The sequence below is a fragment of the Thunnus albacares genome, chromosome 2 (assembly GCF_914725855.1).
Source record: "Thunnus albacares chromosome 2, fThuAlb1.1, whole genome shotgun sequence".
Classification (NCBI taxonomy): domain Eukaryota; kingdom Metazoa; phylum Chordata; class Actinopteri; order Scombriformes; family Scombridae; genus Thunnus; species Thunnus albacares.
This window is the reverse complement of record NC_058107.1, coordinates 14,596,704-14,652,309: the sequence shown is the minus strand read 5'-3', so window position 1 is coordinate 14,652,309 and position 55,606 is coordinate 14,596,704. Positions and strand designations below refer to the sequence as shown.

At 40.0% G+C, this 55,606-nt stretch overlaps 5 protein-coding genes across 6 annotated transcripts; 3 read left to right on the top strand and 2 right to left on the bottom strand.

Annotated features, from left to right (window-relative positions):
- The first annotated feature begins 321 nt into the window (after positions 1 to 321).
- tmc1 (transmembrane channel-like 1) lies at positions 322 to 9,642 on the top strand. Its single transcript, XM_044335762.1, has 19 exons — positions 322 to 364; positions 953 to 1,433; positions 1,555 to 1,746; positions 1,872 to 1,962; positions 2,058 to 2,139; positions 2,311 to 2,417; positions 2,558 to 2,656; positions 2,984 to 3,126; positions 3,211 to 3,355; positions 3,455 to 3,649; positions 5,931 to 6,110; positions 6,189 to 6,341; positions 7,090 to 7,218; positions 7,373 to 7,440; positions 7,599 to 7,838; positions 7,921 to 8,046; positions 8,158 to 8,236; positions 8,849 to 8,984; positions 9,183 to 9,642. The coding sequence occupies exons 1-19, from the start codon at positions 322 to 324 to the stop codon at positions 9,407 to 9,409; spliced, it is 2,916 nt and encodes a 971-aa protein (XP_044191697.1). The 3' UTR covers positions 9,410 to 9,642.
- A 2,822-nt stretch (positions 9,643 to 12,464) lies between these two features.
- Positions 12,465 to 25,068, top strand: tmc2b (transmembrane channel-like 2b). Its single transcript, XM_044367568.1, has 20 exons — positions 12,465 to 12,510; positions 12,684 to 12,725; positions 13,059 to 13,455; positions 14,740 to 14,886; positions 15,918 to 16,008; positions 16,099 to 16,180; positions 16,287 to 16,393; positions 16,487 to 16,585; positions 16,877 to 17,019; positions 17,129 to 17,276; positions 17,613 to 17,807; positions 17,948 to 18,127; positions 19,024 to 19,182; positions 19,367 to 19,495; positions 20,763 to 20,830; positions 21,156 to 21,395; positions 21,518 to 21,643; positions 22,348 to 22,426; positions 22,552 to 22,681; positions 22,783 to 25,068. Exons 1-20 carry the CDS (start codon positions 12,465 to 12,467, stop codon positions 23,004 to 23,006), a joined length of 2,832 nt encoding a protein of 943 aa, XP_044223503.1. The 3' UTR covers positions 23,007 to 25,068.
- Positions 25,069 to 25,137: 69 nt separating this feature from the next.
- On the bottom strand, positions 25,138 to 32,662 carry LOC122993424 (retinal dehydrogenase 1-like). Of its 2 annotated transcripts, XM_044367585.1 has the most exons (15): positions 32,237 to 32,662; positions 31,414 to 31,515; positions 31,010 to 31,182; positions 30,015 to 30,119; positions 29,695 to 29,835; positions 29,438 to 29,567; positions 29,237 to 29,298; positions 28,618 to 28,746; positions 28,314 to 28,427; positions 28,096 to 28,198; positions 27,186 to 27,370; positions 26,863 to 27,027; positions 26,558 to 26,715; positions 26,275 to 26,349; positions 25,138 to 26,089 (listed from the first exon to the last, which is right to left on the bottom strand). In XM_044367585.1, exons 3-15 carry the CDS (start codon positions 31,163 to 31,165, stop codon positions 26,017 to 26,019), a joined length of 1,596 nt encoding a protein of 531 aa, XP_044223520.1. In that variant the 5' UTR covers positions 31,166 to 31,182; positions 31,414 to 31,515; positions 32,237 to 32,662; the 3' UTR covers positions 25,138 to 26,016. The 2 variants fall into 2 exon arrangements, with proteins under 2 accessions (XP_044223520.1, XP_044223513.1); XM_044367578.1 differs by lacking the exon at positions 31,414 to 31,515 and having other exon boundaries at positions 32,237 to 32,661.
- A 2,929-nt stretch (positions 32,663 to 35,591) lies between these two features.
- Positions 35,592 to 43,087, top strand: LOC122993415 (cytochrome P450 1A1). Its single transcript, XM_044367567.1, has 8 exons — positions 35,592 to 35,805; positions 36,066 to 36,366; positions 36,461 to 37,078; positions 37,847 to 37,970; positions 38,091 to 38,180; positions 39,878 to 40,001; positions 40,353 to 40,439; positions 41,039 to 43,087. Exons 2-8 carry the CDS (start codon positions 36,076 to 36,078, stop codon positions 41,319 to 41,321), a joined length of 1,617 nt encoding a protein of 538 aa, XP_044223502.1. The 5' UTR covers positions 35,592 to 35,805; positions 36,066 to 36,075; the 3' UTR covers positions 41,322 to 43,087.
- On the bottom strand, positions 41,441 to 51,159 carry si:dkey-96l17.6 (kinesin-like protein KIN-14E). Its single transcript, XM_044367554.1, has 19 exons — positions 50,988 to 51,159; positions 50,627 to 50,748; positions 49,933 to 50,218; positions 49,595 to 49,675; positions 49,401 to 49,461; positions 49,172 to 49,317; positions 48,447 to 48,614; positions 48,095 to 48,258; positions 47,829 to 47,941; positions 47,521 to 47,627; positions 46,879 to 46,978; positions 46,583 to 46,775; positions 46,081 to 46,261; positions 45,720 to 45,957; positions 45,138 to 45,298; positions 44,932 to 45,036; positions 44,736 to 44,833; positions 44,570 to 44,648; positions 41,441 to 44,445 (listed from the first exon to the last, which is right to left on the bottom strand). The coding sequence occupies exons 3-19, from the start codon at positions 50,077 to 50,079 to the stop codon at positions 44,395 to 44,397; spliced, it is 2,193 nt and encodes a 730-aa protein (XP_044223489.1). The 5' UTR covers positions 50,080 to 50,218; positions 50,627 to 50,748; positions 50,988 to 51,159; the 3' UTR covers positions 41,441 to 44,394.
- Positions 51,160 to 55,606: the final 4,447 nt, after the last annotated feature.

Here is a 55,606-nt window from a genome sequence, read left to right as displayed (position 1 = left end):
GAGGTCAAAGGAGGCAAAGGTTGGTAATAACATCAAGATGAAGAAAGTGAAAGAAATAAAACCACAGAAAATGTTACAATATGTTATTTCTTTAACCTTTATTACCCACTGAGGTTGGAAACCTCTTTTCAAGGGAGACCCAGCATGAGAAGTTGCAGAAATAAACACTACAAAACCAGAAAGATAGATATAGATAGATAACAGAGGAGTAAATAAAATAGGAAATAGTAAAAGAAGATAAAAAAAAAGGATTATACAAATGTTTCATACAACAGCACATTTTCAGAAGAGATTTAAATGATGGTGCTTATTTAGCTAGAAATGATTTCTCTGTTCACAGTTGACATTGGACTGGACTTTGCAGGTGAGTGGGTTGTTATGTATAATCACCTATCACCTCCTATGATTCGGGTTACTAGGTGATTGTAAAACATTTTATGAACTGAAAAAATTATTGCAAAGGTAGCAGGTCTTTATTGTGTTTTGTAGACTTGTCATTGGTGTTTAGTGTGTATTTTCGGTCTTGTTTCTGGGTTTGGGATTTTGTGGTGGCTATTTGGTTGTGACTGGGTTGTTCTTTACTCTGAGCAGCCTCACAGTCTCAGCTGCCACCATCTATCCACCTGGTCTCGCTGCTCCATCAGTTTATCAACTACAGTCCTTTTTTTCACATATGTGGACTAAAATGTGCACCCCCATCTGTCCCTGTATCACGACCTGCATCTGCAATTACCCCCAGATTATCACACCTGGATAAAAATAAATCAATGAGATAGAAAAGGAAATAATTGGATTGAAAACATTAATCATGAGTTTATAGCATTACAGAAAGCAAGAGGGTGACACTATCACAGTGTCACCAACATGAGTGAGTGTAAATAATGAGCATGTCCAGCATTATCAATCCTTATTGCCATACTGAATAAACATATCATGTACATTTTTACTTCAGGTGACGAGGATGAAGTTTCCACATTTCAAGAAGAACATGAGCGGGAAAAAAGCAGACCAAAAAGAAGGAATAATGACAGAGAGAGAAAGAAGAAGGGAAATGGAAGGAGAAAAGGAGCTTCTAGATCAGGAGAAGGTGAAGAGGAATTACAGGACGTAGGTGAGAGAAAAGAAAGAGGCAGGAGAAGGAAGGCAAAGAATGATCTAGGTGAAAAGGGGAGAGAGAAGGATGAGGAGGAGCAGGCCAAAGTAAAGAGTGATAGGGCAGCAAAAAGTAAGAAAAATCTAAAAAATGAAAAAAGAAGAAAAGTGGAGGAAGAGGAGGAGGAGGAGGAGGAGGAGAAGACAGAAGTTGAAGATGGAAATGTAGAGGGAAAAAAGAAACATGCAAGTGCCAAAAAAGAAGAGAAAGAAGAGGATGGGGGTAAACGTGCAGTGAAAGAGAAAGCAAAGAAGAAGCACAAGAAAGTAGTTGAGACAAGGTAAATTATTATCCTGTCTGTATGTTCCCACTGAGGAAAACAGATAAGCAATATCAATATTCTGTGGTGCACACACAAAAGGTGCAAAGAAAATTAAAAACCACACTCTGTTACACCTCAGTTCAGAACAGGAGACAAGTGGTGAGGAAGTTGACAATGAAGAAGAGAAGCATGAGGAGGAAGTGGTGAAACTGGAGTCTCTGTCACCGGAGGAGCTGGAGAAGTTGAAGGAGGCAGTGGAGGAGAGGAAGAAACTGATCCAGAGTCTCAGAGGGAAACCCTGGCCCATGAAAAAGAAACTCACAACATTACGGTAAATTCACCTTAATTTGAATTAGGGTCCTGAAATGATCAGGATCCTCTGCACTCGTAGGATCAGCCATAACTCAAGGTGTGACCTTTGATTCACTTTAAATCAAATCATCTTCTTTCTTGTAGGGAGTCTCAGGAGTTTGTGGAGAAATATGAGGGAGCTTTGGGAAAAGGGAAAGGCAGGAAGCTCTATGCATACAAGGTCGTAATGATCAAGGCAAGGAAACGGTGACCGCTTTGATTGATTTATATAATTATTCAAATAATATTGTTAAATATATGAAGCATTTTGATTTCACTCCCCTTTTTTAGAAATTGATGAAATTTCAACGAGACTTAGATAACTTCAAAACTGCCTGCATTCCATGGGAGATGAAAATCAAGGAGATTGAAAGTAAGTTTGGTAGATTTTCCCTCACAGCCTCAAGAAACTTATCTACTCTTATACACTACAAAACGAGAGACTATGAGACTATGCAAGACTATGAAGAATCATCCACCTTCCCTTCTTTAAAGTCAGCATTTAAAGTCAATCATCCTCGTGTTTATCCTCTGTTCTTCTCAGGTCATTTTGGCTCCTCAGTTGCCTCTTACTTTATCTTCCTGAGGTGGATGTATGGCATCAACATGATCTTGTTCGGTCTGACCTTTGGCCTGGTTATGGTGCCAGAGGTGTGTGGCTTTAATTCAGCAGAAAAAAAGTTAGCATTTCCCTGCACTGCATCTGTGTATCTGTTCAGCCTGTGTTTTTGGATGCTTTGAGGTTTCTTTCTAATGACATCTTCTTGCTAACTTGTGTTTGTTATTAACAGGCATTAATGGGGCGACCCTATGGCAGCATCCCAAGGAAGACGGTCCCGAGGGCTGACGAGGGCAGTGCCATGGACTTTGCTGTCTTATGGGACTTTGGAGTCAGTTGGTTATCTACACTACTGGTCAAAAGTTTTAGAAAACCTCAATTTTTCCAGTTTTTATTAAAATGTACATAGCCTAATGTCTAAATTTACTGAATCTCTTTGTTCTCATTTAATCTAATCAATAAAAACTGGAAAAATGGGGTTGTTTTAAAACTTTTGACATACTCACACCCTCCTCATTAAATATCATTTTGTTATGTTTTGTCACTTTTACTCATATGTGTCAATTACTATTATGTAAAAATATTTACGTTGTGTCACGAAGTTCTTATAGAAAGTCACAGTAAGTGATAACAAAAGCGCTGTGACTTTGCTCCACAGGGTTACGCCCAGTATTCAGTCCTCTTCTATGGTTACTACAATAACCAGCGTGCCATTGGCTGGCTCAAGTTCCGTATGCCTCTGTCTTACTTCCTGGTTGGTGTCGGTACAGTGGCCTATAGCTATATGGTGGTCATCAGAACGTGAGTTTATTATGACTTCATACTACTTTTTAATGTCATTAAAGCACAACATTATACTGAATCTGTAATTATTTTTGATTGAAGGATGGCCCGTAATGCGAACGAGTCGGGGGTTGGAGATGATAACAGCTTTAACTTCAGCTGGAAGATGTTCACCAGCTGGGACTACCTGATAGGAAACCCTGAAACTGCAGACAATAAGTTTGCCTCCATCACCACCAGCTTCAAGGTCAATGCAGCTGACTATTAATGTTTCAGTACAGTTGTGGATGTCATATACATTACATATTTACCTACATCTTGTATACCCCTCCTGCTGCCTCGACAGGAGGCCATCTTAGAGGAGCAAGAGAGCCGAAAGGATGACAACATCCATCTGACTCGTTTCCTGCGGGTGCTGGCTAACTTCCTGGTCTTGTGCTGCTTAGCAGGAAGTGGATACCTCATCTATTTTGTAGTGCGTCGCTCTCAGAAGTTTGCCCTCGATGGGCTGGAGAATCACAGCTGGTGGGAAAGGAATGAGGTAGAAATAAGAAATGAGAGAAAGTGAGACAGAGGACCAATACCCATACCATAGCTAAACACCTGGTCCAAAGTATGCCTGCAGTTATGTGTAGGCCCAAAAACATGTTGCTGTAGACCCAATGAATTGACTATGTTAAGAAACTCTGTGACAAATGAATCAGAAGGTTTGTCAACATGGATATTAAAATCACCGGTTAAAATAATTCAATCACAAGTAAGAACAATGGATGATAAGAAAATCTGAGAATTCAGGTAAAAAAAATCTAATGTAGATCTAGGAGGACAATAAATAGTTGCACAGAGGGTGGGGGATGCACATTTAATTTTAAAAACAAGTACTTCGAAACTACAGACATTAGTCACCTTTATGGGGTAGCATTTGCAGTTGCAGCTCCACCACGCCCATTTAAAATGGTCATAGTTCACCTCTGTCAACCTGACAGTCATCCCCAGATTACAACCATGTCTCTGTTAAAAACATAAAATCAAACTGATTAGAAATAATAAAATCGTTTTATAAAAGTCTTGCTAGAGAGAGCTCTAACATTAAAAACATTAAAAAGACCAAGCTTAACTAGAGAGGTAGATGGAGGTAAAAAAGAAAGTAGTATTAGTATTAGTATTAAAGTAGTAAGTAGTAGTAGAAAGTAGTGTAGTGCAAATGAATGCTTATTAAATTAGATGACACAGCAGATCTTGAAGGCCTATCACAAAACTCCCTGATACTAATCTTGACCAGGATATTAAAAATGTCACCAGAGAGTCAGAGTCCACTAGAAAATGTACTACTGTTAAAATCGGAACTAAGACGACAGACTGGTCAGCAAACATGGACAAGTAGCTTGGATAGTTGCTAGATGTGGTAGCATGTTCATGGTGTCTGCCATATGTTAGGTTAGCAGAGAGCATCCGTGAGCCAGTTTTGTTTAAGTGGAGCCCATCTGCCCTGAATTAAGGCTGCATTCCACTTACAGCTGCAGGATGTCATGTTGCCTTACCGGTTTGACTTACTGGGATACTTAAATGGAACAAAGCCATTCTTTATGTTTTTAGTTACACCTTTGTTTTTCCTGCTAAAACAAGTCAAATATCTGTTGTGAAATAGCTCTGTTGGTCACCCTACAACATGAGAGGATTAGCTGCCAATTAGATCTGTGGCTCTGTCATGTGTGAATACTTAAACCGTACCATTCAGTAACTTTGTCCCACTTCCATACTTCATAGTAACAACATGCAGTTTCTGAAGTTACTGTAAGAGAAATTAACATATCTAAGCATTTTACACTAAGAGGAAATTATACATTACTTACTGCGCCATTGGATGTCAATTAAACTGTAACTTCAGAAAGCAACTACCAATTAAATGTTTTTCCAAAAATGTAATCGTATTTTTGTTTCTGGAGGCATTACTGGAACAGTCTCACCACCATCCACAACTACTTTAGCATTCATTTGCACATTGCATTGTCAGGAAATAGTGTCCATCCATGGCCCACTCAAAAATCAGTTTTCTGTGTGCCTACTGACTGTTTTGAGCGAACACACTGCATTCAAAACCTGCTTAGAATAAGTACGTAGTATGGACTTTTGACACAGCTAATGTGTTGAAGGTTGTGTAGCTGAACACTTGACCATGACCATGTATATCACTCAAATAATCATTTCACACAGGATAACACTCACCGAGGCAAGGGTTTTGCATTGCACTGTACAAATTTTCAAGACCCTTCAAAAACAGGAAGATGACTGAAGTGATTGATTTTGATCATAAAAGCGTGGTTACCTACATAATCTTTGTCATGTGGCCCAAACTTCACTCAGTCAATCAATCACTCAATAACTAATAACAATAATGATGCTTCAACCAGTATTTTGAGGTGAGGAAACAAACCCTAACAAAGTTGTAGGATGGGATGATCATAGCAGTAAAATAGTGAAATACATCACAATTCAACAACCTTAAAACCTTTAACTATGGTAATTTTGCCCACTTTAGTTATTCTTGAAGTTTGGTATTCTGGTAGATCTTTGGTTTATATATTATTATGTCCAAAAGTGTATGCCTAATTTCTAGCCACCTTTGGTTTACTGTTTGCTACAGTGTTAGCATGCACACTATACGTAACTACCTGGAAACAAAAAGATAATTTTGCTGCCAGTCCATCATCATGTACTGTTTAAGTTGACAAATTGGCTCATCTCTCAAAAACTCTGTATTCCATGATGCTTTACAAGTCACACAAGTTTCCTTGAGTCTAAAGCCCCTCTTTTTTTCCCAGGTGAACATGGTCATGTCATTACTGGGCATGTTCTGCCCCATGCTGTTTGATGTCATCAGTGCCCTGGAGAACTACCACCCTCGTGTCGCCCTGCAGTGGCAGCTGGGTCGCATCTTTGCCCTCTTCTTGGGAAATCTCTACACCTTCATTATTGCACTCATGGATGAGATCAACCTCAAAGTGAGAACTGGTGTGTGTGTGGTTGCGTTAGATGCTTTATAATTTTACATTTTGCTTAACCTGAGGTGTATGTTGCAGAGGGAAGAGGAAAAGGTCATAAAGTTTAATATAACCACATGGGAAGCCAGTCTTTACAATGGTACTGTATCAGAAAACAGCACTGCTCCACCCATCCCAGTCCACCCTGCTGATGTGCCTCGGGGGCCCTGCTGGGAGACCATGGTGGGGCAGGTCAGTGTATGTGTGTGTGTAGACTATCATGTAACTTTGTATGATATTATTACTTAAAGCAGAAAGTTATGGAGATGTGTTCAAAATCAAATTAATACATAATGAAATAATAATAACATGATAAATAGAGACAATGTTTATGATATAGCCTCACAGAGTTTATTGAACGTCATTTTTAATTCATTTTAGCAGTTTATATTTTCCCAAAGTCTGTTCATATTTCATTCATCACTCAGTCTGTGCCTGTCAAATCAAGACAGACTGGACAGAGACAGTAATGTGATTAGATATTGCTTTAGTATGAATGATTGATTTTAAAAGTTTTTAAAATGTATGAGACATGTCATAATTACATGGCTGCATTAGATATTTTATCAGAATTTATTCATGTAATTATTTACTTCATGATGTCTTATTCTGTTACTTTAAGAAATCTTTACCATATTTGAGGTGCAGATAAAAGGTGAAAAAAGTTCATGCTATTTAAGATTTGCATTAAAAATGAAATGCAGTGTATTTTTTTTTACACCTGTACACATAAATCACACATGTATGTAAAATTTTGAGACATATACTCAGTGATAAAGTAGCAAATAAAAAACTTTAACCTTCATAAAATGATCATCTTGAGGCAAACAACCACAGATTTCATCAACTTTCCTGAAAGTATCAATTCTGTCTTTTTAATTATAAATAGCCATTAAAATTCCACACTATACATTTTTCATGGTTGCTACGTCCTTTGCAGGAATTTGTTCGACTCATCATATCTGATACCATGACAACCTACATCACGCTGCTGATTGGGGATTTCCTGAGAGCCGTGCTTGTTCGTTTTCTCAACTACTGCTGGTGTTGGGACCTAGAGGCCGGATTTGTGAGTCATCTTTTTCTAACTGACCACTGCTTTTTTTTTTGTTGTTTTTTTAAAAAAAACACTGAGCACCACAATCTCTTTCTGGGCAGTGATGTGTGAGTGTGAGTCACAGCAGAGTTATTTTTATCCCTTTTTTTGTTTCTTCCTGTTAAAGCCGTCATACTCTGAGTTTGATGTCAGTGGGAACGTCCTGGGCCTGATCTTCAACCAAGGAATGATATGGTAGGTGAGAGACAGTGGTTTTATTTAAAAGACTTATTAAGCACATTGTCAATTTTCATGTTTTAAAACACATTCACAATCAGCAGCACAGGAATGCTACAATAGGAAACCACTTTTAGCCTGTCCTCCATGCAGTGTTGCCTGATCTTTTCCTTTAGGATGGGTGCTTTCTATGCTCCCTGCCTGCCTGCCCTGAATGTCCTCCGGCTCCATGTGTCCATGTACCTGCAGTGCTGGGCCGTGATGTGCTGTAATGTGCCGCAGGAAAGAGTCTTCAAAGCTTCTGGCTCCAATAACTTCTACATGGCAATGCTGTTGGTCATCCTCTTCCTGTCTACTCTGCCTGCCATCTACACCATCGTCACCATCCCCCCATCGTTTGACTGTGGACCCTTCAGGTAATGTAAAGTTTGTTCAAGGGATCTGGTATTTGCAATCTTATTACTTGGTTTTCTGTAACAGTCACTCTCTTCTCTTTAGTGGCAAGAATCGTATGTTTGACGTGATTCATGAGACGTTGGAGTCGGACTTCCCAGCCTGGTTTAGTAAAGTGTTCAGCTATGCCTCTAACCCTGGACTGGTGCTGCCCTTCATATTGCTTATGGTGTGAGTCAGCAGCAGACTATGTGAATTTGCATGACCGTGTTGTCATTACTTCCTTTTAGATGTAACACTTTTGGTTCTTTGATGCTAATAATATGCTATTTTATCTTTCAGGCTGGCCATTTATTACCTGCAATCCACATCCAAAAGCTACAAAGAAGCTAATGTGGAACTGAAGAAAAAACTACAAGCAGTAATCCCAGATTTGATTTTGTTTATCCTCTTATCGATCACTAGTTCTCTAGTTTCTACCATCACTGGAAAAAATAATGTCTCCACTTGAAAATTTAAGAGGAATGAAGATGGAAAATTTTGTCTACAGTATGTCACAATTTTCAGCTGTAACATACTCCACATGAAGAAGAAGAAATTGAGTTTCAAGCAAGAAAAAATAAGAAATTTATGTTTGTTAATTGTTGGTCATCCAGGCTTGTTTTACTGATGCATTTCAGCACCCTTGGTACTCAATGTATAGATGCACAAGTGGACCCTCTCTGTGCTACTGTGGTTGTATTTGTAGCATCACTCCAGCAGAGAGCAGCAGAGTAACAGCTCAAGTCTGGGTCCATGCCATCAAGCTGGATCCAAAACATTTGGTAGCATGCCTTAGCAACAAAAAAGGAAGAATTCAGCCCTCAGCACTGTGTTACTTGTGTAGAGCAGCATCAATCTGAGCACCTTTCCACGTGCCTTACTTTCCAAAGTTTTCTCAACTTTTGCAGTTACACAATGAGCTGTCGTCAATTTGTTGTTTTGTTATTTTTTCCTGTTGTCAATCTTATACTGTTTGTGTTTTTCATTCAAGCAAAATGAAGAGAACAAGAAGAAGAACAAGCGAGCAGCACTGAAAGCTGCAATGGATTTGGAGGAGGCCAGAAAAGCTGCATCAGAGGCTGCAGAGCAACAAAAGAACAATAATGCTTCACTACAAGACCATGAAGGTGAGATACAGGATAAAATGAAAGATCTAATGCAATAACAAAACAACTGTTAAACTGCTTTAACAGACTTTTTAATGAATTATTTAGATGAATTGTACATTAAATCAAGGTATTTAAAAGAGATTTTACTTCACACAAACAAATTAAACTACTCTGTTAAACTGATACATTTCTCTTGTGCTATATCTCACCATGCAGCAGATGGAGAAGAAAACCACGGCTGTAGTCAGAGGTTTTATCATGGTAAGAATGGACGCAACCCTCCTTCTTCTGTTAGATACCAAGAGCATCATCTTCCAGTCACCAGAGCCCCTGTCTCCAGGACCCATCACCATGGCAACCACGGGGCTTCTGGGTACCTGCCCGGTTTCCCTCGACAGAGTGAACCGAGGATGTACAGGGTGCCGAGCCTGCAGAGACACTGAGGGGCATATCAGCAAAGTGCCTCTCAAATCCAAGCACTTTACTGAGAAAGTAACACTCAGATATACGTGACAGTGACGAGGATGCTGACGTGATGGCAGTTAGTGTACGTTTTCCAATTTTGTTTTCATGACAAAAAGAAAATGTAATTAACATGTGTATTCATGCAGTAGTCCTTTTGTTTACATTTTCTCTTTAACGTCAAATTAAAGATTTTTTTTTAACTTTCTGATGATGCAACATACACATGATGATAAAAGCAACTGTAAGCATTTTAAATTGGAATGCAGTTGTTCCTTTGTTTATTCAATAAATAAGTAAATAATGAATATAATTTTCTTTCAGGCTTCAGTGCAAGCAGTTTTTTTATGTCAGGTTTTTTAAATGTGTGAACTAAACTCATGCGATTGTTCTTTACCTTAGCTGACCTTTCATTTTCCTAACAAATTAATTCAGCTCTCCTCAAAATTATAATCATTTTAAACCATCCTGACACATAATTCTTCTCTTGGCCTCTGAGACACTGAACACAGCTGTCCCCGGCCCTGTGACTGGGCCAAAGTATTAAACAATTCATTAGACATGGAGGCCATTTAACCTAGCTAGCTGGGCTTAAGTGGATCGCTCACTCAAATCTGGCTGCACTTACGCACTCAATGTAAATCTGTCCTTAGCTGCATAATACATATGTGATACACAGAATGAGCCCTGAACTTGGAAAACACACACCCACAGAGTCAGATTTACTCCTCCGAATCTGTGCCAAACACTCAGATTTGAGCTGTCAGTATAAATCCATTCATCGTGGTCTCCGGACCTTCATGGATGTCTGACTCGTATCATCTGATAACCCGACAGTCATATCCTGTGTCCCAGTAGCTGATTCTGCTCTGCTGTGCACCTGCTCGATAGTGAGCGATCTGTCAATCAACCGCTCATTCAGCAGACCTGTCAGTCAAATGTAAAAGTAACAGTGTTGTCTTGTTAGTTATTAACCTGACATTCAATACATTGAAAGTGATTCAGTGTTTTGTTCAGGGAAGATTCAATTGAAATTTAAGATGTTTGCCTGTGTGTAAGAGCTGTCATTTAGGAATAAGTGGGGGTTCTTATGCAAAAACAGATGTCTCTGTTTGTATTTATTATCCTAAATCATGTTTTTATGTGTGTGTGTGTGTGTGTGTGTGTGTGTGTGTGTGTGTGTGTGTGTGTGTGTGTGTGTGCACTCCAGGGAGAATCAATCAAACAGGTGTTTTTTAAATTCATTTTAAGAATTGTGTTTATCTGTTTTTGCAAATGAATTCTTCAAGTGTTGCGTCTAAATCATTTAAGACAACAAGTCAACAAGCTCATAATGCCACCGACATTGAATTACTGAGCCAATCAGATCCAGTTCCATTGATGCTCATGATCAATTAATGGTAAGTAAACATTAAGAAGGCCCATTCATTCTGCAGTTATTTGAGCCTCTATGTTTTATTCTTTCATCATGGGCCAAGGATTGTCAATCACATTATTTAATGAAGACTGAGGAGACTTTGATATGGAGACAAGTAAAGTCTCCATCTTCTCTGTTTACTTTAGCCTGTCGTAATCTGCCTAACTCTTTCTCATTCAGGTAATACCAACCCTCTGATGCCCGCTGATTCACCCTCTTACTGGAGTTGTGTTTTGGCTCCATTCCAGTTTCCCTCCATGCTTGTACAATGTGGCAGAAAACTGAGCCATGAAGCGTTTCACATCACCGGATATCTTAATATCCGCTGCACTGCGATGGCTATCTCTTATTCACCAACATTAATGAAGGGAAGAGTGAGACATTGTGGCGCTACAAGCACTGATTTGATGGTGTCCACTTTTGCTTCGGAGGCCAATGAGCCTCCGTGTGAATTGGTAGAAAGTTAGAACCTTTTTAGTTGATTGATCTTAGGAATAAATGCATTAAGGCCTCCTCTGAGGTTAAGTACAGTATACATGAGAAGGAAGGATGAAGAGGGGTGAAGAAGAGTATCGACTGGTTGCAGGAAGTGGAGGGGGCAATGAAGAGGTGGAGCAAGAGGAGGAGCAGGATGAGGAGGGCTAAGCCTGTCTTTTGGGTACAACCCATCAGGCCAGCATTCATATAATCCCCCGGAAGTGTGTTGCTCTCTGTGTTAGCTGCATAGCAGATCGACATCTCCTGTTTCACTACATTATTCAAGAGGTCAGATCTGACATTTGACCATAAGGTAGCAGCTGCATCTTGGTGTTTGCAACACATAATGTGATAACAACATGCCAGGATACATAGTCCTCACTTTCACCTCTTTCTCACCACTAAAGCTATTGCAAACTCTTAATGAAATCTTGTGATCTATCCCTTTAATGAGCACTATTATTTAAGTTATAGATGAACTATGTTAAGAACACTGTGTGCTGCGTTTAAATACAGGGGCTTGTTTCACTTTTCGCTCAGGATTACTTAAGCTTTCATTCAACTTTAATGGGACCTGACCTTTATGCTTACATTTACTCTGGTGTCTCCTTTCTGGGTCACAAGTAAATGATGGGAAATGTCAAACTATCAGTTTTTGAGGTCAATGCCATTTCTTTGTATAATCACATACAGATAATTATACAAGTTGTTATACATCATCCAGTTTGAATAAAGATGAAAGCACGTGGATCGTCTATGTGCTCTTGTTGCTCCAGTCAAATATCAATTAGCAGTTTGATTGACAAGTCCATTGTGTGATAGATTCTGTTTTCTTCCACTGTGCTCCTGATTGTCATCTAATGGGCTTTGTGTCTTTGGCGTCGTCAAGGAGCCCGGTCTTTAAACAGCCCAAACAGAGACACAGAGACCCAACTGTTCCTGTGTGTGTGTGTGTGTGTGTGTGTGTGTGTGTGTGTGTGTGTGTGTGTGTATGAGTGTGTGTATCCTGGCTCTTTGACACAATACCTTCACAGGTGTTGCAGCCGCTCCCACTGAGAGACTCATGGATGTAGAGGAGGCAGAGTCTGAAGTGAGCAGAGGAGGAGTAATCGGAGAATAAGAAGATAAAATTAACTAACAGAATGCCTCCTAAGAAGAGAAATGATGCAGCAATTAAAGTTGAAGATGGTGAGAAAGATTTTTTTTCTCTATATGCCACTTTATTTTTTTTCCTGCAATGAATTTATTTTCTACTTTAGATGTTCACCTTGTTTCATTATGACTGTCATTACAAGTAAGATATCTTTTTGAAATTTTTTATTTAAATTTGTGTCTGGCTGTTTTCTTACACACATTCACAGTTGGGATGGAGGTTGATGCTGAGTTGGACAGTGGAAGTGAAGGTGAGTAGACATTTTGTGTTTGCTTTTCAATTCAATTCAATTAAGCAGGCTATTGGCCTATTTCCTTTACATTTTTTAAATATGTGAAGGTGTGATGCACAGAAAATCTGCTTGTCCTTCTTCTGTCTCCTTTTTTTTAAAGCTGGTTTACATCTTTTCTCCAAATTTCCTCTCTCTTAGAGGTTCACTGGAATCATTTAAGATAATTCTTGTAAACTCTGTTATTGTTCTATGTAATTTTAATGAGCTGGAAAAATTATACTATAGTAATTTCACTGTTGCACTCACTTTACTTATTATTACTTATCGAAAATGTGTTAATGTGTGTCTTAGATGAGGCCAGGAAAAGAAGTAAAAACAGAAGAGTCAAACCACAACGTAAAACCAAACAGGTCAGTGATGATGAAGAAGATGAAGAGGATGAGGCACCGAGGAAGAGAGGGAGAAAGAAGAAGGCCAAGCTCCAGGAAAGTGATGAAGATGATGACGAGGACAACAGGAGTGTGAAAAGCAAAGGTTCAAAAGCCTCCAAAAGGAGGAAAGCCACTAAGGACGAAAGTGATGAAGAGAGCGAGGGGGACCGAGGGAAGAAGAAAAATGGAGGGAGAGCGGCGTCCAAGAAGGAGAAAGAGGAGCAGAATAAGGAGAAGGAGAGAAATGCTAAAGGGAAAGGAGATAAAGATAAAGGTGGTGAGAAGGACAAAAAGAAGAAGAATGGGAAGATGAGCAGGTGCAGTATTCTCTGAGAGCTGTCTCTCACCTACCTGCATTCTCCACACACCCGCACAGCGGCTTTCTCCATGCAGACTCCTGGCAGACTATGAAACTCTGTGGTATATATTCAGGAAACATTAACAGAGTGCAAATCACATCAATACTATCACAACAAATATGTTACAAGGCAAGGCAAGTTTATTTATATAGCACATTTCAACAGGAAGGCAGGTTAAAAGTGCTTTATATAAAACATAAAAGCCATTAAGAAAGAATGCAAATACAACATAAGGCAATATAAAAAGACATTTAAATACAATTAAAAAGAGTTAAAAGTAAAATAAAAATAATAGAATAAGACTGATAAAAGTAAGAGAGTAAAAGTTATAGTGCAGTGTAAGATATTAATCAAAATCCTGGAATTTGATTTAATAAAAGGCAGAGGCAAACAGAAAAGTCTTCAACTGTGATTTATAAGAACTGAGAGTTGCAGCAGACCTGCAGTTTTCTGGGGGTTTGTTCCATGTTTAGTTTTTTACTCTGGGGACAGAAAGCAGACCTGTCTCAGACGACCTGAGAGGTCTGAATAAATCTACATCAGAAATGTAATTTGGCCCTAAACCATTCAGTGCTTTACAAACCAAGAGCAGTATTTTGAAATAAATACTTTGACAGTCAGGAAGCCAGTGTAAAGATCTGAGAACTGGAGTGATGTGATCCACTTTCTTGGTTTTAGAAAGGACTCAAGCGGCAGCGTTCTGAATCAGCTGCAGCTGTCTGATCGTTTTTTTAGGGAGACCTGTAAAGACACTGTCACAGACCATACAGTATAAATGTGGCCTTGAACACTGGCATATTGTTTTTTCTTTATTGCATTTAACTTTTTTCATTAAATGTATTAAAACTACATGATCACATACTGTACATGACTAGCTCAGGCTCACTTAGGCTGTTAAGACATATACCATATCTTACTGTAACTCAACACATTCTTACAAACGTGATATCACAGATGCAAAAGATGTAAATGATGCAAGTGCTAAATTGAAGTTTTGATTTTAAACTATGATCAGAAATGATGGACATGCAAAACTGTTTTCAAACAGCAAGAAAGATAAGATCAAAACTGTCTCACAGTGACTGAATTGCTGCATTTCCTCTGCATTGTATGACATGACACATGTTCATTGCAGGCAGGTAAAAAAGAGTCGCCGTTGCTACCTGGTGTCTTAAGTTTAGATTTGGCTTGAGTAACATCTTGGCAAAGCCATAGCACATGACTGCTTTTTCCCTTTATCAGCTCTTCTTCCTCCTCTGAATCTGATGAAGAATCTATGTCGGAGGGAGAGGTGGCAGCCCTAATGGAACAAGTAGAGGAGAAGAAGAAACTGATCGCTACACTAAGGAATAAACCCTGGCGTATGAAGAGGAGACTCATACTGCTCAAGTAAAGACAAAAAACAAAAAACAGTAGCCAACCTTAACTCACATCCTCCCTCTGCCTGCTTGCTTTTAGTTCATCTCTAGCTGATTGAACTTGATTGTTGCTGCTGCATTTTGTCTGTTGCTCATTTGCTTTTTGTTCATTGCTTACAAAAAACTTTCCTTAATGCCTACCATCACTAATGTCCTGTACATGTGATGCTGATTATGCATTATTAAAGCTTGTTTGTCGCCGTTTTAGCTGTTTGATACTCCTCTTTATCAGTGCTGTGAACTATATCAGAAGAAAGCTACTTTGAGCAAACACAAAGTAGAATATTTTGAAACTGACACATTGCAAATCAAAGCCATTACACTTTCAGGACACAACAGAACTGACCTCTGATTGCCCACAAATAAGACTTCTTTTGGCAGATTTAACCTGACTAATCTCTTATAAAGAAAACATAAATGAATTCTGCACAGAGAAGAAGACAACAGAAAATAACATCATTCAGAAACTTCTGAAAATTGTTTTCAGTTATAGAAATGATACCTTTTGTGAGAAGCACAGTAGATACATGATGATCATAGTCTATAAATCTCAGGAGAACACACACAAAGCTGGCTGTAGTTCAGCCTGTTGGACATCTCCCTCTCAGCGTGACATAATTGTAAACAGTAGCCGCTGTTTCACCAGAGCCAAGCTAGGGGGTTGTGTAGGTCAGTGTGTTTATAGTCAGTGTGCATGTTTCTGTATGTACAGATCTGTGTAAGCAAGTTTCTGGGAAGGGAACTTGATAGGCGAGCTGCCTTAACTTTTTTATGAGCTTGACACTGTTTAATGCATGCTGTTGTGGTTGACTGACCTGCTGCTTGCCAAGTCTTCCTGCTCAATGCTCTCTCACCATATGCAGAGTATCATCAATCAGTAAATCATCCCAAACCTGTCGTTTTTATACATCCTGTTACCACTAACTAATTCATTCATTGTTTACTCTGTTCACACATTGTTTCCTTGGTTGATGTGTGTGTTTTCTCTGATTGGCCAAATAGGGAGGCCCAGGAGTTTGTTGAAAAGTTCGAAGGAGCTCTTGGGAAAGGAAGAGGCAGGAAGCTGTATGCATTCAAAGTCATGATGACCAAGGTAATCTGCTCATTTTTGGTGACACTTAAAGCTACGGCAACTCTGTTGGATTATCGCGTGGATGATATTGATATTGACTTTTTTCCCCAGAAATTTATCAAGTTTAAACGAGACTTTGAGAACTTCAAAACAGCCTGCATACCCTGGGAGAGAAAGATTAAAGAAGTAGAAAGTTGGTACCACCATGACATTATCTGAAAAATAATCACTGAGCAATACTGTTTCTAATAAGCTATCACCACATTTCTGAGTCAAGTTCTCTGTTGTCCTGCTCATAGGTCACTTTGGGTCATCTGTGGCATCCTACTTCATTTTTCTGAGGTGGATGTATGGTCTGAATCTGGTCCTGTTTGGGTTCATGTTTGGCCTAGTGGTACTGCCTGAGGTACAGTCCTAATTGATGTTGGAAGATTATATTTGATGAAGCAGATATTGCACATGCTATCAGCTCTCTCCTTTCCTTCTCTGCTGTGTTTAGATTCTCTTGGGTCTTCCCTTTGGCTCCATTCCCAGGAAAACTGTGCCGCGAGACGAGCAGAAAACGGCCATGGACTACTCTGTGCTTCTTGATTTTGGTGTGAGGATCTGAGCTTTATTTATCACTGTACTATAACTGATTTGCATCATGCAAATTGTTGTTTAACATTTACCACAATAAAGCCGCTGATCACTAAAGAAAACAGAAAATCATTACAGCTTTTTTAAGAAATCTACAATGCAGAAAAGACATTGTGCTTTGATTTGTGAAATATGACAAACAACTACACAAACAAATAACTTTTAGACCTTGAAGCTGGTGCTGCGGTTGGTACATGAGCATTAATTAATGTTACTGCAAGAGTCAATATTCCTTTCTATACACCAACAGGGATACTGCAAGTACTCTTTTTTGTTCTACGGCTACTACAACAACGCACCAACACTCGGGGTGCTGCACTACAGACTCCCTCTGGCATACCTGCTGGTGGGCGTCGGCATCTTTGGATACAGCCTGATGGTTGTCATTAGAACGTAGGCAAGACACACACACACACACACACACACACACACACAGGCAGTCATGCAGAGACATGCACATGGAGATATTTGGCTGTATTTATCTTTGTTTTATTTTTCTCAGGATGGCTCGTAACTCGAATGAAGGAGGAGACGGGGCAGAAGAGGGAGAGTTCACCTTCAGCTGGAAGATGTTCACCAGTTGGGACTACCTGATAGGAAACCCAGAGACTGCAGACAATAAGTACGCCTCCATCACCACCAGCTTCAAGGTTAGCAGGTGTGTGTGTGTGTATACAGAATATGTGTGTATACAGTATATGTGTTTGGAGGCTGAGCTTTGGAAAAGAGCAACAGTTTCCTTTTATAATCACCATTTTGTGCCAAAATTCAAAAGTCATGAAAGGAAATATCCTGAATGGATGGAGGTGGGATACCAGTTTTTTCGCCAACAGCCACAAGACATGTTCTGTTTTAAGTAAGCATGTGACTCTAACTTCTTCTCAACTGGAAACATCATCTGAGCTTGCAGTACCAGGGATTTAAATTTATAAATGTAAGAACTGAAACTTTGTTTCATTAATCTGATTCATTTTATCCTGCTGTAGGAATCCATTGTTGATGAACAGGAGAACCAGAAGGATGAGAACATCCACCTCCGTCGCTTCCTCAGGGTTCTTGCAAACTTTCTGATCCTTTGTTGCCTTGGAGGCAGTGGATACCTCATCTACTATGTGGTGAAACGCTCTCAGGAGTTTGCTAATATGAAGCAGGAAAATCTTACCTGGTTTGAAAAGAACGAGGCAGGTTGACATGAGACGTTTGGGATTTATTGAAATATTATCACCTTATAGAGAATACCAGGAAATTTGGGAGAGTTAAGGGGTGACAACAAAAATGAAAAATGAGATTAGTAACCCCCCTCTATCACCCAATGCACCAGGTGGAGTTTGTGATGTCTCTGCTGGGGTTGGTGTGTCCTCCTCTGTTTGAGACCATTGCTGAGCTGGAGGACTATCACCCCCGCGTTGCCCTCAAGTGGCAACTGGGACGCATCTTTGCCCTCTTCTTGGGAAACCTTTACACCTTCCTCTTTGCCTTGTTTGATGAGGTTACTGCCAAGGTATGACATTATGTGGCAGTGTGTGTGTTTCCTGTTTCTGAACTGGATACCGGACTCAATGATGGCGCCCTGTTCATTGTTGTGAAAGTTGCTTGATGGCACATGAAGCCAAAAAATTGTCTTCCCACTGTAAATAAATTACCCTGATGATGCTCAGGCTTAATTTGTGGTTGGAATGAGGAAAAAATAATTTAAGCATGTGGCTCCTCTAGACTTTCCAAATGTTATTGGACTGAATGGATCAAATTCTGATAGTAAACCGAATCATTTTGTTGTGACAAAATATATTCACCTTTTTATAGCTGCTCCTTTTCCAATGACGGTGTGCAGGAAAAATGCTCTTTGCGGCAGTCTGCATCATGTGACAGACCCGGAAGTTGTAATTACATGGTTTAGCAACTATGTCAAATTGGCTTCACAGCTTGGCGCTCTTCTTGGCAGCTTGGTTTACGTAGCCTCTGGAGCTTCCGGGAGCTAACCAATCAGAACAGAGTGGGCTCATCAGGAGGGGGGCCTTAAAGAGACAGGAGCTAAAATTACCTGTTTCAGACAGAGGCTGAACTGAGGGGCTGCATAAAGAGCCAGAATAAGATAAATAAGGAGTTATTTGAACTGTAAATCATGCAAAGATATTCCTGTAGAGCCCCAGAGTAAAAATATAGACTTGGAAATGTGCATGATACATCCCCTTTAAAATACTGCATGAACCTTCAAGTCAACTAAACATGTTAAAACATCAGTTACACTTAGTTAAAACAGCTTCCAGAGACATAGACTAAATATACATCTCATTAAAACCAGGCTACAAACTGTACATTTCCCTGTATGTGGAGTGTGCCACATAAAAAATGTTTGACTTGCCTTGAATATTCTTTTATGTATTCTCTATTCTGTAGTTGGAGAGCGAAAAAACTATCAAGAATGCCACTGAATGGGCTTTGAATCAGTACAATGCCAACTACACCTTGCACTTCAACACCACAGATGTGCCTCCTCCAAATGTCCACCCTGCCGACGTCATCAGGGGACCCTGCTGGGAAACTGCAGTGGGAATAGTGAGTAGTGGCATTATATACTGTTATCCAATTTAGCTTGGTTTGCAACATAATTTTTCTGGCATCCTTACTCAGTCAAGTCAGAAAGAACAAATATCTGATTTCATTGCTCAGTCTGTATTTGTTCTTATGTAGTTGTTCTTATTTCTTGTGCTTTTTATTGCTGGCTTCTTTTGCTGTGTAGGAATTTGTGAGGCTGATTGTGTCCGATGTTCAAGTGACCTATTTGACCATCCTGATTGGTGACTTTCTGCGAGCTCTCATTGTCCGCTTCCTCAACTACTGTTGGTGCTGGGACCTGGAGGCCGGATTTGTGAGTGCTTGCACTGTGTGTCAGTGGGCAGGGGTGGAAGAAGTATATAGATCCTTGCTTAAGTAAAAGTACATAAGGATTAGCAGCAGAATTAAAGCATTTCAGTAAAAGTAGTGGTTTGTACATCATTAGATTATTAATACTGAAGCATCAGTGTGTAAGCAGCATGTTACTGTTGTAGTTGCTGGAGTTGGAGCTAGTTTGAACTGCTTAATGTAGTTAGCTAGTTTAGTACAGTGGTTCCCAACCTAGAGTTTGGGCCCCTCAAAAGGGTCACCAGATAAATCTGAGGGTTCGTGAGATGATTAATGGGAGAGGAAAGAAGAAAAAAAATGTTCTGATATGTAAATCTGTTTTAAGTTTTTGGACTTTTTCTCTAATCTTTGATTTTTGGTGAAATTTGGGATCATTTGAACATTTATTGAAATTAAACCATGTGAGAAGTTTAGAGGGATAAATCGCTATTTGGTGGAGCTGTTAACAAGTCATAGACATCTGAAATGTTACCTTGACTACACACTGCTTTTTGTAAGACGTCAAAAGCCAAAAAATGTTGGAAATTGCTGATTTAATCTTTAACAATGTGTTGTATTTTAAAAGCTTGTTATATTATCAATTGTGTCAAATCTTCATCTGAAAAGTAACTAAAGCTGTCAAATAAATGTTGTAGAGTAGAAAGTACAATATTTCCCTCTGAAATGTAGTGGAGTGGAAGTATAAAGTAGCATTGAATGGAAATACTCAAGTAAAGTACAAGTGCCTCGCAATTGTACTTAAGTACAGTAAATGTACTTTCCACTACTGTGAGTGGATCACGGTGTGTGTTTGTGTTTATGTTTATCTAATAATTTCTCCCACCAAAATCACAAATCATTAAACAATTTATGTGGACTGTACTGTAGGCTACAGGTTACATCAAATAACTGAACATTTATCTGAACATTTATCATATCTGAATTTAATGCAGGTGTATCAGTTTAATGAGTGTGTTGGTATAATTATTGTATAGCTGCTATGTCATTAAGCTATTATTGAACACTGTGTGAGTACAGCACAGTCCATGTTGAATCTAATTCAACCTGATACCATACAATGACATCTGGCAAGACAGGTGACCTCCAACATTGAGTGAAACAGGAAACTGCAATGAGAACTTAATTACAGAGAGAGAGGGAGAGAGAGAGAGAGGAGCAAATGCAAAGTGGTATCGACTTGGTTTTTATTAATTCAGGTGAACTTGCTAATCATGTTGTTGTGTTTATTCCAGCCTTCATATGGAGAGTTTGACATTAGTGGAAATGTGCTTGGGCTTATCTTCAATCAAGGAATGATATGGTGAATTACTCCACATCTACATGGTTGATTTTATTTTCTGTCTCCTTCTATCTTACTGGTGATTCACTAATGGGACTAATGGTTGACTAATGAGGCCTCCTTCTGCTGCAAAAAACAGAGGGTGGATTGCTTCCACAAGCTGGGTTGTTATTTGTTTTACTATGGTGATTATGGAGGTAAAGTGTTACAAAAGTAACATGACCTATTTATATTAATTCACTAAATTTGAATGTTGAATAGATTATGTAGAATTTGAAGGAAGCTGATTATAGCAGAGTATGCAGTAATTTTTAAATAATGTTGCTAAACCTGCTGTTTTCCTCAGGATGGGAGCATTTTATGCTCCAGGTCTGGTGGGTCTGAACGTTTTGCGTCTCCTGACCTCAATGTACTTCCAGTGCTGGGCAGTTATGTCCTGTAATGTTCCTCATGAGCGAGTCTTCAAGGCCTCACGGTCCAACAACTTCTACATGGCCCTGCTGCTGCTTGTGCTTTTCCTCAGCTTGCTGCCTGTGGTCTACACTATCATGACCTTGTCTCCATCCTTCGACTGTGGGCCATTCAGGTCAGTTGGAGACAGTAGAGATGTTACATTATAATGAAATATGAATTATCCATATGATGGACACCTTTTATCCAAAGGCTGATACAGTGTATCAGTGATCATGTATCATGTTTTTCCCCCAGTGGCAAAGAAAAGATGTATGATGTGATCATGGATACTATAGAACAGGATCTACCTGCCTTCATAGGGAGCATTTTCACCTACGCCACTAACCCTGGACTCATCTTGCCTGCTGTTCTTCTCATGGTGTAAGTATCATTTAAATATCCATTCAAAATTGTCTTTTAAATACTGTGTTGAATCATCTAAAAAACACAGAAATGAAATGCCATTTACTCGAAAGAAGGGAAACTAAAATTGGCATTGAAATAACACATTACAATGTTCTGAATGGCAAACTGTCTCTACATGACTTCTTGTTGATGCACTTTCTACACTATGTATTGACTTTACACTCTCCAAATCAGCTTTTAACAACCAAACAGGGCTGTAGCCAGAATTTTAGAAATACTGAGGAATCAAAATCCTCCTAGTGCACTTCTACACCCCTAACAAAATATATAGTAATATATAAAAATATATTCAAATATAGTTTATTTCATTCCTTTCATATCTTCTGTACATTATTCTCATCTTTAACTGCACAGTTATATATCTGTAAATTGACTATAATCCTTCTCCACACTGCCAGGCATATATGGTAATTCTGGTGAGAAACACTGAATCCTTTTTTTAAAGTTGCTATGTGTGGGTTTAAAAAAAAAAGTGATTATATAATCTTTCAAATTATGCTGATGATAAGCACTTTTGAGCTTACACTATAGTGAAAATAATATCATTTAAAGGTGGCTACTCACAAATATAAGACAAATACAGAAGGCATGACTTCTGTGGTCCAGGCCTGGTATGTTGTAACTCTTCTTTTAAACAAATTGTTTATACTGTACAACAGGTTGGCTATATACTACCTGAATACAGTGTCAAAGGGATACCAACAAGCAAACATGGACCTTAAAAGAAAAATGCAAATGGTTAGTATCAGTATTCTCTTGTTACATTTCAGCTCTGTGTTCTTCCAATTTTGCTGTTTTTCTGATCTACTTTGCTTAGAATTAAACCAAATGAATGACTGTCTGTATGTTGGTGGACACTTTAGGCTCGAGACGAGGAGAAGAACCGCAGGAACAACAAGGACAGCACTAATCAAGTGATGAAAGACTTGGAGGATCTGCTGCCAGACAAGTCTCTAATCCCGCCTCCCACTGAGGAAGAGCCACCCCCACCTGGTACACGCACACACTCATGTATTCCTTTATTACACATACTGTCAGCCAATTTGCACCTGACTGTCCTCACCACTCTTTTTACTCTCCATCCGTCTTCTCAGATGTCGTAATTGAGAAGGGCAGCAAGTCTCCCAAAACGAAGCCAGGTGCAGCAACAAATGGGAAAGGGGTTAAATTGCAAAAAGAAGTGTCACTGGCTGCCCCCAACCCCAGAGGGCCAGTGACCCGTGCCCCAGGTCCGAGAAAAGGGCCTCCTGGAAATGCCAGGGGGCCTCAACCTGGGCCTGGGAGAGGAAGAGGTCGAGGTGGGCCACCAAAGAAGTAAGAGTCCAATTCTGGACGATAAAGAAGAACACAACTGCTGCAGTCAGAATCAGAAATGGAGGATGAAGGGGTCACTGGAATAATTATAGACTGGTTATTTAAATGAATTTACTCTTTAAATTTGGAAGACATGGATTAATTGGCACTAATAATGATAATGTTTATAGTTACTTTTGCATAAAGACCAATTTTAAAAGGCCAATCAATTAAATTTAATTGTGGAAGAAGTCTAATTTATTGCATTGGCACACTTCAGCCTCTACAGTCACATCCCATAATGTTCTCAGTCTCAAGGTGGAGCTATATTGGGACATTCCTGGAATACCAGACAGCACCATTCAACCAGGTGACTCTTTCTGTATACCAATCTGACAGAACAGAGGACCTTGGCAAGAAAAAAGGAGATGTGCTTTAGGGTGAATAAGGACTGGTGTGACAGTGGAAATATTAAAGTGCTATCCTGTTCCTGCTCACCTGACCTGAAGTTATTGTCAATCAAATGGACACTGCACTTTCTATCAAGGGAATTTTTTATCACAGTGGTCTATATCTCACCACAGGTGAGTACAGAGGCTGCCCTGTCTGATCTTTGCAAAGACTTGAACTGCTCACAGACCGGTAATCCTGATGCTGCGCTCAGTGTTGTTGGAGACTTCAAGCATCTAATTTTAAGAAGGTTATGCCTGACTTCAATCATACCTGACCTTGCTGAGGTCAAAGTAAACAAACTCATGATGCACGCCCCCAGTGACACGAGAGGTCAGGAAATGGTCAGGCCAATCAGAGGCCGTCCTACAGTCAGCACTACATGACGCAGTGGGAGCACATTCCAGGACACCACTGTCGACGTCACCAATGACATCAATGGATTCATTGAGTCTGTGGTGGATTTAATTTGTGAAACAATTGAAGCAATTGTACCCAAAACTACAATTAAATCATTCCACAACCAAAAACCACAGATTACCAGAACCATCTGGGATGCCATAAACACACACACTGCAACCTGCAACTTGGAGCTGCAGTCTGGAAACATGAACAATTATAAAGCAGCAGCCTACAATGTAAGAAGAGCAGTAAAGGAAGCAAAAAGGGACTATGGAAAGAAAGTGGAACTACAATTCTAGGAGGGCAATCCTAGAAGTGTGTGGCAAGGTCTAAGCATGATGTCAGGGGCGGCTTTCAAGTGTGTGAACATCAAGAAAACAGCAGGACCAGACGGTATCAGTGGGTGGGTCCTCAAACTATGTGCTGACCAACTAGTGCCGGTGTTCACAATGATATTCAACCTGTCCCCGGCTCAGTCTGTCACACTGAAGTGCCTCAAGAAGTCCACCATCATGCCTGTACCCATGAAAACAAGACCAGCTTGCCTGAATGGCTACCGCCCAGTGGCACTCACCTCTGTAGTGATGAAGTGCACACCTCTTCTACCCTCATCCTTAACACTGGAGAACCCCAGGGCTACGTTTTGAGCCCCCTGCTGTACTCCTTATACACACACAAATGTGTAGCCACTTTTGACTCCAATACCATCATCATGTTTGCTGACGACACAGCTGTGGTGGGCCTGATCACAGATAACAATGAAAAGGCCTTCCAGAAGGAAGTAGAGGAACTGACTGTCAGGATAACAACCTACTATGAATGTCAGCAAGACCAAAAAGCTGATAGTGGACTTTGGGAAGAAGCAGGGAAGGAACTATGCCCCATTTAATATCAACAGGTCCTCTGTGGAGAGGATGGACAGCTACATGTACCTTGTTGTCCAAATCACCAATAATCTCTATAATCAGATATCTGCATATGAATGCAGAATCTGTAGGCAACGGGACAAGATCTTGATACTGCAAGCCTTCTGGTTTCTGTTTGTAGTCTGAGTAGTATTAGTATTAGTAGTATTACTAGTATTGGTTGTACCAATCACGTTTGAGTGGGCTCTGGGTGCAGTCAGGTAAAAAGTACATGTGGAGAGCAAAAGAGGCAGGACACATTGGCTGAAATGCAGTCTCAGAACTCATTAGCCATTGCCTGATGACGATTTCGCTTTTTATTAGCCTTTTTAAAAAAAAAAAATATCTGCAGTTATATGCATTTCGGCTAATCTCTTTATAAAGATTAACTGAAAAATTGTCTGGCCCATCACAAGTTGCTAAGTGGACTGTAAATGACTGACGCATGGAAGAGGAAGTCTTGGCCCAGATGGTCCAGTTATCTGGATATCCGCTGGCTACACAGGAAGCCCCGAAATATTGGTCGGTGTCCCCAGAGGCTAAATTGTCATCAGACAGATAGCTGATGGGTTCTGAGATTGCATCACTGAGGGCCTGACTTGGGTGCTATTTAAACTTTTTTTAATGTACAAATTGAAGGAACTGGTGGGATTACATGTCACTTTGATTGTACCTTGTATGATTACATTGATTGATATATAGCAAGGAGTGGGCATCATCAAGTTTATGGCATTGAAATCAGTGTAAGGTTTACTGGTTATTGAGTATTGGGTCAATGGATTTATTGATTTCATTTGGAAATCTGTGTAAATACTTTGTAAAATGTTTTATCTGTTATCTGTTTTGTCTTTTTATTTTTTGTATGACACCTATTAAAATAATTCATTCTGGCATCAAATTGCTATTTAACTTGTTACTTGTGGAAAAAAAAACAGGTACATCTAAGCTAACAAACACATAACAGACATTCCTACAGAGAACACTAAACTTTTAAAGCAGTACATGTGAGACAGTACACTAGAAGAGTATAGATAAATGATTAATATCCACAAAAAGAGACATAACATTGATAAAAAAAACTGAAAAAATAAGAATATCTTCACAGAAATGAATGAATAATAAATGAATAATTGTTTATGAAGTGACCAAGAACTGGTGATGCCTTTGAAACCTCAAAGTGCCATATGGTTATTGCAAAATGTCTGTAGAGTATCTGAAGCCATGGGGTGGCAGAGAATTTTAAGGACAGGAAAAAGTCAGTCCTGTGATATGACGATGTTATGAATTCTTCTGTGAGATTTTGATGGTGACTGCCTTGACCTCAGTGTATTCCTGAAGAGCGTATTCCCCCCTGAAACAAAAAAAAAACCATCACTGATTTTAAGAAAAAACACTCAACACATCAATTTGTGATGATGTTTCTTCACCTTACATGAGCAACATTTTACCAATCATCTGAATGGCATGTATAAAAGGCTGCTGCTGTGCATGCAGTACAACACTAAACCTGAGAGAACATACAATCGTAAAACTCACAGTTCCCTCCCATTCCCAGACATCTTGAAGCCACCGAATGGACACTGAACACTCATGGCATTGTAGCAGTTCACCCTAGAAAAGAGCAACATTAGTTTCACCTAATTACAAAAAAATTAAGACTGTTCCCCAATCAATTCACAGAGGGCATTCATTACTATGCGTCAAAGTGGAAAAATGTAGTCTAATATCATTTTGAGGAAGGTTTCTGTGATGATCTGCAGTGGAGATACTCCTGCAGGATTAACTAAAACAGCTGAATTGTAGAGCATTTAATCCCTACCAGACCATGCCAGCCTGCAGAGCAGAAGAGACTGTGAGGGCTTTATCGATGTCGTTAGTGAAAATCCCTGCTGCAAGACCATAGTGTGTGGCGTTGGCTCTCTGGATGACTTCATGGATGCTACGGAAACACATAATCTGCTGCACTGGACCAAAAATCTGCGGGAGTGTGTGAGGATAAATAAAAGACTTTGAGGAGGTAGAAACTAGGAAAACAGAGGTAGACACAGTGGATCCATGTGTTTGTCAAGTGTACCATTTAAGTGTAGTAGCGTATGTGCAGGTGGGTGTTTAAGAACACAGTACCTCTTCTTTGGCGATGCGCATATCATCTGTGACATTCGAGAAGACTGTGGGTTGGATGAAAAGTCCCTGCTGACCCCATGTAGACCCTCCACACTCCAGCATGGCTCCCTCCCTCTTCCCGCTCTCTATCAGCTCCATTATCTTATCAAACTGCTTCTGGTCTATCTGCAAACAGCAGGTCAAATTGTTTTTTTTTTTCTTTGTGTGTGAGAACAGTTTGGGGTTAAGGAAATGTAGGCTTTGTCGTGTGCTACATAATTTTTTGTGCAGTTGACCAATCAGACAATACAACAGTTGTCAAATAAAGAAGGCAAGTGTTTTACCTGTGGTCCCTGGTCCACTCCTGGCAGCAGCGGGTTTCCCATAACTTTGGATTTAGCCCTTTCTACACTGCGGCGGACAAATTCCTCGTAGATTGGTTCCTCTACGAACACCCTGGATCCAGCCAGACAGCATTGACCCTGGTTGAAGAATAGACCACTGTGTGCCTGCTCCACCGCATACTCTACTGCAAGACACACATGTACAGATTCAAGTTTAAAGAAAAGTGCTACAGTCAGACTGTTGGAAGGAAGTAAAAACTTGAGCTTCATTTGCTGCCAGTGTGATACAAGACTGTTTATGGATTTTGACCAGAATTAGGGCATGATTTGGAGTTGCATCTAATGATGTGTTCAAGCTTCATCACCTGCTAGCACTGTGGGGGTTGCTCCACTTTCTGCACTGCAGATTAAAGATGTTTAAAGGAATAGTGCAACATTTTGGGAAATACACTTATTCACTTTCTTGCAAAGAGTTGGATGAGAGGATTGACACCACTGTCATGTCTATCTGCTAAATATGAAGATACAGCCGGCAGATGGTTAGCTTATCTTAGCATAAAGATTGGAAACCAGGGGAAACAGCTAACCTTGCTCTGTCCAAAGGCAACAAAATTCACCTACCAGCAAATCTAGTGTAAAATCGACACATTGAGGTCTTACTGCGGTTATGTGCCTAACTCTGGATATGCCAATTAGCCTCTTTAAACAATGGGTTGGATTGTTTTATGTAACTTCATTGATGATGTGCATGATTGATCTTCACATTTTTTACTTAACTTTTTAAAGCATCTTGCCATTATAAACAGTGACAGTGCATACAGTATAACTATGTAACATATGGTTAAAGTACAATAATAACACTATGTTTATGAAGCATATTGTAACAGTTGTAAAAAAAACAACAACTCACAGTCACAGTCAGCAAAGACGATATTTGGGTTTTTTCCACCGAGTTCTAGTGTAACTCGTTTCAGGTTGCTGTCACCTGCAGCCTTCTGGATAAGTTTCCCAACCTGACAACCAACGTGAGGTACATAATTACATTACAGTAAAAGAGCTACTACAAAAAAAAAAATGCAAAAAAAGAGAGGAGAAGAGAAAAGTCCCTTGTTTTCAAAAGATACTAACAGCTGTGGATCCAGTGAAGGCTACTTTGTCTATGTCCATGTGGTGGGCAATAGCACAGCCTGCTGTCTGACCATAACCTGGCACCACATTCACTACACCTGGAGGGAACCCAGCCTGAATGCAGAGAGAGGGAGGGAGAGAGACTATAACAACTACATCACATGCTCATCGTTAACTGAAACAAGTTTAGCACAGTCTATTATATGTAGGTCTCGACAATCTTTTAAATAAAGGTTTATAGCTTTTGGCCACATGGTCTTTGTTCTTATATCATTGTTGGGGGCAAAAGTAATAATCTGTGTACCTCTTTGATGAGTGCCGCCATGTGCAGGGCTGATAATGGGGTCTGTTCAGCAGGTTTGATGACTACAGTGTTTCCACAACACAAAGCCGGAGCAATCTTCCACGCAAACATCATCAATGGGAAGTTCCACTGCAAACCAAAGTGTAAGCACATGGTTGAGTGGCAACACCATTAAAGTCTGGTTATTCTTAACAGTTAAAGGTTATTTTCAAAAGTTTCCACCTCAAGACTGTTTAAATGCATTTATATAGTGATGAGTTTACTAAGAGAAGGATATGACAGAGCCCTACCCAGCCATCAAATATCTTGATTTCAAGTTCAAATATTTGGCCAGATTTCTCAGAATACATTACAAGTGTTGGCTGAATGCAGATCTAATGTAGTCCAAAACTCTGTGACCCTTTTATCACACATACACATGTGAATCACAGTGGGTTGTTTGGCCTAGAACAACAACATATTCTAAATAGAAATCTGTGTCAGTGACATGTGTACATCAACTGCAACCTTGATCATTACAGTTTCTATGGTAACCAATAATTAGGTAATCATTTACTTTTTGTTTGCATGTTAATGTATCCAGTCTCTTTAATGTTTCTACAGATGTATTTTTACTCACAGGAATGATCTGGCCACACACTCCAATGGGCTCATGCCGTGTGTAAGTAAAATATGCTCCATCTGAAAAATAATTATAGTTTATCCACAAACTTTAAAGCTTAATTGTGAACAATGGCAAAAAAAGTCTATAATTTCCGATGCTTCAATGTTGTGAGGTTTCAGAGTGTTGGTGACCAAAATCGAAACGAGGGCAACTCACCTACAGGAATGGTTTTGCCGTGAATCTTGTCTGCCCAGCCACCATAATATCTTAATGTTTTGATTGTGGCCATCAGATCGACAAAATATGCCACAAGAAACACTTTGCCTGAGTCCAGAGCCTCGAGTGTCTGGAAATAAAGATCACAGTAATTATTACACAAAGGCCATTACTTCCTTTTACTGTTAATTTGAAGTTTCTGGGAAAAAAATTCAAAGTGAGAATATAGTGTGTGTGTGTGTGTGGGTGTTTCTCACTGCCAGTAGTAGCCGATCTCTCTCCACCAAGTCAGCGAGTCTGTTAAGTAGATCACCTCGGCCTGAGGCATCCATGGATCGCCATGGCGACCCCATTTGGAAGGCGGCTCTGGCGCTGCTCACTGCTTTGTCAACATCTTCCTACAAAAGGTTCAAGATGAGCAGGTGGTCACTCGGACGAACTGTACACACACTGATCAAACATTCGTATACAAACAGACACACACCAATAAATACTGTAACACATTCACTCCATCTCTTTCATAATTTATGTCCTGCTAGTCGAAGAGGAAAGCACATCTGATTAATCTGTAACGTACTGCGTCAGCCTCCTCCACTTCACACAGCAGCTCCCCCGTTGCGGGATTATACACAGGGATCTTTCTGCCACTGCACGACCCGTGCCACTTGTTATCGATGAACAACTAAGATAGAAGAGGAGAAAAAGAAAAGATTAAAAACAGATTCTTCAAGCACATTTCTTCTAAAAGTGGTTTCCCTCCCACATGTTGTTTGAAAACAGATCAAAACCTGTCCGCAAAAAATTGAGTCATGTATCAACTCTTCACGGTCTGCTGAAGGTAATAACATGCTTCTTATATTCAATGGTAGTCATTTTGCCTGCTCTGATATTTTTATGAGATGCATCTGTATGCTGTAAAGCTTATAGACTGAAGGAGTATTTTCAGGTAATTACCATCAAAAGTACTCTAACTAATAAGATAAAGGAACAGGAAACATTTTCCCATATCCCTTTGTTCCTGGGAACATGTCATTAAAACCACATTTTCATTCTCCTCTCTTAAAAAGGTAAATTACAAACCGACACACCATCGTGTTTTTCCTTTTGATTTTGGACAGAGACCATAAATATTAAATTACCACATCGCTGGCACACAATGCCAGATTGAAAGGCAACTGTACCTGTTATTAACAGGTTCAATCACCCAAATATAGACCAGGTGATCTGCCTTGTAAAAAAGTAATACTGTTAAACATGTGCCCAAAATCTGAAAGAAAGAAGAATTTTTTTTTGCACAGATCAAAATATTTTTTCAGCCTGTGACCCAGAATTTAAATCAAAATTGCAATAAGAACAAGACCTCTAATGGAAAAGACTTAAATCAGCTGCAAGGATCTCTTGGTAGTGGATTTTTCTGCACTTTGCCACGAATGACAAAGCTAAAAAGTGGTAAACTCTGCAGACTTCTGTATTTTTTACACTCCATTCCTCATTGTTGGGAGCACCAACGAAACCTGAACCACACTGGATTTCACTCCTTAGTCTTGACTGATGGATTTTGGTTCAGACTACCTTAGTGTACTGAATTGGGGGGTCTGGGATTGGCATGGGCAGGGTCTGTGTCTCAGGTCCGTCTACGTGCTGTGGTCTGTGGTTCTGGTTTGGACTCTGGTGGTTGCGTCTGTTACTGGACTGCTGCTGGTGACCGTTGTCAGGCGGGGAGCTCATGTTGGCATGATTTCCCTCTGAAAAAGACAAAAATGGAAGCCAGTGTCCATTCAAGCTGATTTATGTGCGTGTGTATGTGTTGTGTTTACCCATACACTGTGCTGCATGTGTGTGTGTGTGTGTGTGTGAGGGCTTGATTGTGAAAGTTAATATCTGGATCACTGAGTAAGAATAGCTCCTTTCGTGTTTCATCATGACCCTGTGCATAAGATGCCATCCCAACCCACTGGAGTAGAGAGAAACTGTACCAAATGAGGTACTGGCATCATCAGCACAGCAACACCACAGGGTCGAGGGTTACGACTGGCACCGTAAAGTCGGGCTGGCTCTGAGCTGTGGACTGGATTGACCTCATTTGAACAGAAGGGGATCGGACAACAGCATAATATAGGCCGGGGCAAAATAGCACCAGAGGTGTGCTACATCACAATTGCTAGAAAACTCAAAGCTTTGATCACAAATGGGCTCAACTACTACTACTACTGTAAGAAACAGTAATGGTTTGTCAGATGAGAGATGATTAAGAATATTCTACTTTACACACACTGACAAACACAAATACATGCCATTAACAACGTAACATTAACACACTACATTTATTAGACCTGCATATATACTTCAATAGCGGGGCTCCATTAAAATTTTTAATATTGAAGTGAATATCTTTTTTTTTTTCTTGAAATATGCAGCCTGTGGTGAATATTTTTGTTCTACAATATTTTATTTGGCCTAATAACTTTACAAATCAGATATTAAATGAATTATTAACTGATATTTAATTTAATATTTAATTCATGTTCCACTGAGGAGAAATAAAATCTCATAGGCAATATGAATGATGTCCTAAATTCGCCTTATTGGCACATTTGCTCCCCCATATTTAATCACACACACTGCAAACTTTCAAATACCAAAAACAAAAAAAAAAGAACTATGACTGAATTTAAAAACATCTTCAGATGAATTAAAATCTTTTATTTCCACCAGAAAACATTATTTCAGTCAGGTACGTGCTGTACATTGAATGTTGTTATAGCCTCATAATTCAGAAGTCTTAAAAAGTGTTGTTACCTGTGGAAGGTGCTGTTGAGGAGCCTCCAGTCTGGTGGATTCCGGCTTCTGTCACCGGCATTTTTGAGCTGCTGTCGGCTCAACACGCTGACTGCTGAGTCGGAGCGGAGAGACGCAGAGCTGCTTTATATACCTGCAGCTCTCTGCCTCAGAAAACACACAACGGCAGCATCACGTAGGTTATCGTCGCACCGGGAGTCCTCCTTGCTTTGGTCCTCTGAGGGTCCAGCTGCACGCGCTAATCACCGTTCAGGCGGAACCAATCCCAGTTTACCCCACGTGCCCCTCAAGACAGGCGCGCGCACAGTTCAGTTAATGTGACCGTGAACACATAGGCCTATAATGGTGAGGCAAATTTTTTCAGTTTTACCCAGTCTATTTTAATTGTTCATATATTTTGTTTTTATAACTAAATAGGCTACATTCATTCAAGCAGGCCTACAATATTTAGTATAAGTGACTAGTATAATTTTGAGGTACTTGTAGGCAACTTCATTTTTACTATTTTTACTCCACTATACATTAAGAGAGAAATATTGTACTCTTAACTCCACTATGTATCTATTTGCAAACAAAATATGATGAGATTAACCTATAAAACAAGACAAAATATCACAGATTATATTCTTTCTCACTAAACAATCCACAGTATTTATGTATCATTTCTTTTGTCCCCATAGAAACAGAAATGATCAAATTATCAAAGTCTAAAAAATATGAACTCCAGTGTATAATTTCACTATGTAATGAATTGACTTTTTACTCTGCAAATAAAACCTGAGGCAAGCACAAGCTGCTTTCAATCAAGCCCATGATATTTACCAGTTTTTGAAGTGATTGCCACTTGATTACTGCTTCTATCATCTTTGCATCTGTTCAGCCCAACTGCCTGTCTACAAGGCAGCAAACATAATTGGGAAGATGTTTGCTTTGATAAGGGGCCTCCTGCTGCCTCACTGTCTCCCAGGAACAATGTGATCACATAACTTTGTCTGGTGCGCCTGTTTTGATCCAGGCTGTCTGCAAATACACACATCCCTCTGAGAATTATCCCCTGGGACAACACAACCCCTGTAATTAACCCTTGTTAAACAATGAAAAGATCAGCAGAACTGCATTTAGAGAGTGTTGCAAAACACAGTGGAAACCATCTTCCCATACTAATGTGTATAGCTGTGTTTTGGCATACAGTTGGCTTGAAGGTTGTGGTATGAAGCCATCGGGTTTATACAGTATGTTTATTATGGAGCACTGAGGAATGATTCATTCAGATTTGGCTTGTCCATGTGTGTCCATCTCAAGGGTTTTGTGCAAATGTTTTGTGTCTCAGTGGGAGAATCATGACTGCAATTCATTTATCGAGTTGTGTGTGGTTGTTAGGTCTGTAACCCTGGCCTTGCTTTCATGTTTGAGTATAAGCAACACATTCTCCTTCTAGACGCTTCACCGTGTAGTCTGGCTCCACAGAGTCAGTGTGTGTCTCAGCTCTGTCAGCCAGAGCTAATGACAAGGCCATGAGAGTGGACTGCCTCGGCCTGGAGAGGACGTGGACCAACAGGTCAAAGGAGCTGTCGCTCGGCCTGACAGCACTGGGTGTCTCACAGTTGAGCCTGAGCTAAATTGACGGCTCGATGGAGAGTGAGAAAGTTAGGAGAATGGGAAATGAAAAACGGAGAGTTAGAGATAGAGAGAGAACGAGGGGAGAAGGTGTAATGTCAGAAGGGATGAAAGGAAGGAAAAAGATGGATGAAGGAAAAAGAGGGAAGTTTGGAAAAAGAGTGAGGAGAGACAGGAGGGAGAGAACGTGAAGAAAAGTGACAAAATGTAAAAGAAAAAGAAGGCTGTGAGAATGAAAGTGGAATAAATCATCCAGGAATGTATTAAATCAAATTATATTAACAGCAGGCAACTTTGCAGCTCTGTCATGATGGTGGACAAATCCATGTATTGTTTCCCACATAATGCACAAATATCAATATTTCTTTGGAAGATGTTTGTTCTACCATTGTAACAAATGTGTGAACTTCATAACTATTGCTGGCAAGTGTTTTCAAGGTGTAGCTATTAACAACTTGAAGGCATGACCAGTAACTAAACAGTATAGCTCTGCAATGTGAAGCTTTTCAGTTATTTTCCGTTATTGTTGAGTGTCAGAGAAGTGTGGGTTCAGTTTTTATTTTTTGCACACAATTTCAGGTGTTTGCATTGCATGTCGTTGACAAATCAAAGCATCTTGCAGCCTGAAAGCATGAGCTCAGTCCAAACTGCAGGGATCAATCTAAATAGACAGAGAGTGCCCCCTTGTGACATATTACAGAAATGATATAGCTCATAAAATAATGCTGATGTCTGTGAACCAGTGACAGAGGAAGTCCTCAGATCCTTTACTTAAAGATCCACTCCAGACACATTAATGTGTGTCTTAGTAATCTGTGTTTAGACCTATTCATTCTCCCTAACTGCAAAATCCAGACTCAATAAATATGCAAATATTGCTCATTTTAAAAGTCATAAAATGTCTCCTACTTCACACAAAAGTCAGTTTTCAGTGTTTGTTTACTGGAGGTTTCATAAATCCACATCAAACTTGTTTAAGCTAGTTAGTTTTAAATTAGTTGTGATGTCACAAACCATGCTCACAGGTACACGGCTTAAACTCAGATTTAAGGCGATCACAGAGAAACTTAAGGTAAAGTACTAATACCACAATATAAAAATACTCTGTTACTCTGAAAGTCCTACATTCAAAGTTTTACTTAAGGAAAACTACCAGCAGGATGTACCAGAAAAATGTAAGTATTGTAAGTATAAAAAGCCTTTATTTAATCGAGATATCTCATTAACATAAAGATGTCTTTTTCAAGAGAGAGAAAGAAAAACAGCCAGGCAGGACAAAAGGACATACAGCATCAGGAATAATCACAGACATTGAAAAGAAAAAGTACCCATTATGGCTTATATTTTTTGTTACCCAGCACCTGCAAAAACGTATGGATGTGCATTTGCCAGGTGATACTTACTAAAAAGTAAAAATACACATTATGGCCCACTGTAGAAAGATTTCAACCAAGTGTTTTCAGTGATGTTTTCACAATTTGCACTGCATAGAAATTCATATATGTATTTATGTACGTATATAGCTTCCTTCCAAACACTTAATGTAAATTTGCACATCTTTAAAAAATGTAATTTAGACGGCCTCCAATAGTTTGTGAGGACAGCCTTTAACAAGAGGGAGAGTACGATCTGGAGAGGAGGGGCTCATGTTGTTAGCGGTTCCGGTCTGCAGTCAAATGGGCCGATGTGGTCACTGGCTGTCTGGGCCGAGCTGGTCCTTCACCCTGAGCCAAGTTTCTCGCCATGTGCGCCTCTCTATTGTGTGCGGGCAGCAGCTCCCTCTGCAGGGGGCCCGGCGGTGGCTGAAGGGACGTCCTGGACTGTGAGCAACTCTGATCAAAAAGCTCCAGAGGATCAGACCTCAGACCTTTGAGTGTTGTTGTGGTCTCTGCTCTGCTGTCTGCTGCCCTGGACCAGCTCTTTTACACCAAAGTTACAGCAGATACTGCATGGTGAGTTTTCAGAATTGTTTGCCATATTGTGATTCCTTTCTGTCTTTGTTCATTTGTTGCTTTTTTCTCCTTTCACCTTTCACCTTTCATCAAGCTATCTACTTACTTCCTCTGAAAAAAAACTCTTTTTATTTTGAACAGCAGTCACAATTTCTTGATATAGATATAAATAGAAGTTATTTTTTCTTTTTCTCTCTAATGGACAAGCTATCACATTCTTTGCATTTTAAGGGTCTCTCTTTTTGTCTCCACTTTTGCAGTAAACCTGGCATGATGAGACTAGCGTTTGGGACTCTACCCATCAAGGAGGTCCCCTGTACCTCTCTGTCTAGTGTCACTGTTGCTCTTTGTCTTCTCACTCTGCTCCTGATGGCTCTCAGGGGCCGTAAGAGCCACAGATCCCTCTTCCACCTGAATTGTTACTCCCAGTTGGACCAGATGAAATACCCCCCTCCTCCTGGCCCCACACCTTGGCCGCTTGTTGGTAATCTGCTCCAGATGGGGGACCAGATTCATCTCTCTCTAACCCGATTGAGGCTCCAGTATGGCGATGTTTTCAAGGTATAAAACGTGTGTTTTATACATTTGTGATGGGCAGTGGGCTAAATGTTCAATCATTTCTATATTCAATAATTTGTTCTTTCATACACTGCAGATGCGTCTGGGCTCTTTGACTGTTGTCGTCCTGAGTGGATACACCACCATCAGGCAAGCACTGGTTCGGCAGGGGGAAGCTTTTGCTGGGCGACCTGACCTTTTTACGTTTTCTGCTGTAGCCAATGGGACCAGTATGACCTTCAGCGAGAAGTATGGACCTGCCTGGATGCTGCATAAGAAGCTGTGTAAGAATGCTCTCAGGTCTTTCTCCCAGGCTGAACCTAGGGGGTCTGGTGCCACCTGTCTGCTGGAGGAGCATGTATGTGCTGAGGCTGCTGAGATGTTGGAGGTGATTCGGGAACAAGCTGCTAAGATGGAAAAAGGGGAAGATATGACAGGTATAGATCCGGTGATGCCGCTGGTAACATCAGTGGCAAATGTGGTCTGTGCACTCTGTTTTGGGAAAAGGTATGACTACAATGACAAGGAGTTCCTCACTATTGTCCACATCAACAACGAGGTCCTGAGGATCTTTGCAGCAGGGAACCTGGCTGATTTCTTCCCTGTGTTCCGCTACTTTCCAAGTCCATCTCTGAGAAAGATGGTCCAGCACATCCGCAGGATGAATGGATTCATGGAGCGAAGCATCGAGGAACACATCAACACCTTTGATAAGGTACAGTAAGGAGGCCAGTAGATACATTGTATTGTTTGTGATGTGTGATATATCATTTGGGACAAACTGGAAGAAAATGCAAAACAATGCAAAGATACACACTGATGTGATCACACTTTAATGAAACCAATGCTGTTTTGTATGACAACATTTGGGAGCATGCACTGAAATACAGATGTTCAAAATAAAGGGATAAAGACATCACATGTGTATCAAGACAAGCCACCACAATGACCTGTTAAATAATAACTGTCTGCTGATTTGATGATAATTATTCTATTCTTGCACAATGAACATTTTCACACACAAAATCTACAGAATATTTTCAGGATAGCCTAATATGGTGGATGGCGTGTCTGTAAGTGTTGTTTTTAGAAGATCTGTCCGACTAATTTGCTGTCCACTATTTAGTAATCTGACATTGCTCTCATACAGTAGTAGCTGTGAGTGCAACTGAAGCCAAAAAATAACAAACAAGTTCCCTGGGAGGGACCTTTGTTCTTGTGCAGAGGAGCTAAAATGTTCGCACGCACTCTAATTAGGAATTAGCAACCTCCTGGAAGACACGCGTCGTACCATAACTGATTAATGTCTCTGCCCTAATTGTTGCTTTTAAAATTAAACATCTATTTCTGCATAATCCCAAAGATAATATTGATTTAAGAAGAAAGACAACAAGTCTACAACTGGCATGTTGATGTTGTCATTTTGCTAGGTGCCAAGTGTATCATATTTAGTGTGTGTGTGTGTGTGTTGTTATTGTTGTAGAACTGTATCCGGGACATAACAGACGCTCTGATTGCACTTTGTGAAGACAGAGATGAAAATAAGGATACGTCTATGCTCTCCAACTCTCAGATCATTCACACTGTCATAGACATCTTTGGTGCAGGTCAGACACACTGGGAATGATGATGAGTAGTGCTAATAACAATAAAATCAATCACAACGATGAAGACGGCCAATTCTCCATATTCACTGTTGTTGTTGTGTTGTGTGTGATTTCCAAAAGGATTTGACACCATCATTGCTGGTTTACAGTGGAGCCTGTTGTACCTCATCAAGTTTCCAGACATCCAGGACAGAATACACCAGGAGATAGGTACTGTCTAATGTCTTATATGATATTTAACAGCGAGTGCCATGTCTTTGTGTACCAAATTAACCCTTTTTACTGGGAGCCAGAGGGAACTCTGGTAAAACTTTGTGTTCATGGTAATAAGCATTGAGCATTGTGGCATGAAACAAATGTTTTTGTTTTCATTTCAATCTACTATTGTAGAGAAAAGAAGACAAAAAATCATAAAGAACAAAGGCCTGTCTATTCTCATGGTTTAGTGTTTCTCATAGATCCGCTCATTAATGATTAACACATCACTAATGAACAAAGATTGTACCTAGTGGTCTGTTATAAAAAAAAACACACCAAAGAAACCTTTGCGGTGAAGAGGTTGCTTGCCATATAATAGATTATTGTATTTGAGACATGCAGTATTTATGGAGATCAATATCAGCTTTAGCTCTGATGTTATGTATTCTAGCATGTACGTCAAGAGAAATATTCAACAAGGTGAAACTTGTTTTTAAGAACACAACCATGGGAAAATGCATCTCTCTGTAACAAATGTATTAACCCAAGAGTATCCAGGCATCTGTGATGTCTGTTAGGGAGTATCAAGATCGTAGGCAGAATCAACATAACAAAAACCTAACAATGGCCAACCCGAGTGCCCTTCCCGGACAGACAGAATCCGACAGCCACCAGAGGAACTCACAAAAGATGAGTCCAATTTGCTGACGCCAGAGCTACTTTTGAAGTGGGCTGACAGAACTGGTGCTGTCTGTTCTGAGGCACGTTGCATTTTCACAGAGAGAGAGAGGGGGAGAGAGAGGCAGAGTGAGAGAGGGCTGTAAGAGGAGACGAGATGAATCAGATGGAAAGAGGGAGGCACAAACAGCCAGAGAAAGAAAGAAAGGTTAGAGAGTTGTCCCAGACTGACACAAAGGCAGTAACACGCAAGGCATCAAACACACAGTTTAATGTTCTTCACTTATGAATTTGATATTGTAAAAACATGTTTAGTTTGATTAACAGACTGAGCAGCGTTTATTCATTTTACCAGAAGCCTGATGAGTGAATTTTTAGTCCTTTGTTGTCAACATTTGTTGACTAAAAATGATTAATTGATTAAATGTTTTGAATGATTAATTAAAAACATTTGAATTCATTTGACAGATGAACGTGCAGTGTCTATGTCATTGTAATGATTTGTAAAGTGCATATTTGTGCAATGTTACACACAGCATACATACAGCAGTTTTACAGACACAGAGCCTTTAGTTGTTTTGAAGAGTAGACTGAAAACTAACTAAAAGTATAACTAACTAAGTTACATGGATACACTGAGTGTTTTGCTAGTTTCTTATAATGTGTAAAATATCACAACACTGTAATGTAAACTCAAGTATTACAGAACATGGAGCCCCAGTTTACGCCTGGTATTTACCACTTTGTCATGGGGAAACCTCCTGGTGAAAAACTTCCCAAGTTGCAGAGGAGCACCTGAATGCACTATTAGTTTAAGTCTCCAGACCATTTCATTGGTTGAGGAAGTGCTGGTGGAACTTGACCTTTGGGTCCTCTAAAGGACACAACTTTTTATTGAGCTGCAGCTTTCAAATAATCCAGCACACAAATTTAGGTGAAAGTTATGTCTCAGGAGAGAAAGAGGGCTGCTCAGTTTTGCCCAAATTCCTATAGCTTTGTCTTTTATTGTTGTTCCTGTTGTTTTTTGTCAGATGACCACATTGGCACTTCCAGATTGCCACGGTTTTCAGATAAGCCCAAGATGCCTTTCACTGAGGCTTTCATCTATGAAGTATTTCGTCATGCTTCCTATGTCCCTTTCACCATACCTCACTGGTAAGCCAATAGTTGTGTTTATAGTGCAGTGCAGTACATTCAGGTTTAAAGGCCCTGAAAACCCATTTTCTCAATCAGCTTCTTACTATGAAAGAAGAGATTCTACATGATCACAAAATCTCCTGCCAGCATTACAACAGTGTTGTTTATTTCTCACCAAAGAGTGTTGATTATCTGTGTTATTGTCTGTGCTTTCCTCATGGTTTGAAGCAGGCTGGGCTCAGGTAGAAATACATCAATCAGGATATCAGCATTACAGGATAAATAATTTGTATTTAAAATCATGCCTTCAGGGGCTTTAAGATGATCTGTATTGTTGTTAAAGCTTTCCTCTCTTTTCCTCTCTTTTAGTACCACAAGAAACATAACCCTTAATGGATTCTTCATTCCCAAAGATACCTGCGTCTTCATCAACCAGTATCAGGTCAATCATGATATGTGAGTATCTGTCAGCGATCAACACAAAATTATGACTTTGAATTTGACTTGTGCATAATTTTTGTCAGTCATTATGTCAATAAAGAGTCAAAAGGTGCAAAAATGCATAGTAACGCACATTCCAGGTTTATGAATTGTATATTTTATACTTACCCTAAAGTTATTGTAGTTGTTTGTCAAAGAGTCTTGTTGAACTACAGTGCTCAGGTGTGTTTTTTTAGGCAGATGTTTTCACAGTTTGGCACTGAATTTGCTAACTTCCTGTGCATGGATGGTGCAGTAGCCTTCTCTTTAGGTAAGCAGGTCATGAACGTAGTGTCATCCTCCTGCTTTGTCTTACTTTAAAGTGAGGGGAAGATTTGGAGGTGATTGTTACATTTGATTTTCATGGACTCTTCATTTTAGTTCTTTTTTGTCCAGTATCCTAAATAACGCATGGCAGCCCCAAATTATCCGACTGTCTCTTTCTCTCCTCTCTCAATATCTAATTTCCTGTTGATAAGTACATTTTCTTGGCTTCCATGTGTTCTATTTAACTTATGTTCTTTATCATCTGCGTCAGTGGTTTATTGATCTTTATGTCTTTCACTTTGTCCCAGTGATCTTTGGGGTGACCCAGACACATTTCGCCCTGCACGCTTCCTGAGTTCATCAGGGCTTCTCAACAAGGAGCTGACGGAGAAGGTTCTCATCTTCGGCATGGGGAAGAGACGTTGTCTTGGTGATGGATTTGCACGTTTGGAGATGTTTGTCTTTCTCACCACGCTGCTCCATGGGCTGCGGATCCAAAATGTTCCAGGTCAAGAGCTGGATCTTAGCACCGATTTTGGTCTGACTATGAAACCACGTCCTTACAGGATTACCATCTCCTCGAGGTTTTAGACCCGCAAAAACTCAAGTGATGCTCTATGTGGATCACAACACAAATCCTATTAATGGATTAGTTTTAATTTAATAATGTTAAATATTACTGGAATTGTGGTTTTACTATTAGCCTCCATTTTTGGCTAACACAATACCTGATACAGTACCTCTCATTAATACATATTTGTTCACAGACTGGAGTTTCTGATTTGCACACATTCAAACAACAAAAAGGGAAATATATATATTTACATATATATATATACAAATGTGTTTCTAGATGCTGACAAGTAGACATTTTTTCCATGCATAAGATATTGAAAAATAGTCATAAAAATTGTGTTGATTGTAGGAATAGATGAACTAACTTCATGTTTGTTTTGGGACACAATATTTGCTGAGAAAGGGTCATTCAAAGTGCTTCTGTGCCTGTACTTTGGTAGGGTAAAGTCCATCTGCCTTCCTGTCCCACTGAATTAAAAATGAAACTACAGCCCCTCATTAAAAGCCTTCATCTTAAGTTATTAGTTACAGTTACACACAGAGGGAGGGAGAGAGAGGGTGTTACAGATTGGTAATCAGCACTCCAGGCCTCAAACTGTGTTCATGCAAGGTTCATCCTCACTCTTTCACTTCCCTCTCTTTCAACTTTTCCTCCGATCTCCTCCCCATCAGTTAGAATCCTTTTCATCTCCTCACTCCCCTTATTTCCTCATCTTCTTCCTGTCATTATCCCCCTTCCCTGGCTCCTCCTCCTCTTTTAGTCTAGCTTCAAGGCATACACTGTCATCTGCTCCCATCACATCTCCCCCAGTGGCTCTCTAAAGAAATAATGCAAAAATATATATTAAGACATACAAGTTCCCCCGTTTTTTTGAACATCCTCCTCCACACGCATCAGTACTGTGAACTCCCACACACCCGGATTAGATACAGTCCCAGACATCTTTAAGGGGGGTAAAGAGGACAGCGAAGTGTGAAATCAGGCATTTCTATTTTCATAAGCTGAATGTAAAGAAGCATGGCAGCATCTGTTTGAACAAAAGGGGAGTTAAGCAGAATAACTTATAGGAACTTATTTGAAAGTTACGTTCAAGACAGTTTTATCTCCCTTTAACTTGTATCTCTCCAGGGAAAGTCTTCTGAGGATTCATGGTCTTTTCCAACATTGTGCCAAATCTGTAACCCCCTGGTCACACCTCTCTTCCCTAACCTCCAGTAAGATCAGCAATTGCTGTAAAATTTCAAGATTTTTGGTCCTTAAGTCCTGACATATCACATTCATTTGGGAGGAACCAGCTGTAATTGTTTCTGTTTTTATTCAATGTTCCGTGGCTCATAAATTGATTGATGAATTAGGTAGAATAGCTACATTTTAGCACACATTGCTTGAAAGGAATTTATAATCCTTAATATCCAAGATAATTATCCTTGTTGATCTGATATCATAACTGTCATAGGCATCCAGGTATATATAGTTTTTTTAAATCATTATTTGTAACTGTGAACATGTTGAATTACCTCTTTAAAGGTTTCACTCAAAGAGTTAAAAATGTTATCTGGACTATAGTTGACAATGTCATCAGGCTTTTTAAAAATAATCTTGAAAGGAAAGGAGAAAGGAAACAAGGGAAAAGGACATATTGTTAATGATAAAAGTAGTAAAATATAAAAATATTGTAAAGTGAAATAGTGAACATGAGCTTCTAACATTTCCTTTGTATGGTGAACATCATACTCTGAAGTGAAACTTGTAACATGATAATAAAAAAGAACATGCTTAACTTCCGTGTTGCACTAGTCTTATTTATATTTTCAAGCATATTTTCATTTCAACATTTTTACTGTATTACAGTATTGTAACTCTCAGATTGTCCTCAGTGGCCTCTAGACCTGCCAACATTGTCTTATGATGACAGCAGGCATTCAGCCATTTACTGCATTAAAGGCATCTTTCCCAGTCCGCCTGTGTGTGGTCATGTATACAAACCATTTACAATGACTTGGTTTGTGTCGATTAATTAACAAAACACACCCGGAGGATGAGACCGCAGCCGCCTCATCAACCCTGTTCCCTCTCCATGTGCTTTCCATAGCGCTCTGTCTCTTTGTCCCTCACTTTGTTCTGGTCCACAGAGCTCACAGTATGATTTAAACCATGGCTGTCATTAAAGAATAACAAATCACAGGGAACATGTGCTGAGTGGCCTCTGATCTAAAGCAGCCAATAAACCACAGCACGCAAAGCTAGGAAACATGGCTCTAATGTGCCGTAACAAAGAGAACAACTTGTGGGGCCCTCGGTATAGATTAAAAATGCTGAACAATTCAGAATGGGCCCAATTTCAGACAAAAAATAGTCTACTAATAGAAACTTTTATCCCCCATCAGCACCAACATGCCATCCTGGCTCAAACAATTTCTGTTTGAAGCCTCGACTTTGCTGTGACTTTTTCTTTTGTCTGAGCCAAAACCTTGAGTGAGACAAAAACAAAACAAGGAGCAGCTCCAAAATAAAATTATTGTTTTTCCCAGTTAATCACCCATATGACACATTACTATCTGCACATTTACAGAGAAGTAATACCTGGGAGTTCATTTGATGTATTAACCTTTAAAGCCCTCCCTCCTTACAGTTGTCTTTACCCACTATAATAAAGCTCTAATTTTAGTGAACCTGTCTGAAAAAAGAAAACAAGAACAACAGGACAGGGCCTTTGCATGTGTGAGCGTGTCCATTCCCAGCCATGTGATATGCCCCCCCCCCCCCCGTAACAGTAGCTGTAGCAGCAGCTTGGCTCTGGAGACTTAACCTAACAAGCTCTAATGGGCTACAAACTACACAATACAATAGGAGTGCAAACTGAATGGCCAACTGACTTCCTATTTGCCTCTTCAGTTACACGTGGGGCCTTGTATTACGGGGCCTCCTTCTATAGACCCAGGCAGGCAGCACCGATTAACAAACTGCACGCAATCCCCTGAATGCAACTGTTGGTGCCCCTGTAGTGATGTCACCTCAATAAATTAAACATTGAATCATTTAAAATATGTGCTTTTTTCAAGCACAACCATCTCAAACACAATCATTTCAGACGTCCTCCTCTTCCACTGTCTGTCCTGATCTCAACTTCATGATCAACTATCAGAAAAAGAGAAATAAAGTTAGTATGAATGTATGAGTGCGGTCATCTTGATAAAATTCTGTTTTATCCTAAATATAAATTGAAGTTTTGGCTTTACTGACTGTAATTACAGTAACAAACCTCTTTTAGCTGAGCAATCTCTTTGCTTTCCACATTTCTCTGAGCACTGTTGGTTATGGCCTTGACTCTTGTTGCATAACTGAAGGGTTCAGGGAAATCTTTATGTTAAGGTTCAGACTTTGTGTTCGGATAAATGATAATATTTGTCTCAGTTTTAATCTCTTACACAAGTGATGTGAGCGTCTCATCAAGGTTGCACTCTGAGGGAGAGATGTTGACGATCATGAGTGTTTTAGCGTTGCCACCCAGAGAGTCCTGCATGACCTGAGGGAGATCAAATTTGAAAGTCAGATGACTGTTCATCCAAGAGAACCAGTGGTTGAGATGCATTCTGTAAAAATATAATAATCTGTTTTCATCACCTCAGTCAGCTTGCTATTGCGGTATGGTACATGGGGCATTTCAGCAGACAAAGCTGATATCACATCACCCAGGGCACTCAGAGACTTGTTAATGGAGTTAGCCTCCTGTAGAGGAGAATATTTATAGAGGTCATGTGAAATCTTCTCTGATACATTCAATCAATTGAGCATTGGTAGGTTAGTCAATACATAACAAGTGAGTAAACCTTCAGCTGGTGGTCCTTGGCTCCAGTCTTGGCTGCTCTCTCACTGCCTGCCAGGTCCACGAGGCTCAGCTTCCCGATGCTCACATTCCCATTGGTCAGATTCCTGCTCTCCACCATGATGCCAACAATGAGGTGGGAGCGGGAACTCTCCACATTCATCTCTTGGGAAACAAAACAAAACAAAAAGAATCCTAAATACTGTTTCTTTTTAACTATTCAGAGCAAATAAATCTAACCCTGTGAGCTTTTTACAAATTTGTTATTGTCTGATGTAAACAGATTATATTTTTAGTTGTAATTATTCATTTTGTAATTTTTAGTGACAGTAGCTCTCCATTACTTATTCATCAGGTCCTTCATGTGAGGACCTCAATGACTTGTGTGTATCTATAAAACAAAGTTGTTCCTCTTCCTACAGCATGCTGATTCACAGTTTCGATGCTGTGCCACTCCCTGCTCAGTCCAGTAATGATGTACCAAGCTACTGTACCGTCACACTGACTGTAAATAACATAATTAATCCAAACCATTTAGCAGGGCCTTGTTTGAACTGGGCGACACTGCACGGTATAGAGAACTCACTGGTGGCAGAGATGTGTCGGTTGGCGCAGGCCTGCTGGAACAGAGCGTAGAGCTCCTGGGCACTGGAGGCCTCCTTTGTCTCTGCTCCTTGGGCGAACACAACCCCCTTTCTGTTCCTCTTGATCTCCACTCGCCTGGTTTGGCCATGAGACTGGGGCTGTGCATGGGCCTCACCAGCCAGGCTCACAAAGAGGTCCTGCAGCCTGTCATTGTACAGCTCCAGCATATAGGTCGAAACCTGAGGTAGAGGAATGAACAAGTACGGAGAAGAGGAGAGGAGGACGGAAAAAGGGAAGTGAGACAAGGTGAAAGAAATGAGCAAAGGTTCTGTGGTGGTATACTGCTGATACATTGTTATTACCTTGAAGCTGAATTTGGGGCTGTTCTCCTGTATGATATCAAATATGGCCTTAAAAGATCTCGGCATGATCCCGGGGCTCTTCTGTTCCTTGTCCCCAACCATGGTGAAGGTCTTCCCTGAGCCCGTCTGGCCATATGCAAAGATGCAGACGTTATAACCATCAATAGCCGACTGGATCAGCCTGTGAGAAAAGTAACTTCTGAGCTGCTGAGCTGTCAACCCCTCAAACATCTGTAGAGTCTTGGATTACAGGCCCCCCCGTCACCTCAATCAATTTAATAGTAACTGTACCTTTATAAGGCTGAGTTAGCACAAATTTATAGCTTAAACCATTTTGTAAATTTATTGTGGATCAAAACATACACATCTGGGTTCTATTATATGCTTGTTACAGAATATTTGTTTAAAAAAAATGTGTATGTTCATGTACCAGTCACTGATTGGAAAGTCCTGTTGTTGCTCACCCTCCCACCGCTTTAGAAACCTACACCCTTGCCCTCACCTGTTGGTGTCATGAAACAGGTCTTCTTGGGAGGCTTCAGCACTGAACACCCAGTCAAACTGAAACTCCCTCTGCCCACGTGGGGTCTCCACACAAACAGAGTAATCATCTATTTTATCCACAACGATGGCCCCACCCTGCACAGTCTCGGATCGACTCACTGGTCGTATCCGACAAAACACTCGGATTTTACCTGAAGAAATAAAAACAGGGACATGAAACATTAAACACCCAAAAATACCGGTAGTAAGGCACCATCACATGTGGTTAATTTCATACTGAATCCTAACGTGTACCTTTCATGTCTTGCACCATATTGTAGTATTTCTTCCTCAATGTCCTTTCTGAAGTGTAGTTCTCAATGATCTTCTTTTTCTCGTCTTTGACTTGCTTCAGCTTGAGAGAGAAGCATGACAGATTGATGTAAAACATGTATTTGTAGCCCCTTGGATTAAGACAGCTTTTAACAATAAATTCATAACCTAGATAGTTTTATTTTATGCATCTGGAAACTTAAAATAATGACCCCTGTTTACCACCCTGATGGGCTCCTTTGAGTCAACAGGGGAGCTGTAGTATCTGAGTGTTAAAGTTGACCATGCAGACCTTGGTGCTTTATGCTTGTTGCTGTAGATGTTGTATTTGAGTTCATCCAAAAGGTGTGCAGTGGAACCAGTATGAGGGGATTGAGGTGGCTGGGTCCTCAGCATGGTTTCACCTGAATGTTCCTGCTCATTCCTGAATGATTCTTGCACCATGACAAGGAACACTATCTTATAATGAATAGTTAAACCTAATCTACTCTAGGTGTCAAAACTAACAGGACAGGCATGATATGTATCTCCAACAATTCCTGTGGTTTACAAAGCACCCTTAGTCTACCAGCATGGTGAAACAGTAAGGACCGGGATTCGTTGGACCAGTGATGCAATCTTGACCTGATCCTGCAGCAGGAGAAGTTGATGGCCAACACTCTTCACTCCCTCTGTGGTTTTGATTGTTCCTCGTCCCAGGAGGTCCTCCAGTTCTGAGACTGCATCATCATCTGTGCAGAAAAGAAAAAAAGGCACTGATATAAGTAATGCTCCCTACACTCAGTTAGCCAACTGTGGCGCCAAAACAGATGCATAGTTGCAAGGAAGTGATCTTGTGAAGATGCAGATATTACATGCACGTATGTATGAATGTATTTACCATTCATTTGTCATTGATTGAAAGCATCAGGTTATTTAAGATATTTATTTACCATTCACAAGAGGGGTTTCTCCAGTTTTGATACAGTCTAAAGCCAGTTGAGAAACCTCGTACTCCCTCACAGTTTCTTGTAGTAAAGACAAACTCGACTCATATTCATCTGACCTGAAAGGTTCACAGTCCACAGTTATTAATTTCAGAAAATAATAATAATTTGGCACAATTTAACCTGATATAGTATTTTTTAAGTGGCGATATTCCAACCAACAAAAAGCCATATATTGTTTATTTCTGTAAACTGTTTCCATGATCTTTAACCCCTCTTGGTCTGTGGTCTCCTCCTCTCTGTCATTGCTGTCTTCTCTGGCCATCTGTAGACGGTCCAGTTCGTCTCTGGCGTTGACCAGAGCAACAAGATTCTCCTCAATCATTTGGTCCAAAAGAGCTCTGGTCTCAGCTACAGCAGAGCAGATGGCATGAGCCTAAAAGACAAAACACTGTAGTTTTACATTGTCAACACAACAAAGTTCCTATACAAAAAAGGAGGATGTATAAGAAAACAGAACAAAACGTATCTCTCTAGTAAAAAAAACCAAGAGAATGTCATATTTAAAAGCATTTGACAACAGTTGATTTACACACAAGTTTAATTTTATTTGTTGAACAGCACCTTGTGTATGACAGTGGGAAGGAGAACACTGCAGGGTGGCTGAGGGATGGGACTCTTTTCTGCCTCCAGCAGCTCTGTGATCTCTCTCTCCCTCTGATACAAGCTCTCCTTCAGTTCCTCCAGACGGGCTTTAGCTCCCTCCAGTGGTCGCTCAGACTCACTGCAGACCTGCAAATACAACCATGGTTCAGGCAACAGCTGCCAGCAGACAAAACTTCCTAATAACTAACTTTTTGATGAATGCCAAAACACCATTGCTCAGTTATTAGTTTTACGTCAGTTTTGCCATCCTAGTAGCCAATTAACAAAGCTTAGTGGGGAGCCCCAGAGTATCAAATATCTATTTTGCATTCATTAATCATGGGTGTTAAATGTGGCTTACATGGGCAATATACCTGCACTTGTTGTCCTGTCTCTAAACATTGAAAGATTCCTTCATAATGTATCAGGCCAATAAAAGGACACATTACATAGACCAAGAAGTTATTCAAATATCTAGATAATAAAAAATGAAGATAAGAAAGTTCAGGAAACTGTACAGAATGTGATGTGGCAGAATCAAATCTTGAACTTGTGATGTTATGTTTAGTCTTTCACCTTGCTGTGCAACATGAGCTTTGCTGTCTATTGTCCCCTAGAAGGTTGTTTGTTGATATGTTTGTAATCTTAGATTGTGCACCTCAGATATGGGCAACAGATTGCAATGGTAACTGATTTCAACCCACCACAGTCTGCTGTTGAGCTGATAGTCCTTTGTTCTCTGAGCTTACACCTTCCTCAGCTGCTTCCTGCTGCTGCTCTTGAGATGATAGCATCAATATTTCTTGGACTTTACCCACTTCCTGTCTGGCCATCTGCAGCTCCTGTAGTGCTGTTACCGTAAACGGACATTAATTAAGGTGTTATATCAGGCCAGTGATTACTCACACATGTAATGCATGCATGAAGACTCACTGGAGGCCTGGTGGCTGTGCAGGACGTCCAGCCTGTTGGAGAACAACTCCAACATTTTGCTCTAAAAGAAAGTTGGTCTGATAAAACAGTTGCCAGTAGCCTCGATAGTTATACTCAAATAAGGCCACAAGGGGGTGCTCTAGTTCAGACGATGGCATAAGAAGCTATGAGGCCTGCATCAAATTTTATCAAACCTTTTCTCTGTGCCACCGCAAGGCCTCTTCTTTACTCCTCCTCTGCTCATCCAGCAGTTGCTCGTTCTGTGCACTCAAGGCCTGCAGGAAACAGAACCAGGAATATAGAGAAATACATAAATTACAGTTTAATATTACAACTATATGGACTGTAACGTGCATTTACATGACTGATGAAGTTTGGTGTAGAATCTGAGACTTTGAGTGCATTTTTTTAACTTAACCACCAGAAAGAACAAAGTGTGTTGAAAGAAGCAGTTGCAGGAGAAAGGATTGATATTTAGATAAAAAAAGGGAAAAAATAGGGACAGATGGATTGACTAATGAACAACACTGACCACTACTCTCTTCTCCCAGTCAGCGTTCTTCTTCTCCACCTTCTCCTGGTAGAGGTCCAGGATTCTCCTCAGAGTGTTCAACTTGTTCTGATAATGACATCTGATCCTCTGCATGGTCCATTCCTGATCACACCAAATGCATTGCATTACTATTTGTCAGTGCACTTACACACATGTGCAGATACTTTCTCACCTGGTTCTCCCGTGCTGTCATTTGGAAGTTCTCCTCCAGCTCCTGCACCATCTCCAGATGTCTTTTCTTCATCGCTTCCATGTCCTCGGCTATCTGCGCAGTGCATACCACAGACCTCACTTGCAAAAAATAACATTCTTGTATCATATGCTGATCAAATGTCTTCCAGGGCTACACAAGCAGCATCAGGGCAGCCATGTGAGCATGAACGAGAACACAACACAGTGTCTGACAGTGACTGCATTGTGTGTTTGCATGCCCTAGCACTGAACAACTGGACACATCTCTAAACCACACTGAAAAATATTCAGTATTCACTGTTTCATAAGATCAAATAAAAGTTATTTTATCTGCTCTGACACTGTTGGTGTGAAATATGGATATAATTTTGTGAGTCTTGTGGTATCGACTGATTATATTCTAAATAAAAACTCATTGCCACTGTGAGAAACACACATTTTGTTCTGTGCTGCTTTCCTGCTATGATGCTCTTTTTTGTACCTGAGTGATGCAGAGTTCAGCTGACTCATAGGGGATGTAGATCTTGACATCTTGTGATCGCTCAGTTGCTGTCGCCTGATCTGTCGCATCACAGCTATCTGACAGCTGAGATTCTGATTGGCCTGTAGAAAAAGCTCATGCTGTATATTACAATTCAGTTCAAAGCAGGTATAGCCTCAAATTCACAATAAGCAGGTGATCAGTATAGAAGACCTCACTTGTCCTAACATGAGCACCTCTAGGGCATCCCTTCACCTGCAGTATCTCTCACACTGCCCCACCAGCACCCTCCTCTCACCTATACACAGACTCACACTATCACCCCTCCTTCTCCACACATTTCTTTATCTTTTTACTGCACCTTGGTTGACTTCTTGTCCAGGGTGTTTCCTCCGATCAGCACCGATCCAACGTCTGAACGCAGTCCACTTCTTCATCCACTGAGTTTTGTGATGAACGACAGCTTGAGTAACGAAGCAAATTGTTTGTGGAGAGTTGGAATCAACTTAAGAAGTGGAGTAATGGGAAAGAGAAAGAAGAAGAGAGGAGAAAGAGTGACATCAAGTCTTGTAACACAGATTCTAGTATCGCCCACTCATTTTGCAATATAGTGTTATGTGACATAAGTTGCACAACACCCTTATTAATCAGTCAAAGGTTGCAACTGAAAACATCACAATGAAGAACACAGGCTCATAAATTCATTTCTGGTTGGTTTGTGATTTTGAGAGTTTTTCTCAGTCGATATTGCTTTTATAGTAATAAAAATGAAAACAAAAGTATTCCAGCAAACCAGATAATTATATCTCAGTCATTTAATTGAAGAGAAGAGCAAATATTCATAATCATAATACTGCACTGATCAGATGAATGTCAACCTAAGCAAATAGTTTTATTGGCCACTGGAGTTCATAAATCACTCCCTAGCGTGTGTGTAAGTCAGTGTGTGTGCTCTCTAAAGCAAACAAACCAATCACACAACAACTGGCTAAAGTATAAAAAAAGTTATTTAGCATGTTTCTTTGCCAGTTTTTCTGATGAAAATCTGATCTATACAAATGTTTGCTTATAATGTATTTATCATTATTTTCTTGGCTTTAAACATTTCTGACATGGATGCAGTTCATAGGTGTGAAGTGTGGCTTTAAAAATGAAAATGGGGAAAATAAAACACATGAACCTCAGTCAGACAGTTGACATTTTATTCATTAGATTAAAAACATGTTTTACATCTTTATGATTATGATAAGTGATTAGTATTCAGTTTAGTGTCTATTTACAGGTTTTTTCTTTAATATTACATATTGAATCATTTCTAATAATCATTCTGAGCGAAGAAGATGATGTTGTTAATCCCTGTTTATTTTTTGTTATTGATAGTAATCCATCTCTGCTTATCTAGAATATTGACACATTACATTAAATGGCTCCCCTACTGAATATTTCATCACTCTCTGTGTCTAACATTCCCATCCCACCCTCTATCCTCATTGTTTCCTCGTACAGGAATGTGGGTGTGCCGTCAAGCTGTTACCGTCTTCCCAGAAACACCTTTCAGTGGAAAAACAGAAATTATATCATAAAATTAAACACAGCAGATTGTAAGATAGCAGCCAGAGTAAACCTAAAGGCAAAAAACTCAAAACAAGAGCAAGATAAAAACTTAGTTTGGAGTTTAGTTTGAGGTTAAAAGTCATTAGATAAAAGGTTATTGAATGAAAGCCCACTGTTTGGTAATTTATCTTGTAAAAGTGATTATGATTGGATGCATGTGTGTGTGTGTGTGTTTGTTGCTTCTACTGGTCTTACCTGCTGTGTTGTCCTCATATGGGTCAAACTGTGTGTTATGAATTACTGGACATGGCCTCTCATCCTTCAGCTCTGGTACACTGCCCGGCAAATCCTCCAGCACCTGCGCTGTCACTGGGGCCCGTACAAGCCGCGAGGACACCACAGGGTCCTCAGGGCCTGTAGACTGGTTAGTGGCCTCCCAGGCACCTGACAAAAAATTTGCATACAGATGGTGCACATAATGTGAAGAGGAAATTTAGATACAGACACAGAAATTCAGGATAAGATTAGATTTTTACTCCTGGATTCCCCCCTCTATTTATGGATGGAGCACATCATGTAGATAAGACAGATTGTGGATGGATGCAGATGGAGGTGAGATGAAATGCTGGAACGAAGGTGCAGCAGAGGAACAGATAGCCTTCATGTAATGAAAACATCTGGACGGAAGATGGTGGAGCTTACAGTGATGCAATGCTGGCATGAGGCCTGTCTTAATATATTTTATGAGAACACGAAGACATTTGCGTGCTTGCCATATCAAACTGTAAACCACACACACTTAAAAACATTTTTGCGTCCATTTCTGCAACAGCTGGCATGACCACCAGCTACTGTCACTTCACTTGATGCTTGTCTGTTTGTATGTGTGCATGCATGCGTGTGTGTGTTTAAGTCTGGATCTGGTGGACCTGGCTGGGCTTCATATCCAGATCTCCAATCAAACCCTTCCAGGAACAATGTGTTATATTTGCTCTGATACACTGACTGTGCCGCTGCTTTACAACAGAGGCAGCCAAGTAGCTGTAATATTTAAACCTTATCTACCTTTATCTGTCTGCATGTAACACATTTCTCACTCAGAACAGATTCTTCTACAGCCCATAATCTGCAGTGGTGCTGCTCCAGTAATCTTTTTGATATAGAAATGAACACAAGGATGTCCTAACTGCTGTAAAGATTCATTCAATCCATTGCTAAAGCTCAGGTGTTTGTTGCTGTGTTTAATACTCACGTTGCTTGCCTGCAGGGGCCACAGAGTGATGTCTCCCTACTTTCTTTCCCAGAAAGGTCAGTGAATAGGATCCATTCTCAGCTCCAGAAGAGTTCACATACATCTTGAATGTAGTTTAACTGTCACTGCTGCTGTTGTGTATGATCTTTGTATATGAGTACATGCAACTGGATCTGTCCAAAATCTGTAGAGAAAAGATGCTTAAAATCATTTTAAAGCCACAAAGATCCCGGAAAGATGAATAATCTCTCAATTTTAATTCAAAAAATATTTTTAATCTACATCAAAAACTCTATCTTCAAATTATTTGCAGATGTCAAAAAGCTCACACCGCACATTCACTCAAGGAGTAAAATCCTTTTGTTAGCCTACACAAGCTGCTATAAACTACGAGCTTCTCAACAGGAAAAACTGAAAATCCCAAAGTTTGAGTGCGTGTGTCTATTTTTGTTCTTCAATTTCCCTGCTTTCAAGGTGCTATATGAGAAAAAAAAATCTTAGCAAAGTTGACAAACAGGAAAAAAAAGAATAAAACTTGCCTTGATGATAAATTAATTCCCTGGTCTCAGAGCAGATCTGATCCCTTCAGTGTGATTCAGTTTTGGTGCTGCTATGCTGACCAGGAGGACGAGGACGCATCGATCCTGATCTCTAAGGGGAACCAAACTCTCAACAGTCTTTAAATATTAAACCTGAAGAGATGGAGTTTCACCAGGTACTGGCTTAAACCCCACAAAGCCTGCTGGTAAAAAGATGCCCCAAACAGTCCTCAGGTTTCCCGTGTGTAAGTTAGAGATTGTAACTGGATGCTGTCTCACACTCACACGGACACACACACACATAAAGTATGTACACACACTCACATCACTTTGTCTTTCTTGTTTTTATTTGTTTACCTGGAGACCCCACACTTTCCTCAGCTATTGTTAGGGTCATTATATATCATGAACTGCACTGAGGAGAAGCAGTGAATTAACTTTACGCATAGTTTTTGGACCACAGAGAATGATGTCTGACATCCTAGAGGGGTCAATGTGGAATAAAACCAATGTCATGGTCATTGTGTTGCTTCTGGTTCCTTGTTGTTCTTGGCCAAAGTTCTTCTGAGGATATCCTTTTTTTTTTTTTTTTTGACCGAGAGATTCATTTAAAACATTTGGACCACAGCTTGAGCATCTGTTTAACTCACCTTACTTAGAGATAAATCCAACCCTGATACCACTTTAATGAAAATACAGCTTTGCCGCCCCTTCTTTTTTCACTATCCAAGCCCTGCCCTGACCATTTTCCACTACAGATGGAGTAATGATAGAGAGACAAAGGCATAGATAGACAAACGTCATCAAGGACCTGTGAAGTCTTGATTGTTGATTGTTGATTGATGACATAGTATGACTATGTCAGAATGATGCCGTCATCAATCAAATGTGTGAGTGTGTCATTATCCTGGCCGTTAATCTCAGCTGTGTGAAAGCAATACCCTCTGTTGAGGCATGTAGCCGGCAGGTAGCGTCAGGCCCTGGCTGTGCTGTCATGACAACATGCCACACCTTAAGGAAACTCATTACCTCATCAGACCTGAGGCAGAGTCCTATAAGGAATGTTTGGTGGTCTTTACTCAGTCGTTCCTGAAGGTATTGTAATGATGAGGTCCAGGGGGCTGTGGATTTTACAAAACCCTTCCTGATAACATTCTTGCAGCAGAGTAGATAACAGCAGGGAAAGAGAGAGTATACTTCATTATATTTACAGCCAAATGAAACAGCATCAATACCTGCATGTGTATGTGTCCAGGGCCCAAACCAAACACACACACTGCTAAATGGTTGCTTTGAAGAGTTATGTTTACTGGGGATGCTTGCACTCAGGCTACCACCAAATATATAAATAGATACACAAGCATAGGTCACAAATACTGAGTGATACAGCAAAATCTTGCCATAAAAGGTTCCTGTATCCCTTTAGAAGAGCACCACGTAATTGTAAAACCTCAAATGTCTGAAACTTCAAGACACAACTTGAAGTCCTTAAAATATGAAGTTTGGACACTTAAAACAGAATAAAACATAATAATAATCATAGCTAATAAAAACAAACTTTTCAATTCAATTCAAATCCTCTTAGGGATTATATTCAAATATAGCATTGAAACTCCATAAAAAGTACAATAGTCA

Bases quoted from the DNA above. Each gene is read 5' to 3' on its own strand.
- LOC122993424 (XM_044367578.1), bottom strand. From the start codon at position 32,297: ATGCCGGTGACAGAAGCCGGAATCCACCAGACTGGAGGCTCCTCAACA. The intron at 28,747-29,236 runs GTGAGTAAAAAT...TTTGGTTTGCAG, and splicing joins TGTGTGGCCAGATCATTCCT to TGGAACTTCCCATTGATGAT. The intron at 28,199-28,313 runs GTTAGTATCTTT...GTTGGTTGTCAG, and splicing joins CCTTCACTGGATCCACAGCT to GTTGGGAAACTTATCCAGAA.
- tmc1 (XM_044335762.1), top strand. From the start codon at position 322: ATGATTTCTCTGTTCACAGTTGACATTGGACTGGACTTTGCAG. The intron at 7,839-7,920 runs GTAATGTAAAGT...TCTTCTCTTTAG, and splicing joins TTTGACTGTGGACCCTTCAG to TGGCAAGAATCGTATGTTTG. The intron at 8,985-9,182 runs GTGAGATACAGG...CTCACCATGCAG, and splicing joins TTCACTACAAGACCATGAAG to CAGATGGAGAAGAAAACCAC.
- LOC122993415 (XM_044367567.1), top strand. From the start codon at position 36,076: ATGATGAGACTAGCGTTTGGGACTCTACCCATCAAGGAGGTCCCCTGT. The intron at 37,079-37,846 runs GTACAGTAAGGA...TTATTGTTGTAG, and splicing joins ACATCAACACCTTTGATAAG to AACTGTATCCGGGACATAAC. The intron at 40,002-40,352 runs GTAAGCCAATAG...CCTCTCTTTTAG, and splicing joins CCTTTCACCATACCTCACTG to TACCACAAGAAACATAACCC.
- si:dkey-96l17.6 (XM_044367554.1), bottom strand. From the start codon at position 50,079: ATGCAATGCATTTGGTGTGATCAGGAATGGACCATGCAGAGGATCAGA. The intron at 45,958-46,080 runs GTAATAACAATG...CCTCTACCTCAG, and splicing joins GCCCCAAATTCAGCTTCAAG to GTTTCGACCTATATGCTGGA. The intron at 44,834-44,931 runs GTGATGAAAACA...GATCTCCCTCAG, and splicing joins GCAATAGCAAGCTGACTGAG to GTCATGCAGGACTCTCTGGG.
- tmc2b (XM_044367568.1), top strand. From the start codon at position 12,465: ATGCCTCCTAAGAAGAGAAATGATGCAGCAATTAAAGTTGAAGATG. The intron at 16,009-16,098 runs GTAATCTGCTCA...TTTTTTCCCCAG, and splicing joins TCAAAGTCATGATGACCAAG to AAATTTATCAAGTTTAAACG. The intron at 19,496-20,762 runs GTGAGTGCTTGC...TGTTTATTCCAG, and splicing joins GGGACCTGGAGGCCGGATTT to CCTTCATATGGAGAGTTTGA.